Source organism: Mus musculus, chromosome X (assembly GCF_000001635.26).
Source record: "Mus musculus strain C57BL/6J chromosome X, GRCm38.p6 C57BL/6J".
In the NCBI taxonomy this organism is placed as follows: domain Eukaryota; kingdom Metazoa; phylum Chordata; class Mammalia; order Rodentia; family Muridae; genus Mus; species Mus musculus.
The window spans coordinates 123993874-124065962 of NC_000086.7; the positions used below are offsets into that span (position 1 = coordinate 123993874).

Consider the following 72089-nt stretch of genomic DNA (forward strand, 5'->3'; position numbering starts at 1 on the left):
TTAGTAAGATTCTTATGTTTACCTTTCGCCATCTGGTAATCTCTGGCGTTAGTTGTTATAGTTGTCTCTGTTTATAGATTGTTCCTCTGGTGATTTTGTTACCCTCTATCAGCAGACCTGGGATACTAGATCTTTCCTCTGAGTTTCAGTGGTCAGGGCAGTCTCTGCAGGCAAGATCTCTTTCAGGGAAGGTGCACAGTTATCTGGCGTTTGGACCTCCTCCTGGCCGAAGATGAAGGCCCAAAACAGGATCTTTCCCAGAAGCTGTGTTGCCTTGGCCTGTAACAGAAGTCATTGTTTCAGTAGTCCACACTCTCACCTGTGTAGACTACTTTCCCCGGAGTCCTGGAACCTAGATGGCTTCCTCGGATCCTGAGGCAAAGGCTTCCCAGGCTGGGTGGACACCTGTCCTCTGGCCAGGAAGGTGGCCGGATGTCTGGAGCCCGAAAACGGCACTGCCCCAGAAGCTCTGCGGCCCTCGAGTGTCCCTGAAGCTCCTAGCGTCTGTAGTCCACACTCTCACCTGTGCAGACTGTTCTCCACAGAGTCCCGGAACGAAGGTGGCTTCCGTGGAACCTGAGGCAGAAGCCTCCCGGGCTGGGCGGACACCTGTCCTCTGGCCCCGAAGGTGACCAGTTGTCTGGAGCCGAAAATGCAATCTGGCATTTCTGCACAAAATTGGAAATAAGTCTATCTGAATATCCATATATACAAATGTCTTAGTCAGGGTTTCTATTCCTGCACAAACATCATGACCAAGAAGCAAGTTGGGGAGGAAGGGGTTTATTTGGCTTACATTTCCATACTGCTGTTGATCACCAAAGGATGCAGGACTGGAACTCAAGCAGGTCAGAAAGCAGGAGCTGATGCAGAGGCCATGGAGGGATGTTCTTTACTGGCTTGCTTCTCCTGGCTTGCTCAGCCTGCTCTCTTATAGAACCCAAGACTACCAGTCCAGAGATGGTCCCACCCACAAGGGGCCTTTCCCCCTTGATCACTAATTGAGAAAATGCCTTACAGTTGGATCTCATGGAGGCATTTCCTCAACTGAAGCTCCTTTCTCTGTGATAACCCCAGCTGTGTCAAGTTGACACAAAATTAGCCAGTACAATTGACCCCTTGTCAACTTGACACACAAACACATCACTAGTAAGCCTCAACCCTTACATTCTTATTCATCCCCAAGATTTAAATAACTTTAAAAGTCCCACAGTCTTTACATATTCTTAAAATTTCAATTTCTTTAAAATAGCCATCTCTTTTAAAATCCAAAGTCTTTTTACAATTAAAAGTCTCTTAACTGTGGGCTCCACTAAAACAGTTTCTTCCTTCAAGAGGGAAAATATCAGGGCACAGCCACAATCAAAAGCAAAAGTCAATCTCCAACCGTCCAATGTCTGGGATCCAACTTACGATCTTCTGGGCTCCTCCAAGGGCTTGGGTCACTTCCCCAGCCATGCCCTTTGTAGCACACGCGTCATCCTCTAGGCTCCAGATGCCTGTACTCCACTGCTGCTGCTGCTCTTGGTGGTCATCTCATGGTACTGGCATCTCCAAAACACTGCATGACCCCTTCAGTCCTGGGCCATCAAATGCAACTGAGGCTGGACTTTCACCAATGGCCTTCCATGGCCTCTCACAGTGCCAAGCCTCAGCTGCTCTGCTCAACTCCTTCATGCCTTCAAAACCAGTACCACCTGGGTGACCCTTATACATTACCAAGTCCAGCCACAGCACAAGGTACAACTTTGGCTATATCTGGAACACAGCCACTGTGCTCTCAGAAAACACTTCCCAGAAGATGTCACCTCAATGATGCTGGTCTCTTCTTAATCACCGCTAATTTCTTAGCTCCAGCTAACCAGCATCAATAGTCCCAGTAATGCTAAGTTTTTGCTTTAGTAGTTCTGGTATCTTGTTAATCACAGCTGATTCTTCAGCCCCAGCTAACCAGAACTACAGAATCTTCACAATCAAAACAGCAATGGCCCTGAAAAGAGTCTTTAATTTTCCCTCTGAAATTTCACAAACCAGACCTCCATCTTCTGCAGTGTTCTCAACACTATCTTCCAAGCTCCTACACAACATCTGACAGAGCTTTTAACAACGGATGGATCTTCAAGCCCAAAGTTCCAAAGTCCTTCCACAGTCCTCCCCAAAACATGGTCAGGTTGTCACAGGAATACCCCACTCTGCTGGTACCAATTTGTCTTAGTCAGGGTTTCTATTCCTGCACAAACATCATGACCAAGAAGCAAGTTGGGGAGGAAAGGGTTTATTTGGCTTACATTTCCATACTGCTGTTGATCACCAAAGGATGCAGGACTGGAACTCAAGCAGGTCAGAAAGCAGGAGCTGATGCAGAGGCCATGGAGGGATGTTCTTTATTGGCTTGCTTCTCCTGGCTTGCTCAGCCTGCTCTCTTATAGAACCCAAGACTACCAGTCCAGAGATGGTCCCACCCACAAGGGGCCTTTCCCCCTTGATCACTAATTGAGAAAATGCCTTACAGTTGTGTGAGGAGCCGCCCTCACATTTGCCATTATAAGATGGCACTGACAGCTGTGTTCTAAGTGGTAAACATAGTCTGCACACATGCAGGGGCAGTTTTCCCACCATGTGTTCTGCCTTTCCCGTGATGACAACTGGGCCGATGGGCTGCAGCCAATCAGGGAGTAATACATCCTAGGTGGAGGATAATTCTCCTTAAAAAGGGATGGGGTTTCGCCATTTGCTGGCTTGCTCTCTTGCTGGCTTGCTCTCTTGCACTCTGGCTCCTGAAGATGTAAGCAATAAAGCTTTGCCGCAGAAGATTCTGGTTTGTTGCGTCTTTCCTGGCCGGTCGTGAGAACGCGTCTAATAACAATTGGTGCTGAGACCCGGGACGGGACGAGAAAAAATCCGGGACGAAAAAATACGAGAAAAAACTCGGGACTGGCGCAAGGAAGATCCCTCATTCCAGAACCAGAACTGCGGGTCGCGGTAATAAAGGTTCCCGTAAAGCAGACTGTTAAGAAGGATTCAACTACATGAATTCAGAACTTTTCAGCTGGGGAACGAGAGTACCAGTGAGTACAGCTTTACGAGGTAAGTCTGATCTTGAACTTTCTAAGGAAATTCAAGACAGTCTATCAGAAGTAAAGTGGAAAATGGCTTTACAAGTTATGTTTGGCCTTGAATTTTTTCTAGTGTTAGAAGCCCTTTTGTTCCTTTTCACATGTTATCAAGTGGTTAAGGCAGGGCGGATTCTAGAGGAAATTCAGGACAAGCTATCAGAAGTAAAGCGGGGAGAGAGAGTAGGAGCAAAGAGAAAACATGGTGCACAAAATAAGTATACAGGCCTTTCCAAGGGTCTTGAACCTGAGGAAAAGTTAAGGTCAGGTAGGAATACCTGGAGAGAGATTAGAAGAAAAAGAGGAAAAAGGGAAAAGAAGAAAGATCAATTAGCGGAGGTCTCTAGGAAAAGGAGCCTGTGCTCATCGCTGGATGGGCTCGGGGAGCCAGCTCTTAGTAGCTCTGAAGCAGGTGAAGAATTCTCCTCTGAGGAAACAGACTGGGAGGAAGAAGCAGCCCATTACCAGCCAGCTAATTGGTCAAGAAAAAAGCCAAAAGCGGCTGGCGAAGGCCAGTTTGCTGATTGGCCTCAGGGCAGTCGGCTTCAAGGTCCGCCCTATGCGGAGTCCCCGCCCTGCGTAGTGCGTCAGCAATGCGCAGAGAGGCAGTGCGCAGAGAGGCAGTGCGCAGACTCATTCATTCCCAGAGAGGAACAAAGGAAAATACAACAGGCATTTCCGGTCTTTGAAGGAGCCGAGGGTGGGCGTGTCCACGCTCCGGTAGCGTATATACAGATTAAAGAGCTTGCCGAGTCGGTCCGTAACTATGGAGTCAGTGCTAATTTCACTATAGCACAAGTGGAAAGGCTTGCGAATCACGCTATGACTCCTGGTGATTGGCAAACGGTTGTAAAAGCCGCTCTCCCTAGTATGGGCAAATATATGGAATGGAGAGCGCTTTGGCACGAAGCTGCACAAGCGCAGGCCCGAGCAAACGCAGCTGCTTTGACTCCAGAGCAGAGAGATTGGACTTTTGACTTGTTAACGGGTCAGGGAGCTTATTCTGCTGATCAAACAAACTACCATTGGGGAGCTTATGCCCAGATTTCTTCCACGGCTATTAGGGCCTGGAAGGCGCTCTCTCGAGCAGGTGAAACCACTGGTCAGTTAACAAAGATAATCCAGGGACCTCAGGAATCCTTCTCAGATTTTGTGGCCAGAATGACAGAGGCAGCAGAGCGTATTTTTGGAGAGTCAGAGCAAGCTGCGCCTCTGATAAAACAGCTAATCTATGAGCAAGCCACAAAGGAGTGCCGAGCGGCCATAGCCCCAAGAAAGAGCAAAGGTTTACAAGACTGGCTCAGGGTTTGTCGAGAGCTTGGGGGACCTCTCACCAATGCAGGCTTAGCGGCTGCCATCCTTCAATCCCAAAAATGCTCCATGGGCAGAAATAATCAGAGGACATGTTTTAACTGCAGGAAGCCTGGGCATCTTAAGAAAGATTGCAGAGCTCCAGGTAAACAGGGAGGGACTCTCACTCTTTGCTCTAAGTGTGGCAAGGGTTATCATAGAGCCGACCAGTGTCGCTCTGTGAGGGATATAAAGGGCAGACTCCTTCCTCCGCAGTCAGAGAGGCGACCCAGGAAGACCCACAAGGGTGGAGCCTATACCATCCTTGCCCCCGGGAACCATGGGCCTTATTCTCGGCCGGGGTTCACTCACCTTGCAGGGCTTAGTAGTCCACCCTGGAGTTATGGATTGTCAACATTCCCCTGAAATACAGGTCCTGTGCTCAAGCCCTAAAGGCGTTTTTTCTATTAGTAAAGGAGATAGGATGGCTCAGCTGCTGCTCCTCCCTGATAATACCAGGGAGAAATTTGCAGGACCTGAGATAAAGAAAATGGGCTCCTCCAGAAATGATTCTGCCTATTTGGTTGTAAGGAAAAGGGTTAGGACGTCAAGAGCAAGGAAGGACAGAGCCCATATCACCTAATATCTAATGATTGGGCAGTTTTAGTTACCTCCTTTTCAGGACAAATAGATAACCATTATCCAAAACATCCACTTTTACAGTTTGTCCAAAATCAATCTGTTGTGTTTCCACAAATAACAGTAAGAAACCCACTTAAAAATGGGATTGTGGTATATACTGATGGATCAAAAACTGGTATAGGTGCCTATGTGGCTAATGGTAAAGTGGTATCCAAACAATATAATGAAAATTCACCTCAAGTGGTAGAATGTTTAGTGGTTTTAGAAGTTTTAAAAACCTTTTTAGAACCCCTTAATATTGTGTCAGATTCCTGTTATGTGGTCAATGCAGTAAATCTTTTAGAAGTGGCTGGGATGTGAATAAAAGTTTCCGGGATTGTGCGTTACTTCCATTCAGTATGAGAAATTTACTAGGGCAGCTAATTTGTTAAAAGGTCTTTCTCAGTATATGTTACAGAATTGGACGGCTGAATTTGAACAGACCCTTCGGGAATTGAGACTTGCCATCATTCAGGTCAACTCCAAGCGCTTGGACCTGTCCCTGATCAAAGGATTACCCAATTGGATCTCCTCAGCATTTTCTTTCTTTAAAAAATGGGTGGGATTAATATTATTTGGAGATACACTTTGCTGTGGATTAGTGTTGCTTCTTTGATTGGTCTGTAAGCTTAAGGCCCAAACTAGGAGAGACAAGGTGGTTATTGCCCAGGCGCTTGCAGGACTAGAACATGGTGCTTCCCCTGATATATAGTTATCTATGCTTAAGCAATAGGTCGCTGGCCACTCAGCTCTTATATCCCACGAGGCTAGTTTCATTGCACGGGATAGAGTGAGTGTGCTTCAGCAGCCCGAGAGAGTTGCAAGGCTAAGCACTGCAGTAGAAAGGCTCTGCGGCACATATGAGCCTATTCTAGGGAGACATGTCATCTTTCAAGAAGGTTGAGTGTCCAAGTGTCCTTCTCTCCAGGCAAAACGACACAGGAGCAGGTCAGGGTTGCTCTGGGTAAAAGCCTGTGAGCCTAAGAGCTAATCCTGTACATGGCTCCTTTACCTGCACACTGGGGATTTGACCTCTATCTCCACTCTCATTAATATGGGTGGCCTATTGCTCTTATTAAAAGAAAAGGGGGATCTGTGAGGAGCCGCCCTCACAATTGCCATTATAAGATGGCACTGACAGCTGTGTTCTAAGTGGTAAACATAGTCTGCACACATGCAGGGGCAGTTTTCCCACCATGTGTTCTGCCTTTCCCGTGATGACAACTGGGCCGATGGGCTGCAGCCAATCAGGGAGTAATACATCCTAGGTGGAGGATAATTCTCCTTAAAAAGGGATGGGGTTTCGCCATTTGCTGGCTTGCTCTCTTGCTGGCTTGCTCTCTTGCACTCTGGCTCCTGAAGATGTAAGCAATAAAGCTTTGCCGCAGAAGATTCTGGTTTGTTGCGTCTTTCCTGGCCGGTCGTGAGAACGCGTCTAATAACACAGTTGGATCTCATGGAGGCATTCCCTCAACTGAAGCTCCTTTCTCTGTGATAACCCCAGCTGTGTCAAGTTGACACAAAATTAGCCAGTACAACAAATTCTGGGCATATACTCCAAAATGCTCTACCATATCATAAGTAAACCTTCGGTGTTTACAGCAGCCTTAATTATAATAGCTGAATGCTGGAAACAACCCAGATGTCCTTCAACCGAAAAATAGATACAGAAAATGTGGTACATTTACTCAGTGAAAGACTACTGAAGAGGCAGGCAGATTTCTGAGTTCAAGGGCAGCCTGGTCTACAGAGTGAATTCCAGGACAGCCAGGGTTATACAGGAGATACTTTCCCGAAAAACAAACAAACAAACAAACAAAAAAAAAAACAAAAAACAAAAACAAAACAACAACAAAAACAACAACAACAAAACGACTCAGCTATTCAAAATGAGGATATCAGTTTTTTTTTTTTTCAGGAAAATGCATGGAACTAGAAAATATCATCCTGAGTGAAGTAACCCAGACACCAAAGGAGATATATATGAATATATGGTATGGTATGTAGTCACTGATAAGTGGATATTAGCCAAAAGTTCAGAATATCCATGAAGAATTCACAGAGCATATGAAGATTAAGAAGAGGGAAAGCCCAAATGTGGATGCTTCAATCTCCAATCTCACTTGGAACATGGAACAACATAATCATTGGAGGCAGAGGTATGGAGGGACATGTGTGTAACAGGGGAAGTGGAGGGAAGAAAAGGAGGCAGTATCTGGTGTGAGGAAGACAGGAAAGAAGCCCTGAGGGCCAAGAGAATGAATAGAAATATCTAGTAGTGTGGCATGGGGAATGGGAAGAACCACTACTAAATCCCAGACAGCATGGTTGTGAGGCTCTCAGGACCCAATGAGGATGACATTAGACGAAATGCCCAACAGCAGTGTGATAGAACCTGAAGAGACCCTTTCATGTATAAAGTAAAATGGTTCTATTTTAATATATAGAAACGTTCATATAATTTTTGACCTTAGATATGCATAGGTGTTCTATTATATTGTTTCATGTGTGGTAAATTATGATTATGAGGGCATATCTCTGATGTAGATCCAGTTTGATTATGGTGATTTTTTTTCAATGCAGTATGAATCTTTTTTTCTACTAAGTTTGCAAACCTGGAAACCAATTTTGAAAGGAGAGAACCAGCTTCTGAAAGTTGTCCCATGACCTGCACATTCATGATGTGACGTATGCAACCACAGAAAGGAAAGTATATCAGAGAAACACAAATGCAGTTACATTTACAAAAGAAATTCTGTAGTCTGGTAGAACTCATTGCTAAAACCATCTAGTCCTGGACTTTTATGGTACGTTCCCTGCCATGATACCATTACCACATTTCAAGAACATGAGTTCTTATATTGGTTTTCTTTTATCCCCTTCATTTAAATATGCAGGTAATATATACCTATAAGTTTTTTTCAGTTTCTTCAAGATTTTATAATTTTTGTATTATTATTTCAGAATATTATCTTATGTTTCATTGAATTTCTTTAGTATATTTTAGACTCTTTCTGCAGACAACTGAAATAATGGCTAGTGCTTTATTGTTTTATGGTAGTGCTTAATTACTTAGTGAATAGGTTAAACTCCTTGCTGCTATCTGGAATCTAAGAACACTGGGAAAAGGCTTTAGCTATGTTAGAATACAATCTTAAAAGACATTACAATAAGGTAATACTATATAGAGTGGACATGGATCCATACACTAGACTAAGGTGGATTTGGAAAATTAATTTTATGGGTTAGGGGAATAGCCAAAGATCCAGGAGTAAGTTTCCTTGAAACTCTTTCCTCATGAGAAAGCTTTCAGACTTTCATCTGTCAAGCTGACTCCACTGGAGTCCCGTGGCAGTATATGTTGGAGTATACTTGGTTTTGTTGATTTCTGTACTGTACTGTCCTTGGCAATAAACGGCCATCTAGTAGTATCATTTCTACCCCTGAGAATAGAACTACCAACCACTATGTCTTCCATAGTCCACATTTAAATTTTCTACAATGTTTGTGACATGTTCACTCTTCTAAGTTATAGATTATTTTACTCAAACTTTATGCATAAGATTACTTCTCCTGGTTTGATCCTGTACTCACCACTTCTGGTGACTGCAGGATCAAACCAGGAGAAATAGGGTTAACACAGACAGCACTAGAACAAAAGGCTTTCAGTGCTGCCTTCCAGTTAAGGGGAGGGATTAAGAAGGATCAAAGTTACTCACAGTATCCTCTCTGAGTTGAATCCACCATGGTTCTGAACCTGCTCTGATTGGTCGGAGGGTATCCTCTCTGGTGCTGGGCCTTGTTAAGGCGTTTTTCCCCAGGGTTTCGAGCACCAAGTATCCTGAGCTTATCCCTGTCCCACAGGAAATAAACACAGGACACGCCAGATTCTTCCGTGGTTAACTTTACTTCATAAAATATTGAGGTAGACAAAGAAGGCTCAGAAAGTGTGTGGCTTAAATACTTTTTGGTGACGTGTCTAAACTAGGATTGGTAGCTACACCCACGAATCTCATGCACCCTAGGGATAGGCACACCTAGAAGCTCATTCATTGGGGGCCCTTGTTCCATCCAATAGATGACTGTCAGCATCCACTTCTGTATTTGCCAGGCACTGGCAGAGCCTCACAAGAGATAGCTATATCAGGGTCCTGTCAGAAAAATCTTTCTGGCTTATGCAATAGTGTTTGAATTTGTTGGTTGATTATGGGATGGATCCCTGGGTGGAACAGTCTCTGAATGATCCTTACTTCTGTCTCAGCTCTGAACTTCGTCTCTGTAACTTCTTCCATGGGTGTTTTGTTCCCCATTCTAAGGAGCAAAATATCCACACTTTGTTCTTCCTTATTCTTGAGTTTCATGTTTATTGCAAAGTGTATCTTGTGTATTCTAGGTTCCTGGGCAAATATCCACTTATCAGTGAATATATATCAAGTGACTTCTTTTGTGATTGGGTTACCTCACTCAGGATGATACCCTCCAGATACATCCACTTGCCTGAGAATTTCATAAATTCATTGTTTTTAATAGTTGAGTAGTACTCCATTGTGCAAATGTACCACATTTTCTGTATCCACTCCTCTGTTGAGGGACATCTGAGTTCTTTCCAGCTTCTAGCTATTATAAATAAGGCTGATATGAACATAGTAGAGTGTGTGTCCTTATTACAAGTTGGAACATCTTCTGGGTATGTGCCCAGGAGAGGAATTGTTGGATCCACTGGAAGTACTATGTCTAGTTTTCTGAGGAACCACCAGACTGATTTCTAGAGTGTTTGTATCAGCTTGTAATCCCACCAGCAATGCAGTGTTCCTCTTTCTCCACATCCTAGCCAGCATCTACTGTCACCTGAATTTTTGATCTTAGCCATTCTGACTGGTGTGAGGTGGAATCTCAGGGCTGTTTTGATTTGCATTCCCTGATGATTAAGGATGTTGAACATTTTTTCAGGTGCTTCTCAGCCATTTGAAATTCCTCAGTTGAGAATTCTTTGTTTAGCTCTGTACCCCATTTTAATGGGGTTATTTGAATTTCTGGATTTCATCTTCTTGAGCTCTGAATATATTGGATATTAGCCCCCTATCAGATTTAGGACTGGTATAAATTCTTTCCCAATCTGTTGGTGGCCTTTTTGTTTTATTGACAGTATCTTTTGCCCTACAGAAGCTTTGCAATTTTATGAAATCCCATTTGTCGACTCTTGATCTTACAGCACAGGCCATTGCTGTTCTGTTTAGGAATATATCTCCTGTGCCCATATCTTCAAGGTTTTTCCACACTTTCTCCTGTATAAATTTAAATGCCTCTCGTTTTATGTGGAGTTCTTTGATCCACTTAGACTTGAGCTTTGTACAAGGAGATAAGAATGGATCAAATCTCATTCTACATGATAACCGCCAGTTGTGCCAGCTCCATTTTTTGAAAATGCTGTCTCTGTTCCACTGGATGGTTTTAGCTCCCTTGTCAAAGATCAAGTAACCATAGGTGTGTTGGTGTATTTCTGGGTCTTTAATTCTATTCCATTGATCTACCTGTCTCTTACTGTACTAGTACCATGCAGTTTTTAATCACAATTGCTCTGTAATACAGCTTTAGGTCAGGCGTGATGATTCCCCCAGAGGTTCTTTTATTGTTGAGAATATTTTTAAGACATAGCTTTCATAGTAAAGTTTTGCTTTGGGGTTTTGCCTCCGGGTATAAGAAGTTAGAGTACCTAGTATAGGAATCACATATAACTATATGAAAATATAATTTAATTTAAGGAGAGTAATGAAAAGAAGATAAAATTAAGTATAGTAAAGAATAATCAATTCTTTTAAACCAGATGCATTCCTATTTTTCTCTCCATGAAACTTTAGTCAGAAATATATACAGCTATAGACTATAAGTGATTAAAATGTTTTGATTCTACATCACTGTGAAAGTTGGAAAAAATTCACATATTCAGTATCTTAATAAATCTATTGCTATTGCCATTTTTGATATATATGAATAAGTTTTGTCACTGATAATAGTTCTAAAGCAAATAAAATATAAAAATCAAATTTGAATGCTCTATTATGTTAGGAATCAGTAATGCGTATCCATAAATATATATAAATTAAAGCTATCATTATTCTTGGCTTTAAGAAAACTTCCAATGATATTTGACTTTTATGATAAATAATTAGTTTTAAAAATAATTATTTTCTTTTTGTTCCTTTTTTCTTTTCTTTTCTTTTCATTTCATTTCTTTTCTTTCTTTCTTTCCTTCCTACTTTCTTTCTTTCTTCCTTTTTTTTTTTTTTTTTTTTTTTTTTTTTTTTGAGACAGGGTTTCTCTGTGCAGCCCTGGCTGTCCTGGAACTCATTCTATAGACCAGGCTGGCCTTGAACTCAGAAATCCACCCGCCCCTGCCTCCCGAGTGCTGGGATTAAAGGCGTGTGCCACCAATGCCTGGCTTTCTTTTTTGTTTAATTGTTACTTTCTAGTATGCTTAATTACAACTCAGTATAGAAAAATAATGTCAGCACATAATTTCATGTCCATATTAAGTAGACATTAATATTCTTTTACATACTTCTATGATATCATGTTTAGAGACATTTCAATCATAAATTTATAATTTATTAGAATAAAATTAGTTGAGTAAATGGGTAACAAAGCATGAATTTGGGAAAAAATTAATGTGAAATTTCAAATTGTTTCATTTTTTTAATTAGATATTTTCTTTACTTACTTTTCAAATGTTATCCCCTTTCTTACTTTCCCCTCTGAAAAATCCCCTATTTTCTACCCCCTCCCCTCTTCCCCAACCCATCCTCTCTGATTCTTGGTCATGCCATTCCCCTATACTGAGCATAGAATGTTCACAGGACCTAGTGTCTCCCCTCCCATTGATGACTGACTAGTCCATCCTCTGCTACATATACAGTTACAGCAACAAGTTCTACCATGTGTTTTCTTTGATTGGTGATTTAGTTCTAAGGAGCTTTGGGAGTAATGGCTAGTTCATATTGATGTTCCTCCTATGGGACTTCAAACCCCTTTAACTCCTTGGGAACTTTCTCTCGCTCCTTCATTGGGGACCCTGTGCTCTGTCCAATGGATGATCGTGAGCGTCCACTTCTGTATTTGCCAGGCACTGGAAGAGCCCCTCAGGAGACAGTTTTATCAGGTTCCTGTCAGCAAGCTCTTGTTAGCATTTAGATTTCGTGGTTGTTTGTGGGGTAGATCCCCATGTGGGGCAGTCTCTGGATGGTTTTTCCTTCAGTCTCTGCTCTGAACTTTGTCTTTGTAACTCCTTCCATGGGTATTTTTGTTTCCCCTTCTAAGAAGCATTCTGAGCTTCTGGGCTAATATCCACTTATCACTGAATGCATATCATGTGTGTTCTTTTGTGAGTTTTAAAAAGCTTGCTTATATGGTTTTTAAAAATATCAATAATGACCTAAAATAGTCATAGTAGTTATAATTGTTCATAATTTAGAGACTTGTGAACCCTTTTTAAAACACTGCAATTTATATTATGAACAGATTTTGCTTCTATTTAAAATATTAGGGAAAATTTTTATGTCACCCTTAAATTATTAAAGGAAGGCATGCTACTTTCAAAATTCTTTTAGGAATATCTGGAAAGATGGCTCAATATTTAAGATAATTTGATACTTTTGAAGAAAAGCTAGATTTGTCTTTTAGTAGCAACATATTGCTCACACCACTTTTAATTCCAGTTAAAAGGGATTTGCTACCCTCTTTTGACATCTTTGGGTTCAAGGCACACATGTGGTGCACACACACACACACACACACACACACACACACACACACGTAGGTGTTGGTGTAGGTGTAGATAATATAGATGTGAAATTTCAAATTGTTTCATTTTTTTAATTAGATATTTTCTTTACTTACTTTTCAAATGTTATCCCCTTTCTTACTTTCCCCTCTGAAAAATCCATTTGGTGTTAAGAGCTCTGCCAGACATTGTGTAGGAGCTTGGAAGATAATGTTGAATGAAAACAGTGCAGAAGATGGAGGCCTGGCTTGTGAAATTTCAGAGGGAAAATTAAAGACTTTTCAGGGCCATTGTTACTTTGGTTGTGAAGATTCTGTGGTTCTGGTTAGCTGGGGCTGAAGAATCAGCTGTGATTAACAAGATACCAGGACTACTAAAGCAAAAACTTTGCATTACTGGGACTATTGATGCTGGTTAGCTGGAGCTAAGAAATTAGCAGTGATTAAGAAGAGACCAGCATCATTGGGGTGACATCTTCTGGGTAGTGTTTTCTGAAAGCACAAAGAGGCTGTGTTCCAGAGATAGCCAAGGTTGTACCTTGTGCTGTGGCTGGACTTGGTAATGTGTAAGAGTCACCCAGGTGGTACTGGTTTTGAAGGCATGAAGAGGTCATGCAGAGCAGATGAGGCTCAGCACTGTGAGAGGCCATGGAAGGCCATTAAGTGAAGGTGCAGCCTCAGTTGAAATTGACAGCCCAGGACTGAAGGGGACATGCAGTGTTTTGGAGATGCCAGTACCATGAGATGACCACCAAGAGCAGCAGCAGTGGAATACAGGCATCTGGAGCCTAGAGGACGACGTGTGTGCTACAAACGGCATGGTTTGAGAAGCGACCCAAGCCCTTGGAGGAACCTAGAAGATCATGAGTTGGATCCCAGACATTGGACAGTTGGAGATTGATTTTTGCTTTTGATTGTGACTGTGCCCTGATATTTTCCTCTTGAAGGAAGAAACTATTTAGTGGATCCCACAGTTAAGAGACTTTTAATTGTAAAAAACTTTTTATTTTAAAAGAGATGAATATTTTAAAGAGATTGAAAATTTAAGAATATGCAAAGACTGTGGAACGTTTAAAGTTATTTAGATCTTGGGGATGAATAAGAACTAAGGGTTGAGGCTTACTAGTGATGTGTTTGTGTGTCAAGTTGACAAGGGGTCAATTGTACTGGCTAGTTTTGTGTCAACTTGACACAGCTGGAGTTGAGGAAATGCCTCCATGAGATCCAACTGTAAGGCATTTTCTCAATTAGTGATCAAGGGGGAAAGGCCCTTTGTGGGTGTAACCATCTCTGGGCTGGTAGTCTTAGGTTCTATAAGAGAGCAGGCTGAGCAAGCCAGGGGAAGCAAGCCAGTAAGGAACATCCCTCTATGGCTTCTTCATCAGCTCCTGCTTTCTGACCTGCTTGAGTTCCAATCCTGACTTCTTTGGTGATGAACAGCAGTATGGAAGTGTAAGCCAAATAAACCCTTTCCTCCCCTACTTGCTTCTTGGTCATGATGTTTGTGCAGGAATAGAAAACCTGACTAAGACAGACATCTAGCTTAAAAGTTATCCGAGGTTAGGTGCTTCTCTGTCATTTGGTATTCCTCAGTTGAAAATTCTTTGCTTAGCTCTGTACCCCACTTTACAATAGGGTTACTTGGTTCTCTGGAGTCTGACTCTTGAGGACTTAGTGTATATTGGATATTAGCCCTCAATGGATGAAGGATTGGTAAAGATCTTTTTCCAATCTGTTGGTTGCCTTTTTGTCCTATTGGCAGTGTCCTTTGCCTTACAGAAGCTTTGATGTTTTATGAGGTCCCATTTGTCAATTCTTGATCTTAGAGCATAAGTCATTGGTGTTCTGTTCAGGAAATTTCCCCCTGTGTCCATGTGCTCTAGATTCTTCACCACTTTTTCTTATATTAGTTTCAGTGTACCTGGTTTTATGTGGAGGTCCCTGATTCACTTGCACTTGAGCTTTGTACAAAAAGATAAGAATGGATCAATTTGCATTCTTCTACATGCTAACGGCTAACTGAGCAAGCACCATTTATTGAATATGCTGTTTTTTTTCCCACTGAATAGTTTTGCATCCATTCTCCAAGATGAGGTGACCATAGGTATGTGGGATCATTTCTGCATCTTCAATTCTATTCCATTGATCTACCTGCCTGTCACTGTACCAATACCATGCAGTTTTTATCACAATTGTTCTGTAGTACCTCTTGAGGTCAGGGGTGGTGATTCCACCAGAAGTTCATTTATTGTTGAGAATAGTTTTTACTATCTGAGGTTTATTTTGTTATTCCAGATGAATTTACAAATTGCTCTCTCTTGCTCCGTCAAGTCTTGAGTTGGGATTTTGATGGGGATTCAAAATCCTTAGTCCTCATGGAAATAAAAATCAAAACAACCCTGAGATTCCACCTCTCACCAGTCAGAATGGCTAAGATCGAAAACTCTGGTAAGAGCAGATGCTGGCAAGGATGTGGAGAAAGAAGAAAACTTGTCCATTGCTGGTGGCATTTCAAGCTGGTACAACCACTCTGGAAATCATTTTGGTGGTTCCTCAAAAACTGGACATTGTACTACCAGAAGATCCAACAATACCACTTCTAGGAATATACCCAGAAGATGCTCTAACATGTAAAAAAGACAAATGTTCCACTATGTTCCCAGCAGCCTTATTTATATTAACCAGAAGCTGGAAAGATCCCAGATGTACCTCTACAGAGGAATGAATACAGAAAATGTGGTATATTTATGCAATGGGGTACTATACAGCTCTTTTTTGTTTTTTGTTTTGTTTTTGTTGTTTGTTTTTGTTTTTTGTTTTTTGGGTTTTTTTGGGGGGGAGGGGTTCGAGACATGGTTTCTCTGTATATCCCTGGCTGTCCCCTGGAACTCACTTTGTAGACCAGGCTGTCCTCAAACTCTGAAATCTGCCTGCTTCTGCTTCCCAAATGCTGGGATGAACGGCGTGCACCACCATGCCCAGCTCATGTGTAAATGTGTTTTGTTTTTTTCTTGTTACACAGCTCTTAAAAGCAATGAGTTTACGAAATTCTTAGGCAAATGGATGGATCTGGAGGATATCATCCTAAGTGAGGTAACACAATTACAAAAGAACTTACACATGATATGCACTCACTGTTAAGTGCATATTAGACCAGAAGCTCAGAATACCCAAGATACAATTAATAAACCACATGAAACTCAAGAAGAAGAAAGACCAAAGTGTGGATACGTTGATCATTCTTAGAAGTGGTGATAAAGTACCCATGGAAGAAGTTACAGAGACAAAGTGTAGAGCAGAGACTGAAGGACTCACCATCCAGAGATTGCCCCACCTGGCGATCCATCCCATAAACAATCACCAAACCCGGACACTATTGTGGATGCCAACAAGATCTTGCTGACAGGTGCCTGATATAGCTGTCTCCTGAGACGCATTTCCAATACCTGACAAATACATAAGTGGATGCTCACAGCCATCCATTGGACTGAGCAAAAGGTCCCCAGTGAAGGAGCTAGATAAAAGGACCCAAGGAGATGAAGGGGTTTGCAGCCACATAGGAAAAACAACAATATGAATTGAACAGTACACCTATAGCTCCCAGGGACTAAACCACCATCCAAAGAGTAGACATGGTGGGACTTGTGGCTCCATCTGCATATATAGAAGAGGATGGCCTAGTCAGTCATCAATGGGAGGAGAGGCCCTTGGTTCTGTGAAGGCTCTTTTTCCCCAGTGTAGGGTAATACCAGGGCTAGGAGCCACGAGTGAGTGGGTTGATGAGCAGGAGGAGGTGGCGGGATTTGGGGGTTTTGGACATGAAGCCTGGAAAGGGGCTAACATTTGAAGTGTAAATAAAGAAAATATCTAATTTAAAACCTTTAAAAGTTGTTCTTCTATGGGTCTTTTATTACATTGACAGCTAGGCTAACTGCAGCTTGACAGCTAGAGAAAAAACAACCAGCTCCTAATCCCAAGTAAACTACCACCATATTAGCTCTTTAGTCAATTCATTAGCTAGTTAAGGATTCTACATCTCTTATCAAAAAGACAAACAGGTTTGACTTCCCCACAGGCTTCATGATAAAAGACACAACAGTTTTAGATGTAATCTTTCCCAGATGTTACATTTTGTTACTCTCTTATCTAAAAATATCAGTTTGCAGTGATGGCTTCCCAATGATCAACTACTTATATCTCATGGTAAATAATTGGATGGAAAAAGATGTAAACTTTATGCAAGGTCTGAGAATAAGAAAGCTTAAGATATGAGGGTCTAAGAATATATGTGAGGGTCTAGGAAGATGTTTTGAGTTTGGTATTTATAAAACATAATGTTTGGAGGACATATAAACCTAGGGTGTGTATAAAATAATTGATTTGTTACAAAATGCTTCAAATTTCTTCTCCTTACTATGCCACAGTTATATTAAGACTTCAAGAGTTCAGAATCCTAATATTAGTCAGTGGAGTTATGATAAATTAGCCTAACTCTAAACATTCTACTATTCACTTTTATAATCACAAGTTCAAAATTTTATATTTTCTTTGGTTGTATTTTAACTATAATCTTAAGGTGTATCTCATGCTAAATCTATAGGATCAACTGTCATAATTACAAATTAAAGTTTCTTTTGCTTGTCTCTAAAATATAAACCACATTCTGCTAAATTTATATACATTCAGTCTTCTGGATAAAGGAAAAAGCTGCTCTTGACCCTTCTACTCCCAGAAAGGTTTTTCTCTTTCCTGAGTTCATGTTAAAGACTGTCCATGTGGATAACAAATTTATCTCTTTTGTAAACTTAAAGATTCTTGTACACTCCAGGAAACCCACTATGATCTATCTTGTATGGGTCAAGTGAACTCCAAATGGATACATTAGTCTATAAACCAATAGCGTAAGTTCCCACCTGTTGCCTATTCCAGAGGATGGGATTCCTCCCCTGTTCCCTAGTTTTGTGGAACCCCTTCCCCCAACAACTAAGACCATTAGCCTAAGTGTTTCAAATATATACCTTAAAAAGGTTTTTTCTCCCAAATCTACTTAACTTTATTTTCTGCTTCTTATATTTCTATTTGTTTCAGTATCTTGCCAAGTCCAGGTATTGACTCAAAATCTTCATCCAGACCAGCTTCAAAGAAGCACTGCACTGATGCTTAGTCTATACCATCACTGACTTTTGTACTGGACCTCTACCTTTCCACTCACAGATGCTCCCAAAAACCCTGTACAGCAACTAAACAGCCATCTCTCGCTGTACATGACCAGCATCCTGTCCCAATTTTCTTAGGTTCCCAGAAGAAAACCATCAGCTCAAAGTAAGCAGGAAGTAGCTAAAGAACATAATGTCTTATCTCTTTTGAACCCCTTGTTTTTTTAATTAAACAAAATTGAGGAAAGTTAGTATTTCCTATAGGTTTTGCCCAATGCCAAGCAATTATCTAGCAACAACTATGTATAAGCCTGGTCATGGATAAAATAGAAAAAAGAACTCTCCATCTTCTCTGTCTGTCTCTCTATCTGTCTCTGTCTTTGTCTGTCTCTCTGTCTCTCTGTCTTTCTGTCTCTCTGTCTCTCTGTCTCTCTCTCTGTCTCTCTCTCTCTCTCTCTCTTCCCCTTTTGAACCAAACCTGTTTCCTTCTTCCTTTCTCTCCCCCTTCTTCCCTCCCTCCTTTTCAACCCCTCCCACATCATTTTCCTTCTCACCAATAAACCTTGTTTATATTAGGTCTGCCTAATGGCTTCATTTCTCAGAGGGAATACATTTGTATTGGCCTGCCCAGTTGCTTCTTTCTGCCACTTTACTGCTACCATTTTATAAAACACAACAATCCTGCCTTTATAAATAAGGTGTAGAACAATTGAAGAAGGCATATATCATCAAAGTCTAGCATCCTCAGTCACTCACACATATACACATTCTCTTGTATACACTCATGGAATCATGCACACAGACAGGCATGCACGTTGAAAATACACTCAGTAAAAAATAAAATAAAATGGAAGTCATTTATTATTATCAGGTGGTGATTCCACAAATATCAAGAAGTAAAAAACAATAGAGGAAAAACAGTCATTTCTGGAGGAACTAATAAGAAAAAGATACAGTTTTGGATATCTAGGACATTGCTTTAGAGAGAAGAATGATTATTGGTAAGTGAAAAATAAGACTGATTCAGCAGGGGCCTATTAAGGGCATGAAGTTTTATTGCCTTCATGGAGTTCTGTAATTGAGTGGTGAGATGTGTTATTTCTTTTAGCTAGTAGAGTCTATTAGATCTAAATGATATAGGTTAACAAATTTGCGTGTATGAAAGCCTAACAGAATCAAGAAGGAATGAGGTCAGGATGAAACACACATAGTATCTGTCTAGGATATTCAAAAGCAAATGTGTCAATATTTCTGCCAAGCTAGAGTTCTTAGGGAAACCAATATTAATAGAAAATTAAATATTGTGCTAGTAAGTTTTTTATAAGATAAAAATTGAAGTAACAATTGACAGAAATAAAAATTATTAAATTAGAACAGGTGAAAATATTATGCTTGATATATAGAAGTGTATACTTATTCACCACAAATCTGAAGTACATTTCTTTCCTGAAAATAAAAGTATAACTGGAAAGGAGATTGTTAATGCATAGGATAAAATAGTTAATCTCTATTTTCAATTTGAGATCTATAGTCAGCTAGAAGATAAATCTCTAATCATAGGTGTAAGGAATTGTATTCATTATGTTAATTGAGGTATGAAAAAATGTTCATAATACATGGCAGCATTTACTGGAATAAAATTCTAAACTGTATAAAAAGGACAAAGTGAACTGTTAATAAATATTTATTTCTGTCTGCTGCATTGACAGCAGGGTCAATATAACAAGCTAATTGTAGCTCTTTCTAGCTGGTATCCCCTATCAAGATGAACTACACCCCCTGCAACTCTGAGTGAAATAAGCTTTATCATTTTTTTTCAGATTAATCTATTATAAAATAGGAAAAGAAGCAAGAATATATATTTGGTGTCTATAAATAAGGTTGTTACTGTGGCAAAACTGACCTTGTGGTGGCTCTACAATATTTGGAAATGGTTTACTAGAGGAGTGTAGAAAAGTTTGGGATTTCTGCCTATAGAACATACCAAAAGATCTAAGCAGAGCTTAGTGGTCAGATCAGGTAGAACTTGGACAATAATGAGTGCTAAGAGAAATGTAGACAATTGAATCCTGGTGTCTATTGCCATGATAAAATGCTACGACCAAAATCAACTTGGAGAAGAATAGTTTATTTCATCTTACAACTCTCAAATAAAAGTTGATAAACTGAATGGAGACAAAAGAGAAACTTAAAGCCAGAACCTTGAATAGGGAACTGAAGGAGAAGACACATAGAAGATTTCTACTTACTACCTTTCATTTCAAGACTAGCTTCTCATTGCTTTCTCTGTTTTCTAGGACCAGGTTTCAGGAGTAGCACTGCCTTTAGCAGGACTGACCCTTACACATCAATCATTAGTAAAGAAAACGCCAGTATAGACTCATCTACATCAATCTGATCAAGTTATTTTCTCAGTTGAGGTTCCTCTCCCAAATAACTCTAACTTCTGTCAAGTTGACAACAATTAGGTAGAACACTTTTCTCATGAGGTTTCAGAAGATTACAAGCACTATAATATAAGGGTGATTAGCGACCATCTGGTATTTTGAACAAGAATCTGGTTTTAATGTGCTTATTTCCTGAAAACTTGAATAAAGTATAGTGTAAGGAAACAAGATAATTTATTTGGCAGAGGACATTTTAAGATGAGAAAATATTGAAGGTTGTACTGAGAAATCATATTTAATTGTTATAGAGATCAGCAAAACTAAAGAGAAACTCTCAACATTGCACTGTGCCAGCATGTATGATGTCCTGATAGAAAAATTCCTCCCATCAGAAGCCCATCTTATAGTGAATCAATTATATTTGAAGAAAGTAAGGATAAACTTAAAGGGTTTCCTGTTTCTCAAAACTAATTGCATAGTGAAGTTTCTTCAATACCATTGTCACACAGAAGCTGTCATACTCATTTTGCGAGAGGGACAACATAGATCTCAAGCTAGAAAATAAACTTGGCAGCATCTTTCACAGGTACAAGTGTTTCAGTCTTAGTCTTATAAGAATCATGATTTAGGGTAATATATAGTCTTATTTCTTTGTTTTGTTTTAAATGAGAATGTCCCCTTATAGCCTCAGATTGTGGAACACTTGGACCCAAGTTGTTGACACTGCTGGGAATGTTTCAGCAGTATATCTGGAGGAAGTAAGTCACTGGAAGCAAAGTTTGAGAGCTTAATATCTCATAAAATAGTCAGTTCATTTTCTTTTTACTTTATTTATACTTGCACTTGAGGATATGGTCTCTCAGCTGTCTGCTTCTACTAATATGCTCATGGCCATTTTCTTACTGTAATGATTGGTAATCCCACTGAAAGAGTATAAGGCCATCAACACAAACATGTTTCTTTTCAAATTAAGCAAACTTTATTTTCTTTTAAACATGGCTATCTCCCTAAAGTGAGATTTGAAAGAACAGTCCTGAAAATAGGTATATAGGTCATTATAATCCCCAAATTAAAAGGGTAGAGGTTTTCCAAGAATTGGAGGATTAGATTAGCAATCAATAATTGGAATCTCACTATGAATAAGACAAAATATCAGCATATAGATTTGGAAAAGGTCTTCATCAAACCTTCATCTAACAGAGGGCTGATAGCTAAAATACATAAAAATCTCAAGAAATTAAATAACAACAAACCAAGTAACAATTTAAAGAGAGGTACAGAGTTAAACAGAATTCTCAACATAGGAATCTCTAATGACTGAGAGGTTCTTCAAGAAATGTTCAACATCCTGAGTCATCATAAAAATGCAAATTACAATGACTCTGGATTTCTTTCACTTGTCAAAGTGGCTAAAATCAATAACAGAAGTGGCATCTCATGATGGCAAAGATGTAGACCATAGGAATATTTCTCTATTGCTTGAGGAAATGCAAACTTGTACAACCACTTTGCAAATCAATGGGAATAATTCTACTTCAAAGCTCCTGGTTATATACTCAAAGGATACTCCATCCTACCACACAGCACTTGATCATATATGTTCATGGCAGCTCTATTCATAATAGACAAAAACTGGAAACAACCTAGATGTCCCTTTACAAAAATAGAGTTAAAGCTAAGGATAAAGAAATAAAGATAAAAGAGATGTATTATATTTACAGAATGGAATACTACTCAGCTACTAAAAACAAGGACATCTTGAAATTTGCAGTCAGATGCATGGAACGAGAAAAGGTCATCCTGAGTGATGTAAACCAGATCCAGAAATACAAACATGGTATGTACTCACTTATAATTATTTATTTAATTATTAGCCATAAAGTACAGTATAACCATGCTACAATCCACAATTCCAAAGAAGCTACTTAAAAAAAGAAGTATCTAAGGATGCGTGTTTGAATATCACTGAGAATGGGAAATAAAATAGACATTTGGGATGGATGGGGAAAGAGAACTGGGAGGAACTAGGGGTTGGGAGTATAACAGGAGGGATCAAGTATGGGGAGGTCAGAAGGAGAGAGAACTGGAAGATAGGACTCAGAGATTGGTGGGTAGGCTATCTCTGGGATGAACTAGAAAACTACCAAAAGAAAAACTCCTAGGAAATTATGAAGGTGAACCTAAGATTCCTAGCAAACAGGGGATAAAATATCTAAAATGACTACCTCCTATAATCAGGCCAGAGTTCCAATGAAGGAATAGGGATAACAACACAAAGAAAAATTTTGACTAACAATTTTTCCTGCCTAGAGGATGTACAGAAATAAACATGGAGGAAGGACAGTAAGCACATATAATGTAGTTCTTATTTTAATAAGGGTTTAAGGTCCCCTCTAGCCCACCACCCACTAAAGGTAGTAGGAAATGATGGTTATTAGGATATTATTCTATAAAATACTTTTGATAATAGTATTTTATATAGTGAACTATATAATATAGAAAATTTTACTGGTTAGGGGGGTATTTCTGTGAAAAACATTACCATGTTTTTGTTTTGTTTTGTGTGTTTTTTTTTTTTAATTTTTGTTTGTTTTTTGTAGAAATGGAATATTTGGAACTTTGGACTAGAAAAGTAGTTGAATGATGCAAGCAGAGCATAAAAGTCTTTTCTAGGAGGAGACTGGAAGGCAGTAAATTCTGATAACAAATCAAATTATAGAGAAAAAAACAGACTTAAACAACTGGGCTCCTGGTCATTCTTGTGATATTTTGCCAAAGTATTTGAGGTTTCCTCCTTTTATCCTAAGAATATTCCAACTGCTAAGTAAAAAAAGAACTGAACTGATTTCTTCGGCAAAAAGAAAGTTTCAAGAAAACATACTTCTGATTCTGTGGCATGGTTGTGACTTATGATGCTTATGTATATTTAGAATAAAAACGAGTGAGTGGTGAAGAAAGACATAAAAATTTACAGTTTAAAGAGAAATAAACAGTGAGAAGCTTAATGTTGTAGCCCAGAAAATGTTAGGAAAGGGGTTTTAATTGTTAAGGAGATTAACACCAGTAAGAAGAGGGTTTTGTTTTGTACTGGAACAATGGGAAAAGGAAAGAAAAGACCACACTAAACTAAGCTTCCAACTTTTGAAAGAGATCAGAAGATTTGTGTTCCTAGAAAGGAACTGAATAAAAGAAAGAAAGAAAGAAAGAAAGAAAGAAAGAAAGAAAGAAAGAAAGGAAAAAAAAAGCATGTCATTGGCACTCAATGGGGTCACATTGTATTCAAAAGCTTCTATACTTAAATCCATGAGTACAGGAATCAAGGGGTCATGGGTTCTTCCTCCACAATTACAGTAGCATTAAAACCAAGCATTTTTAATCCCTCAAGCAAGAAAAACACCAGTAACCCAAAGTTTGAGCCAAATTTGAAGTGAGTTTTATTAAATACTAGCCAGGAAAATCTTCAATGGCCAGGTTCAAAGCTGGGGTTCCAAAAAAAAAAAAAAAAAAAAGTCAGTATGTGTTTATAATGAAAAAACTCCCCAAGGCTTCAAGGCTTCATGCTTCATACTTCCTGTCTTCATCCAATGGAGAGACAGCATACATCCTGACTCACATCCTGCCTACTTACCTCTTGTTTATGTGGGATTTAGCATATCTTGTGCAGTTAGGGCAACAAAACATGTTTATAGAAGTGAAAACATATTGCTTGTTATCTCCCTTGAAGGTGGCATTCCAGGAATTTGTTTCTCCTTGGACAAGTGAGGCTTACATGTTAGAAGCATTTTTGTTTTATAGATATCTTAAGCACAGAAATTAAAACTTAAAACAAAACTTTAGCCCTCACACATTTATAGCAGTGAGAGTAACTGTATGAAAGCACAAAGAAGTCTCTGAAAGTCATTAAATGAAACAATGAAAGTAACGCTAACATTACTATTAGAAACCCCAGATGGTGGAGGTGACAGATCTATAGATATCTGACAGTAGGAGATAAAATAAGTGAATGGTGTCAGCCCAAGTGAGAGGTCAAAAACCTTTGAAATTATACATAGATCTACAGAATCCTGTGATGTCCCTGCTGATTACAGTTTTGCTTTGGCTCATCATTTATTTCCTTTCTATGACTCTATTCTGCCTTTTGGGAATAATAACCAATATCCTGGGCCATTATATGTTGGAATATATAATTTGCTTTTTGGCTTTACAGTCAGTTACAATTAACAGATTGCCTTGAATATCAGAAGAGACTTTGGATATTTGAGGTGGTTTGGTGACTTTAAATTTGGATTAAACACATTTTTATACTATGATATGATCATAAGGAACATGAAGCGGGGCACAGATTCAGCATACAGTGGAATCCAGGAACATATAACATGTTTGGAGTCACTGCAAGGTATTTCTGAAAGAGCATTTTTGTAAAGCTGTGTGATGGGGCAAGATATAGCAAAAATATTTTCATCTTGTATTATCATTTAGATTTAACTGGAATGGAAAATCCCAAAGATAATTACCCATCCCTATTCTATAAATCAAAGGTCAGGATATCTTTGCTAACTTATCTTTTGCTAAACAACCTGATTTTATGGACCCCCTTCTACCTGTTTGTATGGACCCCCTTCCACCTAATTGCTTGTCTTAGCTTATATTAAAACTGATTGCTTTTATAAAACCCTGTGTGACTGCTGAGAGTGATACCAGACCATGATTTCTGCATTTAAAAACCTTGTGTTCTAGACACTGAGGGCCATACTTAGATCCTCAGGTGCCTGCTGTAGTTGCAGCTAGCTGGAATGAAGTCTTCAAATGGCTATAAATTGTATCTGAGTGGTCATTTCTAATGGGCTACCAATATATTTTAGAGGTCCCAACTGAAATCCTAGAGAATGGGCCTGACACATAGAGGCCTTGGGAGACCTGAGAGTTATCAAGAGTTGACAACTACCAGAATTTCTCTTTAGAGGCTAAGCTCTAGGGTTCAAAGTCTTAACCAAAATATCTCTGCTCTATATTCTTCAAGACAAACACCTAAGCTACAACCAAGATTAAGAAAACAATTTCTAACAACTGTATTTCAGGTACCCTGCAAATACCTACTCCCACATCAACCTGTGAGTAGTTGAATATTGCTAGCTATGAATAACAGGATTTGTCAAGACAGTCAAGCATCTTTATGCCAATATTTGTGATGTGTGGCATTTAGAATGAAGTGAGACTGAGGAGAAGAACTTTAGCACCTTTAAAAATTCCTAGGTTTCTGTCCTGGTCCTGGTTCTTACAGATATTACTAAGCCACTTGTATAAATATAAGGCCAGAAATCATTGCCTAAAATTTCCTCATACAATCTCTGGGACATGGGAAAAGACAGACATCAAGTATGTTCAGAGACTTGACCTAGTCACAACCAGATTGCTAACATATATAAGGTCATGACTGTCTCTAGTAAAAGAAGCTTAGGAATTAATATTAGGGCATGAAGTGTTCCTGACAGCCTCATAGTCTGTTGCTACTCTATTGAGCAGATGGCCCAACACATGGATGTCTAACACTCATGTGACTCAGTACCAAGGCCTGATTCTTGATAAACTTTAGATTTGTTTCCACAAGATCTCAGCCATAAATCCTGCCAGTGCCCTGACAGACAATGACTTTATTGGTCCCATGAATAGTTATATTGTGGTGACTGATCTGATAGCAGGCCTGATCTTACTGACTTGCCACTCACAATACCAGATGAATTATTACTCACACATGGGAGTAGTTTTACCCAAGATGATATCAAGTATATTTCAGCAACAGGACTGGCCCAAGATAAGTCAATCTGAGCACAATCTTTAAGCAGGGGAACCTCAGCTCACTGAACTGAACCTTTATCTTTAACCAAAGTATTCCACTTTGCAGAGAAATTTTAATCATGGAGCTCGGCTGCTCTGATAAGGGATCACTTCCATAGACCTTCTAGGTCTGTATGATCCTGCCAGAATGAAAATATCCCCTAGACTATATATAGTATGATCTGGTTGGAATACAGACACACCCTTAGTACAAATCTTTAATTTCTAACAGTGAAGGTAAGATTAATTTATAGAATAAAGTAGCCATGTTTTAAAGTGACATCCAATTGAGAGGCAGTTAAATAAATCAGAGAAAGGTTTGATAGAATAAGTCAGAGATGGAATATTCCCAACTCTCAGAACAAAACACTAAAATGAGTCTACTTAAAAGCAGAGAGAGTATTGGTGTGTGTGTCATATGTGGTATGTCGTGTTTGGAGTTTGGTTTGGTGTTTGGTGTGAGCTGCATAGTATATGTGTACGACAGTTTTACTGAGACAGTTTTACAGAGATACACTGCAGAGAGAACAAAATAGACACAGGTGAAGACAGAATGAGCCAGAGAATAAAAAGTAACTTGAAGATTAGAATATATTGCTAATGTTAGCATGAGGTCATGCAGAACAATCCAGTCAAAAGGTGAGAGAAGCTCTATTGAATCATTCAGCTTCAAATATTAGATTGTAAGGAAGCTAGAAGCTTCTAGGCATAGGCCTAGGCCTAGAGATAGTTGGAACAGAAAAGGAAATGTTCTTATATCAGCCCAAGTCATATATTAGCTTACGTTGGTTGCAACTCTCATTTCATTACTTCATCTGAAGAAATAAAAGTGTATTGATGCACTGGAGAATAGACAAAACCATTACCATATATGTAGATACCCAAATGCTTTCATTTCACCATGGCCCATGTCCACAGAGTTTTAGGCAGGGAAAGAAGATTGTTAACCTCAGCAGGAAAAATAATCAAAAATAGAGAAGAAAACCATAGCAACTATTAGAAGTTCTCAGATTACCCAAGAAAGACATCATATCATCCCAAAACCTAACCCCCCCAAAGAGATTCTATGTAAAATGGTCTATGTTATCCTCTAGGTATATACCCATAAAAGACATGGGAAAGAACCTATAATAGCCAAGAGTCATTGTTAACAAAGGTTAATTTTATTCTTGATCAGGGCAGGTATAGTCACTGCAACTGCCATAGCCATTCAACTGCCTTAGCACTGATTATTGATAATGATCCTAGTCTCTAGAATCTGAATTGAAGGAACTTTTTAAAAGTTGAATATATTTTTAATACCTTTTTTGGTATTGTTTTGCCCAGTTTATCAGCAAGAGAGCTGCAAGAAATAGGACCCTTGCTGGGTGAGTATGTAGGGTCTGTAACTTCCCATGGAGTCCTATTACCTTCTATGAACAGCAAATGAGGTGGTATTCCAGTACTTCCTCCCAGTCGAGTTTCCAGCAGGTTTCCTGGAAGTTCGGTACACCATTGCTCTAAGGAAGGGTGAGGGAAAACTTACACATGCTGTCTGACAGTCCCCTTGAGTACAGACATTGCCAACTGCTTTAAAGAAGGAAAGAAAGGAAGCCATGAGATATAAGTGAAAGAAAGTGGAATAGAGAAAGAAAGGGAAAAAGAACAGTTAAGTGGAAAAATGTAATGAATGGAAGAACAAAAGAAGATGGAGAAAATGTAAAAAAAGAATTGTTGATATGGAGTGAAAAAGAAAAGAATATAAATGTGAGAGAGAAAAGAAAGGGAAGAAGGAAGGAAGGAAAGAAGGGAGGGAGGGAGGGAGGAAGGAAGGTGACGAGTATCAGATGATTGGTATCAGTCTATTTTTACCAGGTCCTCATAACTATAATTAGCTGCTCCATTAATTTTTATTCTGATCTTGTTAACTGTGGCATTGTGTATCCTCACCTTCATGACTAACTATTCACTCCTTGAACAAGATGAGTCAGTAATTTGACTTATACCCATAGAAGGGGTGGGGGAATGTGACAAGGTCAAACAAAACTAAAGGTCAACATATCCTAGATAACTTATCTTATGTTAAACTGCCTGTTTGTGGGAATCCCCTCTAGTTAGCCACTTAGCTTCTGTTAAAGCTGATTCCTTTAAATTCCATGCTTTTGTAATTACATCTGTCTGCTGAGAGAGATGCCTGGACATGGTTTCTGCTTTTAAAATCCCCATTTTCTGGACACTTGGCTCCATACTTCCTTTAATCTGATCATTTCTTGTGTGTCAAATTCCTCCATTTGTTTTGTTTATTTAGTTTGGTTTCTTAAATTTATTTATATATTTATTTGTATTCTAGCCTTTGCCACCCTCCATGCCCCCCTCCCAACATACCTCACCTCTGTCGCAAAGAGGATGTTCCTTCAACACAAGGATTCCCCACTACCAGGGACCTCAGTCTCCAGAGGATTCTCTGGGCTAATTTTCTCCCACAGAGGACAGAACAGGGAGTCCTCTGCTATATATATACTAGAATCCTCTGGCCAGCTCCTGTATACTGCCTAGTTAGTGACACACTGTCTGGGAGCTCCCAGGGGCCTTAGCAAGTTGAGCCTCTTGGTGTTTCTATGCTTCTTCCATCCTTCTCCTAATTCAAACACAGAGGTCCCAACTTCAGTCCAAGGATTCAGTGTAAGTATATGCATCTGTCTCAGTCAACTGGTGGTCTAGACTCTCAGAGGACAGCCTTGATCAGCCCCTAAGCACATCATAGCATCAGTAATATTTTCAGGCCTTGGTATCTCCCCATGAGGTGGATCCCCAGTTGGGCCTGTCACTGGAGCTCACTTCCAACAGTCTCCTCTCCGTTTTTTTTTCCATTTTTATTAGATAGTTTTTTTTTAAATTTACATTCCAAATGCTATCCCTTTTCCAGGTATCTCCTCCAAAAATTCCTTATCCCTCTGTCCTGCCCCTGCTCAACAACCATCCACTCATGCTAACGGGCCCTGACATTCACCTACACTGGAAAAAAGAGCCTTCACAGGACCAAGGACTTCTTCTTCCATTGATGACCAACTAGGCCATCCTCTGCTACATATGCACCTCGAGCCATGAGTCCCACTTTTGTACCCTTTGTTTGGTGGTCCCTGGGAGCTATGGGTATACTGATCAGTTCATATTATTGTTTCTCCTATGGGTCTGGAAATTCCTTTAGCTCCTTGGGTACTTTCTCTATATCCCTCATTGAGGACCCTGTGCTCAGACCAATGAATGGCTGTGAGCATCCACTTCTGTATTCGTGAGACAATAGAAGATCCTCTCAGTAGACAGCTATATCAAGTACCTGTCAGAAAGCACTTGTTGGGATCCACACTAGTGTCCAAGTTTAGTGATTGTATATGGGATGTATCCCCAGGTGGGGAAGTCTATGGATGGTGACTCCTTCAGTCTCTGCTTTACACTTTGTCTCTGTAATTCCTTCCATGGGTATTTTGTTCCCCATTCTAAGAAGACTTGAATTATCCTCACTTTGGTCTTTAATTTTTTCCCAACCAAAATAAGAAACCCAGGACCAGATGGGTTTAGTGCAGAGTTATATCAGTCCTTCAAAGGAGACCAAATATCAATACTCTTCAAACTATACCACAAAATAGAAACAGAAGGTACTCTACCCAATTTGTTCTATGAAGCCACAATTATTCTGATGCCTATACCAAACATAGACCTACAAAGAAAATTTCAGACCAGTTTCCCTTATGAATATCAATAGAAAATTCTCAATAACATTCTCCCAAATGAAATGCAAGAACACATCAAAATGATCATCCATCATGATCAAGTAGGCTTCATCCCAGGAAAATCCATTAATGTATCCCACAATATATATAAATTAAAAAAAATGTGAGCATCTCATTAGATATTGAGAAAGCATTTGACATAATCTAACACCCTTCAAGAGAAAAGTCTTGGAAAGGTCAGCAATTCAAGGTACATACCTAAACATAATAAAAGGAATATATAGCAAACCAGCACTCAGCATCAAAATCAATGGAGAGAAACTTGAAGCAATTCCACTAAAATCAGACAACAAAAGGAGATCAAGTGGATACAAATTGGAAAGGAAGAAGTCAAAATATCACTACTTGCAGATGATATGATGCTATACTTAAGTGATGCCAAAAACTTTACCAGACAAGTCCTAAGCCTGATAAACAACTTCAGCAAAGTATGTGGATATGAAATGAACTCAAACAAATCAGTGGCCTTCCTCTACACAAAGGATAAACAGGCTGAGAAAGAAATTAGGGAAACAACACCTTTCACAATAGTCCCAAAAAATATAAAATACCTTGGAGTGACTCTAACTATGCAAGTGAAAAATTTTTATAATAACTTCAAGTTTCTGAAGAGATTGAAGATCTCAGAAGATGGAAAGAACTCCCATGCTCATGGATTAGCAGGATTAATATAGTAAAAATGGCTATCCTGACAAAAGCAATCTACAGATTCAATGTAATCCTCATCAAAAGTCCAACTCAATTCTTCACAGATTTAGAAAGATTAATTTTTAAATTCATATGGAATAACAGCTAACCTAGGATAGAGGAAACTATTGTCTACAATAAAAGAACTTCTTGTGGAATCACTATCCCTGACCTCAAGCTGTACTACATAACAATTGAGCTAAAAGCCACATGGTATTGTTACAATGACAGGCAGGTAGAACAATGGATTTGAACTGAAGACCCAGAAATGAACCCACACTCCTATAGTCACTTGATGTTTGACAAAGGAGCTAAAACTATCCAATGGAAAAAAGGACAATCTTTTCAACAAATGGTGCTTGCTCATTTAATGATTAGCATGTAGAAGAATGAAAATTGATCCATTCTCATCACCTTGTATAAAGCTGAAGTAAAAATGGATCAAGGACCTCCACATGAAACCAGATACACTAAAACTGATAGGAGAGAAAGTGGGGAAGAGCCTCAAGTACTTGGGTACATGGGAAAATTTCCTGAAAAACAACAATGGCTTATGTTCTAAAATCAAAAATAAACAAATACAACCTTATAAAATTGTAAAGCTTCTGTAAGGCAAAGGACACTGTCAGTAGGAGATAAGGGCAACCAACAGATTGAGAAAAGATCTTTACCAATCCTAAATCTGATAAGGGCCTAATATCCCATATATAAAAAGAACTCAAGAAGTTGGACTCCAGAAAACCAAATAACACTATTAAAAATGAGGTACAGAGCTAAACAAAAATTTCTCTACTGAGGAATACCAAAAGCTGAGAAGCACCTGAAAAAGTGTTCAACATAATCATCAGGGAAATACAAATCAAAACAACCCTGAGATTCCACCTCATACCAATCAGAATGGCTAAGATCAAAAACTCAGGTGACAGCAAATGCTGGAGAGGATGTGGAGAAAGAGGAACACTCCTCCATTGCTGGTGGATTTGCAATCTGGTACAACTACTCTGCAAATCATCTGGCAGTTCCTCTGAAAATTGGACATAGTACTATTGGAGAATGCAGCAATACCACTCCTTGGCATATACCCAGAAGATGTTCCAACTTGTAATAAGGACATATGCTCCACTAGGTTCTTATCAGACTTATTTATAATATCCAGAAGTTGCAAAGGACCCAGATGTTCCTCATCACAAGAATGGATACAGAAAATGTGGTACATTTCAGAATGGAGTACTATGCAGCTATTAAAAACAATGAATATATGTAATTCTTAGGCAAATGGATGAATCTGAAGGATATCATCCTGGGTGAGGTAACACAATCACAAAAGAGCACACATGATATGCACTCACTGATAAGTGGATATTAGCCCAGAAGTTCAGAATACCCAAGATAAAATTGACATTTTCCTCTCCACTTTTTTTCTGCAGTTCTTTTAGAAAGGAATACTTCTGTGTCAAATTTTTTGACTGTGGATTGGTAACACCATCCCTCCTCTTGAGGCATTTACTTTCTAATGCAGATGTACTCTTGAATTTCTCTTTACCCCATGTTGTCCACATCATCTAAGGTCACTTCTATTGAGTCCTGGATGTCACCTATCAGGTCTCTGGTACTTTCTAGAGGGTTCTGTATGTCCCACCTTCTGTGGCTGCAAATTTCCATTCATTTGGCTGGATCTCTGGGCTTCCTTCTGTCCCCTACACCACTCATTATCTTATCCTGTTCCCCTTTTCCACTCCTTGTCTCCTCTCATGCTCAAGTCCCTCCCTTCCTATGCCTCCTATGATTATTTTCTTCCTCTTTCAAAGCAGGATTTAAGAAACTTCATTTGGCCTTTCTGTTTATTAAAGTTCTTAAATTCTGTGTGTTATATCTAATGTATTCTGTACATTTTAGCTAATATCCACTTATTAGTGCGTACCTACCATCTATGAACTTTTCTGTCAGAGTTACCTCACTCAGGACGATATTTTCTAGTTCTACCCGTTTGCCTGCAAATGTCATGAAGTCATTTTTAATAGCTGCATCGTGTTCCATTGTGTAGGTATAGCATCTTTTCTGGATCCATTCTTCACTTGTGGGGAATCTGGGTTGTTTCCTGTTTCTGGTTATTACAAACAAGACCACTATGAACATCATGGAGCACATGTCCCTCTGTTATGGTGGGACAGCTTTTGGGTGTATGCCCAAGAGTGGTAGGTGTTTTTCCAGTTTTCTGAACAATTACCAGATTGAACTGCAGAGTGGTCATGGCAGTTTGCAATTCTACCAGCAATGGAAGAGTGTTCCTCCTTCTGCACATCCTTACCAGCATCTGCTGTCACCTGTGTTTCTTATCTTAGCCATTTTGATTAGTCTAAGGTGGTATCTCAGGGTTTTTGATTTGCATTTCCCTGATGACTAATGACTTTGAACACTTCATTAAGTACTTCTCAGCCATTCAAGATTCCTCAGTTGTAAATTCTCAGTTTAGTTCTATACCCCATTTTTTGATTGGGTCATTTGGTTGTTTGGAGGTTAGCTTATTGAGTTCTTTATATATTTTGGATATTAGCCCTCTATTAGATGTCAGTAAGTGATTTTTTTCCCCAGTCTGTAGATTGTCTATTTGTTCTATTGACTGTCCTTTGCTTTACAGAATCGTTTCAATTTCATGAGGTCCCATTTATAAACTCTTGTTCTTAGAGCCTGAGCCATTGGATTTCTATTCAGGAATTTTCTCCTGTGAAAATGAGTTTGGGACTCTTTCCCACTTTCCCTTCTATTTGATTCAGTGTATCTGGTTTTATGTTGAAGTACTTGATCCATGTGAACTTGAGCTTTATGCAAAGTGGCAAATATGGAACTATTTTCATTTTCAACATACCACCTGACAATTAGACCAGCATCATTTATTGAAGATTCTTTCTTTTTTCCATGTACTTTTTTGGCTTCTTTGTCAAAGATCAAGTGTTCATCATGTATGGGTTTATTTCTGAGTCTTCAATTCTACTCCATCATTCAGCATGTTTGTCACTGTACCAGTATCATGCAATTGTTATCACTATTGCCCTGTAGTACAGCTTGAGGTCAGAGATAGTGATTCACCCAGATGTTCTTTTATTTTTAAGAATGGTTTTCGCCAAGGTGGTTTTATTTTTATTTATTTATTCATTTCTAGTTTTTCCACATGAAATTGAGAGTTGTTCTTTACGTGATTTGAAAGACTGTGTTGGAATTTTGATGGGTATTACATTGAATCGGTAGATTGTTTTTGGTAGGGTAGTCAGTTTTACTCTGCTAGTTCTACCAATCCATGGTCATGTGACATCTCTCCATTTTCTGAGGTCATATTTGAGTTCTTCCTTGAGAGACTTGAAGTTATTGTCATACAGGTTTTTCACATTTTTGGTTAGAGTTAACCCAAGATATTTTATATTATTTGTGACTATTGTTATGGGTATTGTTTCTCTAATTTCGTTTTCAGCCTATTTATCATTTGTATAAAGGAAGGTTACTGATTTGTTTGAATTAATTTTATATCCAGCCACTGTGCTAAATTTGTTTTTCAGTTCGAGAAGTTCTCTGATCGAATTTTTGGGGTTGCTTGTTTATACTATCATATAATCTGCCAATAGTGATACCTTGACTTCTCCTATGCCAATTTTCCCCCTTGGTCTCATTTTGTTGTCTTACTGCTCTAGGTAGAACTCTGAGGACTATATTAAATAGATACAGGGAGGGTGTTCATCCTTGTCTTGTCCCCGATTTTAGTGGGATTGCTTCAAGTATCTCTCCATTTAATTTGATATTCGCTATTTGATTTGTGTGTATTGCTTTTATTATGTGAAGGTAAGTACCTTGAATTCCTGATCTCTCCAATACTTTAAACATGAAATGGTATTTTTGTCAAATGCTTTTTCAGCATCCAATGATCTGATCATGTGATTTTTTTTCCTTGAGTTTGTTTTTATAGTGGATTACATTAATGGAATTTTGTATATCGAACCATCCCTGCGTCTCAGGATTAAGCAGACTTGATAGTTGTGAATTATTATTTTGACATGCTCTTGGATTCAATTTTTTAGAAGTGTCTTGAGTATTTTTGCATCAGTATTCATAAACAAAACTTCTCTTTTTGTTGGGTCTTTGTGTTTTAGATATCAGAGTAACTGTGGCTTCATAAAATTAATTGGACACTGTTCCTTCTGTTTCTATTTTAAGGAATAGTTTGAGGAGTATTGGAATTAGCTCTTATTTGAATTCTGCACTAATGTCATCTGGCTCTGTGTTTCTTTCTTTATTTCTTTATTTTTTTTTTGGTGGGGGGGAATTCATGACTTCAATTTCCTTAAGGGATATGGAATTTTCTAGTTCGTTTACCTGGTTTTGATTTAACTTATGTTTTCCTATCTGTCTAAAAAGTTATCCGTTTCATGTAGATTTTCCTATTTTAGTTTTCCTCAGTTTCTGTTGTTATGTCTCCCTTTTCATTTCTTTAAAATGGATATGTTTATAGAGAGTAATTTTAGATTTAGAGTATGTAACTTGTTTTTGAATTTACAAAAAATCACAGATAACATATTTACTTGAGTTTCAGATAATACAGCTTTGCACTATATTTAGAATTTTTAAAGATTAAGGAGACCCTTGAAATTGTATTGTATTTTGCATTTTGTGATTAATTTTAGACTTCACAGTAGGGGAATTAAATTATGATTTAATGTATTTTGTTTTTGAATCAAGTTGAAAAACATTAGAGTTATGTTGACTAACCTGCAATATTAACTTGACAACATCAAGTTAATATAATAACAAAAAGGAGATGGGCTTCAGAACTTGCATTTGTGTCCAAGCTGAGGTTAGCCTATTTCCTAATAAAATTATGAAAAAAATATAGAAAGATGAAGTGAGTTAAGCACAAGCATTCGTTTCCTTTTGCTTTCTAATTGTGACTGCTTTGTGAGCAGTTTCCTTATACTCCTACAGATATGATTCCCCTGCTATGATGAACTGTATTACAGAACTCCGAGACAAAATAAACCCTTTTTCCTCCAAGTTATTTTGTCGAGGTATTTTTATCACAACAGTAGAAAACTTAACTAGAGATATAAGTATATTTCTACCAGCCATGTATGGTTGAGACAATTAAAGAATCAGAGTTATGGATTAGACCCTGTCAGAATATGAAAGTTGGTTTCATCAAATATCACAAAAAGGTAGAGTATTTCCATGCTCATACATTGATATGAGCCAGGCAAAACAGTAGATACCATCTTTTAGAGAAAATTAGAGGTACAGAAATATACAACTGAACCCAGGCAAGCAACAGTACAAATTATACAAATTAGATAGAAACCACAAAGAAGGATCAGCTCGTAAAGTGTTTGACATGCAAATAATAACTATTAGATTTCAGATTTTCAGCACCCATACACATATCTTGGTGTATTACCATCCACCTGTAATCTTTTCCTTTTTTATTAGGTATTTTCTTCATTTACATTTCCAATGTTATCCCCAAAGTCCCCCATACCCTCCCCCCCCCACTCCCCTACCCACCCATTCCCACTTCTTGGCCCTGGCGTTCCCCTGTACTGAGGCATATAAAGTTTGCAAGAAAGATGGGCCTATGGACTATAATCTTAAAGCTGGGAAAGCTAAGATAGTAAGATTCTTGAGGATTCCCAGAAAACCAGTCTATCCAAATTAGCATGTTTTAAGTTCAGTTAGATACTCTGTCTCATTTAATAATTTGGAAAATGATTGAGGAGTTTATCCCATGCGGATCTCTTGCTTCTATACATATGTAGCCATCTACACACTTAGAAGGCAAATGGTCAGAAAAAAAAATTACTTGAATATGAAGGGCAAGTTGGGATACTATTTTCTACTTATTCTAATGTGCCTTACATTACTGTTTTGATAAAACAACTGATTCATTGGTGAGATAATTTCACACTGTATTAGGTTGTATTAACCTTTATTTTTAGCACTCCTTTACATATTCATGGTGAAATAATAATTACTTAGAGTTGATAATGATGAGCCTTCAAAGATCCTGTCCATTTTCTGAAAAAAATATTATCTATCACTGACCCACAATTTATCTTATAAATTTGGAAGAAAATTAATATCTGGAAGAATAGTAAAAAGAAGAAAATAGCATGCATACTTATCTTGCATAGTTATATAAGGTCATTACCATAGGAACCACAAAGTCTTGGGGAAAATATCCCAGCCCTAATGTTAGATTATTTAAATATAAGTTGTTTTTTAGGATGTCCTTCACGGCAATAGAAAATTATAGCAGGGGGTTCTCAAATGTCCTAATGTTATGAACCTTTAATATATTTCTTTATGTATGATGATCACAAACTGTGAAATTTTTGTTGCTAATTCAAAAGTGTAGTTTTTCTAGTGTTATAAATAATAATTCAAATACCTATGTTTCACTTCATCTTAGGCGATCCTTATGAATGTGTCATTCAATACCAAAAAAGTTGCTATTCACTGATTCCCAACTGCTACCCTATAGCTTACTATTATTGCTGTTAGTTACACTGAAGAAATAAATGATTCTTCAGTGATCAAGACACACATTATTTGGCAGCAGGACATGAAAATGTCAGTCAGGGGATGAGCTAGTAGTTTCCACCTTGGTGGCTGGCTCTCATAGTACTAGTACCTATCATCAAATTCACTAAAAGGGAATTGTCATCAACCACTCTGATAGATTTTCATCTCTTAAAGCTATACAACATAAAAGGCAATATATTATGGCTGGTGAAATAATGGCATGAATTCATAGGATACAGTAAATATTTTCTAATTGAATTTAAATCTCAGTCCACTATAGTAAACTCACATCTATTACTACAAGGCAGTACAAAAGTGTGTAGTTTGATGGTTTATACAAGCAACTGGGGAATCAAGGTTTACTTGTTTGTTAAAAGGGTTTAGTATTCTATACAAGTACCTTCTACAACATTTCTACCTGTAGATCATTGTTGCTGTAGTTCTTGGTCTTGGAAGAAAACCTCAATTTTGTCCTACATGGGTGGTATCTACTATAAAGCTTTAGCACATATCAAGCTCCTGAAAATAAATGATGGTATATGTGATTTAGTGGTCACATTCTCAAGAATAAAAGTAAGAAAACTATCAAATATAAAATCAGAATTTCAATGTTCAAGGATGGGACAGAAGTGATATAAGAGCCTGGGAAAGGAATAAAGTGTTTTGTAGTCATTTACTGTTAAGTGAAACATTTGTTCCCTACTGGAGTAAGGAAGAAAGTTTGTAAGATTCAGAAAACTAATAAACAAACAATCTATAAATCCTTAGAAGGCACAGAAAGTTCCTGAAGTTTATAATATATTCAAAGATAAACACATGGTTTTACAAATAGACACCTTCCTAGAAAAAGATTTCTAAGTGGTTGAGCTGCCTGAAATTCCCTCACAGAGCTCCTTTTATGTTCCTATTAATTGTTGCCACTGATAAATGCAGAAAGTATTGATCATCTATCTCCTTTTAGATGAGCAACTCCTTATCAATGCCCCTATAAATAACCATAATATATAAGTTTCTCACTGAAATAGGCTTGGACTCAATCATGTTTATCAGTCATTACTGACATTAAAAACATATTTGTATATATCTCCAGAAGAAAATTGCACCTTAACAAGTATAGAAATTTGGCATCCTTATGATTTTGACGATATTGTAAATTCTCTCTAAAGCCCAGGTTCTCTTGCTTTTAAAAGAGAACATGCGTCATAATTTACTTCAAAGTATTTGTTTTCTGTTTAACTTGATGTATTATTTTACTCAAAACCATATTTCATTCCTCGGAGTCTGGGACTATTTGACACAGTTTAATGCAACTACAAACAAAATTTTAACCTCATGAAATTTCTATTATTTTTGAAATAAAGGACAGTAAATACTAATTGTAAAAATGACTATATGGTAATGACTGCTGTAGAAATAAAAATAATAATAGTGAAAAGTAAAAGCAGTGGGGGATGTCTATTTTAAGTATATTTTATATAGTGATTAGAGAAATCATTTTTAGTGTGTTGACATTTGAATAAATAGTACAGGGAAATGAAATTACAAACTGTGCATATTTACGAAAGAACATTTTAGGCAGCAGGCACACCAAATGCAATAGCTCTTAGGTCTGGTTGGCATTTCTAATGAATAGCAAAGACCCTAATGTGGAGAGAAGTTCACAGAAGTGACAGAAAGTAAGATGTTATAGGGCACTATATGCCCTGTATTTTAATTAGATTGCACAAACCTTCATAAACGTGGAAGAACCAAGGGCAGAACTAAGAAGACTGCTCAGAATTGTGTTGTAAATATTTCCATCAGTAATCTTACTTTAGAAAACTAGGTTTAAATTGCCTAATAAATATCTAAAAGGAGAGATCAGTTTGTAATATAGAAATTCAAGTTTGTAGCTTAGAAAAATTTTTTATAATACTTAGATAGTCTTTAAAGTGTTCAGGGAACATGGAGCTAAAGGAAAAATATAGAAATATATGGATTGTGACATATGCATTTTGGATCACATAGGTAAAAAAGAGGGCAGCAGACAGAAGATTGAAGAGAAGCATGTGAAAAAGAAAATATGCATAAAATTTCAAAACTCTAATAAGTTAGTATATATAGTGTTAGGTGTGTTAAAAAGCTTCTCACATCTTCTATTTTCTCAATTATCATGGGGTGGATCAGCAACCAGAAAATTGGGTTTCTGAGGAACTTCCAGATTGATTTCCATAATGGAAATCAATCAAATCACTTCCCTTCCTCCCTTTTCTCTCTTCTCCCTCCAAGTCTGCCACATTTATACCCTTCTCTTTCTTCTATTTCTCTCCCTTGAGAGAGAGAGAGAGGTGTGATAAAGAGTGAAAAAGAATGAGGCATAGAGTGAGGAGAGGAAGAAAGATAAAAGATAAGAGCTAAAGAGAGATGGGAACAGAAAGAGATAAAGATACAGATAAAAGATAGAGTATAAGAATAGGAGAACAAGATATATATTACAGAGGGAAAGAGATTAGAGTGAGAAAGAGAGACAATGGGAGAGATATAATGGATAGAAGGGAAGAGACACAGAGAAGCAAATAGAGATGGCGAGTGAGAGAATGAGAAGGAAGTAGAAGTAGAGAGAGGGACTAAAGAGAGAGTTGGAGACATTATTCAAAGATGGGAAGATAGAAAGGGTAATAGACAGAGTAGTTAAGAGAGAAGTGATATAGAGAGGAAGAGAGGTGAAAGAAAGTGAATACCTTTTTAAAGCCTCTCTCTACTCTCTCTCACTTTCTTCTCCCAAATCCCTTCTATCTTTTTGTCTCACTTTCCATCATTGTCTCTCTGTCTTCCTCCTTTATCTTTTCCCTATCCCTTTCTATGTATCCATTTCTCTTCCCTTTTTTATCCATTCCCTATTCTTCCTCTCCATTGTTGTGTCTCACTCTTCTCTTTATCCATTCTAATCTCTACCCTCTCTCTCCATCCATGTTTATACTCAATTCCATCCCTGTTTCTATTCCATTCCTCTCACTCTCTGTTGATTCCCTGCTCACTTATCTCTCTCTATCAGCTCCCACTTTATTACTATGCCTTTCTCACTAACTCTCCCTGCTTTGTATTTATTTTTACCACATATCCGTCCCTATCTCTGTCTCTCTTTCCATTTAACTCTATCCTATTTTCTTCCTCTCTATTTTCTCCCTCCCTATTATCCCCTTGTCTCCTATCCTCTTTATATCCTTTCCATATTTGCTCACTAGCTAACTTTTCTACACTCTTTGTGCTCTTCTTTTTTTCCTCTCTCACTTTTCCCTCTTCCCCTCCATTTCCATAAAGTGATGGAGTAGAATGAGATATGTAAGAGATATAAAGAGCTATAGTAGAGAGGAGGGGAGGTAGAGGAAAAGATAAGAACTGTAAGAAACAGTGAGAATTACAGAGAAAGATTCAAGATGACAGGGAGACAGTAAGAAAAATATAGAAGATAAGGTAAGGACTGATTAGAGGACAAGACAGAAAAAGAGGGAACAGAGGAATACAGGGTAGTAGAGGGAAGTGAGAATGTAGGAGGGAGCAAGAGAAAGAGAGAAAAATACAGATAGAAAAAATTAGAGGGAGAGAGAAAATAAAGAGGGATGAGAGAAAGTGAAGTAGAGATGAGATAGAAGAAAGAAAGAAAGAAAGAAAGAAAGAAAGAAAGAAAGAAAGAAAGAAAGGAAGGAAGGAAGGAAGGAAGGAAGGAAGGAAGAAAGAAAGGAAGGACGACAGAAAAAGAGGATGGATGTGACTGAAAGATGCACAGAGGGTGATAAATAAAAACAATGACAGAAAGAGGATGACAAAGATTTTAAAATAATATGGTTGGAGAAAGAATGAGGAAACATGCTGAGAAAGACAGATGGATGAAATGAAGTGGGTTTTTCTCTTCCTCTCTCAGCCTCTCTTCCTGCTCTACTCAATCTCTCTTCCTTTCTAACTCTCTCAAAGCCCCTCATTTCCACCCCTCTATGTCTCTTTCTCTCTCTCTCTGTTTCTTTTTTTCTTTATCTCTACTCCTGCCTCTTTAACTCTAGCTCTATTACTGTGACACTAGTAGTCTCTCTTTTTTTTCTTTCTACATAAATTTCTTGCCCATTCTCCTCTTTCTCACTCTCTTCCTTGACCCATTTGATCAATTCCTTCTTTATCATCTTCCATATTATCTCTACGTCACTCTTTATTTTTCAATTTTCTTTTTACCTGTCTCATTCTCCTTTTCTATCTTTGTCTCATTCTATTCATACCCTTCAACAATGTGTTTTTCCCCTATTATCCCCTTTTCTCTGTCCCTTTATCTCTCTTTGTTTTGATCTCCCTATCTTTAATCCCTCTGTTCCACTCTCCACCACCCCCACCCCCACTCTTTCCCATTTTTTGTCTCACTCTCTTCTGTCCTTCACTCTCTATCTATCTCACATATTCCTTCACTCACTCTCAATTCCTCTCTCCTTCTTTTTACCCCCTCTCCCCATCTCTCCCTCATCTCACTCTATTGCTTTCTACCATATTCCCTCCTTCTCCAACTCACTGTATATTTTTCCTGTCTATTCTTCTGTCTCTCCAGTTGTCCCTCATATATACTCATATATATATATATATATATGTACATATATATATACACATATATATATATACCTCATATATATAATATATATATGTGTGTGTGTGTGTTAGTGTGTGTTTGTGTGTGTATAATTCCTTCTATTTCTTACTTTCTATCACTCTGTTTCTCTCTAACTCCCTATTTTTTAATTCTTCATCTCTCCTTCTTTCTCCATTTCTAGCTATCTTTCAGTCTTTTCCTCCTACTCTCTCTCCCTTCCTCTCCATCTCTTTACCTCATTTTCTTTCTCTTTCTCATCCAACAGTTATCTCTTCATTTGCTTTCTCTTTGCCCATTCTCCCCAATCTCTCTCCCTAGTCTCTCACACTCTCTCACTCATTTTCTAATTTCTTTTCACCCACGTCTCATTCTCTTCAATATGAAAAAACATCACACTTAACAAAAGTAAGAGTATTAGAGATTTTTGGGAGGCAAATACTGAAGAATAGAAAAGTAAGCAAGAGAGTGAGAGAGATAGCTGGAGAGAGAAAAAGATAGTGTGACAAGATGAGGAAGAGGGGAGAAGTAGAGAAAAAGAAAGTGGAGGGGAAGATAAAGAAATGAAGAGAGAGGTGGTGAAAGAAAAATGATAGAGATAGAAAGGGGCCTGGAGAATGAAGGGAAGAAACATAGAGAAATCAGAGATGAGGAAGAAATTAGATAGAGAGGGTAGAAAAATGGGGTAAAAGAAGGTGAGAGGAGATAAAAAGAAGGAGCTTTGAAGAAAGAAAAGGAGGCAGGAAGCATGAAAGAGAGACATGCAGAGATAAAGCTGGAGGGATAAAGGATGAAATAGGGAGAGAACAGGTATAAATGGAGACAGAGGTGGTTTAAGTGGGTGAAAGCAATAGAAGGAAAGATAGGAAAACAGAGGAAAGGAAGCAGTGCAAAAGAAATGGAAGTCTCAAAAAAGAAGAGGCAGAGACAGAGAGGTCAAAATGTAAGCAAGTTTAAGAGAGTTAAGAAGATAGAAATAAAATGATAGAGTAGAAGACAGGGAAGACAGGGAGATAAAATGCAGTGAGGGTTGACAAGGAGAGGGCAAGAGCACATAAAACAGAGTGGAGAGGTAATGGGAGAGAAGGCAGAGTGAGGGGAACAATGGGGAGAAGACAGCATAAGGAAGAGAGATAGGGAGAAGAGAAAGAGTACAGTATGTGAAGGAAGAGATTGAGAGAGAGAGAGAGAGTTAGAGAGGTATATAAAGGGGTTATAAAAAGAGAGGATGGGAGAACAGAGAAATAGAAAGGGAACAACAAAGACAAAATGGGAAAAAAGAAGTAAGAAAGTGCAAGAGAGAAAGAGCAGGAGAGAGAGAAAGAGAGAAAAAGAAGATAGAGATAGAATTAGACAGGAATAAAATGGGAAAGACAGAGAGACAGCATGGTACTCTCACTCCCATACTTCTTTTTCTCTCCTGTCTTATTCTATCTTTTCCTCCTTTATCTCTGTCCTAATTCTCTTCATTGTATCTGTCTTCCTTTCTCCCTGTCTCTTTTTTACCATATCTCCCTCATGTTGACCCCCTCTCTTCCTTTCTATATACCTACTCCCCTCTCATGTCCCCTCACTTCCTGTTTAATTCTTTCTCTCCCAATCTACCTTTCACCCTTATCCTCTCTCCTCTCTGACACTCTTCCGTTCTTCTCTGTCTTTCTCCATCTGTCTCTCTTCTTTATATTTCACCCTTTATATATCTTCCTCTCCACTTATATTTTCCTCTATCTCTTTCCCTTTCTATCTTCTCCCCTTCCTTATTTCTCTTACCCTCTGTATTTATCCCCACTTCCATCTCTTCTCTTTCCTTCTCTTTATTTATTATATTCACACTCCTTCTTTTGCTAACCTATCCTACCTTCTCCATTACACCTTGTCTTCTTTTTTCTACCCTAATCCCCACTCCTCTCTTACTTGTCACTCTCTAAAGGTCATTCCCCCTCCCAATTTCTTTCTCATTTCTCTCTCTCTCTCTCTCTCTCTCTCTCTCTCTCTCTCTCTCTCTCTCTCTCTCTCTCGATTTTACTTTCTTTTCCTTTCTCTCCTATGCACTCTCCATTTATTTATCGGTAGTTCTTTCAGTGTTTTGCTCACCCAAGATTTTTCTAACTCTCCCTCCCTCCCTTCCTCTCTCCTGTCTTCCCCACACATGCCCTTTCTTCTCCTGTCATTCTCTCCTCTTATCTCCTTCACTCTTCTCTTTTCACCCTACTCTCTTTCACTTTCCTTATTTATTCTCACATCTCTTTCTTCCTATTCATTCCCTTATCCCTCTCTTTCTCTTGTTCTCACTTCATCACGATATATTTCTTTCTTTCTCCAACACCATCTTCTCTTGCCCTCTATTCCATTCCCCTTACTTCCCTTATTCTCCTATCTCTCTCTCTGTCCTGGTGTTTTCATCTGTCTAGAGAATGATATAGTTAAGTTTAGGAAGAAGAAAGTGGTAAAGAAAGAGCAATAAGTAGGGAGAGTCAAAAATGAGGGAGAAAGAGGAGGAGAGATGGGAAAGAAAAAAAAGGAGTGTGTAGAGAGGGATAGTGAGAGAGGGGAAGATATGGTGGGCAAGATTTAGATGGAGAGGGGAGAAATAGGTAAAATTAAGATCAGAGACTAAAAGAGAGGGTGTGAGTGTAAGAGACAGGAGAAAGAGGGGGGAAAGAAATGGTGAGAAAAAGAGGTAGAGATAAGAGAGAGGAAGAAAGGGGAAGGAGAAGAGAAGGTAGAGAAGAGATAGGGGAGAGAAAAGAGGACTAGGAGAGGAGAAGGGGACAAAGACAGAGAGGAGATTGAGGGAAGGAAATTTGGGATAAAAAGTGAGACAGAAGGGAGAGATGGAAGAGAGGAGAGTGTAAGAAGGAGAGGCAGACAGAAGAGAAAGATGGGAGAGCTAGGGGGAGGGAGGGGGTAAAAGTAGAGAGGTGACAGTAGGTAGTGAAAGAGTGAGAAAGTGAGAGAAAGGAGAAAGCTCGTGAGAGAGGGTGACAGAAAAGAGGGTAAAAGAAGGAAAAGAGAAGAGAGAGAATAGAGAAGAGAGGGAATAGAAAGGAGAAGAGAAGGGCATAGAAAGAGGAGGATGAGAGAGAGAAGTTGGAGAAAGGTGACAGAGAAAAGGAGGGAGTAAAGAGGGTGAGAGATGGGGGACAGAAAAGAGGGGAGAAAGAGAAAGAGAGAAGAAGAGAAATAGAGAGTGGAGAGGGGTAAAATTAAGGGGAGAAAGGGAAAGAGGGGGAAGAGAGAGGGATCAGAGAAGAAAGAGCTAGGAGGAAAGGAGGAGAGAGAAGAGAAAAGTAATGAGAGGGAGAGAGGGGGCAGAGAGAGTTAGGGAGAGAGGGGGATGGTAAGGTCACAAAGGATTGGAATTTTGTGATGCAAGACAGGGCTCAGAGCTTGGAGCAAGTTCAACAGTGTGGCCAAGAGCACACAGCTAGGAGAGACACCTTTGTCCTTCCTGACTCCATTGGACCAGATATCAGATGTTCTTGCCAAGTTACTAGACACGAATTAACTTGAAGATAGCATTGCTGGTTAGTATATACCCTTGCCTTCTTTATTGCATATTCTACTTAATGTGGTTAAATATAGGTATAAATATTTAACAATGACTATTATATATACAGTTCCATGGAAATAAAGGGTACCTGTACAACTTAGGCATCCTCACCCAGGGGCAGTACCACTTTCCAAAAATGGTATTTCTAAGTACATTAAAATCACCCCAAATTCCACTTATGTCGGCGACCTTATGTTTGAGGCTACACCATGTTCTGAGCTTGTTTCTTCTGGTCTCCACACATGAAATCCACTATACTGGAATCTTGTGATCTTTTTTAACTTCCTTATATTTCTTACCCACTCGACTAGACACATAGCTCCTAGAATGTTATTTCTTAAGGATTGTGTCAGAAAGACTTGGTAGGGAACTAAAATGTCTTTTTTTTTTTAAATCTGTGCATATGATTTGAGTATAATGTTTTCTGATGGGAGAAGCAGAAATAATGTTAAGTAAAGGGCATTCTGGGTCACACAGTGTTTGAGGCTACCCTAATGAACCTAGTGAGGTATTAATTCAAATAAAACAAACAAATAAAAACTTCAGGAAAGCTTTCTTAGAATACATATGAATTGCAAGACCAGTTTAAGTATCTTACCAAGAACCTGTCTCAAAACCTGCCTCAAAACAAATTATTTTTAAGAGAGATGGGAGTTCCATGGCAGACAACTTGTGTACTATGTACAATATTTTAGCTTCAACCTACAATATCAGACCATAATGTAGCAGCATCATCTAACCAAAGAGAAATATAGTTATTTGTATGTTCTCTACTAGTGTTGCTCTGGCAACGGGAAGTCATTTTAAGAATCAGCATTCAAAATCCCTTATCCTATGGACCAACTGATAATAGTCCTACTAGAACCAACAGGCATCCTGGTATTCTCCACTGTCAGAATTTTATTTCTTCTCTTGTCTTATCCTTCATTCATTTGAATCCACAGTTGTCATCTGGATTTTCATATTACTATGTGTAGTTTGAACTTTCAGTTTAAGCTACGTCTCAGACATATGGTTCATTGTCTCTCTAGCAAAAATATTTCAAACACACACACACACACACACACACACACACACACACAAAGATACTAGACTTTTAACATAGATAAAAGAAAAAACACTAGCCATCTCAGAATTCAAATGTATATTGTTTTGTATTTTACAACACATTTCATGACAAATGAAAGACAATAAGTAAAAATTATAGTGCAATTTGTACTTAATCTCTCTTCACTGAAGATTTGTTTCCTGGTAAAGATTCCCCCAGTTTTTAATTGCCAAATTTCATCTAGTTAGATGGGTAATGATAGTTAAAGGGTTGCCTCTAAGGTAATGTATGCCAAATAATAAAGTGCATGTACTAGAATCTGATAATCTTTGATTATTGTGAAATTCTCAAACCATACTCATAACAGCATACCTTAAAGAGAAAAGGCTACATTTTTTTAAACACAAGTCTATCATTTTGGAACTACTAATCTAAAGTGCACTGCTAAAGGCTGAAAGAGGACCTTTATATATCCTTTCGTTTCTTTTTCAGTTTCCACATATTTGATGCCAGCATGGTCCTGCTAAACAAGTCTGCCAATCACCAAATAAGAGGTTTCACTTTAGCTACAATAGCACGCATAATGTGCAATACCTCTATGGCCCTTCCAGAATGGCGAAATTGCTACTTGAACAACTCCATGCTTTCCTACCCAAGTCTGGCTTTTGTGAATATTTGGGAGGCCTACATCTGCCACCACAACCACAACTCAAGCCACCTGAGAGATTGCCATTACTACACCTGCCATAACAACCTTGTTCCTTTGGATATCCGGGTATCTCAAATTCTGCTCCTGGTTGCAAACGTTGTTGGTCTGGTTGGGACAGTTTGTTCTGTCTTTGCTCTACAGCAGTTAAACACAGAGGAACTGCATAAGAATAATGACTACAATCCATTTGTTCTTTCAGCTGTCCTCAATGCTATTGCTAGCACCTTTATTTTTCTTGCTGTTATGTGTAATCACCTCTCCGTGCCCAGCAAGGAAGAGGTATCTTTCCTGCAATCTTTCCAAATGCCAATTTTTTCCAATGCTCAAAGAGCAGGCAGAGCCATGGGATTGGCATACATATCTGCCATATTGTTTTTATTAAGTGCTATAATTTTTATTTCTTACTGTCCTTCAATGGAAATCAAAATGTTTCCCCGTGTCTGAAAATAAATTTGCAGCATACATAACCTTGAAAATCAAAACGTCTTGGCAATGGTTTTGGGGACCTAGACTGAGATGTAATGGGAGATATTTTTAAAATATTAACTTAGATTTTCTAAGGACATAAAGCCCTACCCTATGTATCCTATGACAGAAAATGGCAAAATGACATCAAGCATTCTTTCCTATTTGGTTTATTACTTCTTTGGTTGAATTTTTTGCTTTAGTTTTTTTTTCATGTTTTTGTTTATTTGTTTGTTTTGATTTTTGTTCATTTTTATCATTCCAACTTGTCAATTTTGTTTTATAGAATCTAAATTTTAAATATGGTTTGTCAAGGTAAATAATCAATAAATATAGTTGTATTAGTCATGGATCTCTAAAGGACAGAACATATAGAATCCATCTCTCACATACAACTTTATTCTCTCTCACTCTTTCCCTTCCTCTCCCTTCTCCCCTTCTCTCTCTCTCTCTCTCTCTCTCTCTTCATATTGCAAAGGGAGATTTCCTTGTCTGGCTACATTATTTCTTTTAAAGTTTAAGAATTATCCACTATGTTCATAGCAACCTTATTTATAATAGCTATAAGCTGGAACAAACCCAGATGTCCCTCAAGAAAGGAATGGATACAGAAAATGTGGTACATTTACACAATGGAGTACTATTCAGCAATTAAAAACAGTAAATTTATGAAATTCTTAGGCAAATGGATAGATTTGGAGGATATCATCCTAAATGAGGTAACCCAATCACAAAAGGAAACACATGATATGTACTCACTGATAAGTGGATATTAGCCCAGAAACTTAGAATACACAAGACACAATTTGCAAAACACATGAGTCTCAAGAAGAAGGAAGAGCAAAGTGTGGATACATCCTTTCTTCTTAAAATGGGGAACAAAATACCAATGGAAGGAGTTACAAAGGCAAAGTTCGGAACAGATCCTGAAGGAACAACCATCCAGAGACTGCCCTACTTGGGGATACACCCCATAAACAACTACCAAACACAGTCACTAGGCAGATGCCAATAAGAGGCTGCTGAGAGGAGCCTCATATAGCTGTCTCTTGTGAGGCTCTGCTAGTGCCTGGCAAATACAGAAGTGGATGCTCACAATTATCCATTGGACAGAGCACACGGGTCCCAATGAAGGAGCCAGAGAAATACTCATTGAGCTGGAGGGGTCTGAAGCCCTATAGGTGGAACATCAATATGAACTAATCAGTACCCCTCAGCTCCTTGGAACTATACCAACAATCAAAGAAAACATATGGTTGAACTTGTGGCTCTAGCTATATATGTAGCAGATGATGGCCTAATCAGTCATCAAAGGAAGGAGAGGCCCTTGGTCTTGGGAAGGCTCTATGCCCCAGTACAGAGGAATGCCAGGAGTAGGAATCAGAGTGGGTGGGTTGGGGAGTAGGGGCATTGGGGAGGGAATAGGGGATTTTTGGAGGGGAAACTAAGAAAGGGGCTAACATTTGAAATGTAAATAAAGAAATTTTCTAAAAAGAAAGAATTATTCATTTAAAATTAAATTCCCAGAAATGTTATTACCCCAGAAAATATCATTTAATTTTATTTGCATCTAATTTGCACAATCTGCCTCTTAGGATTATAATTCACACTTGTACACATCATACACACAAACACAAACACAAACACACACCACACACATTTGTGTAGTGTCCCCATCTGCCTATTACCCATGACATTTTAATAATTTTGGTTTGCTGAACAAATTTAATCAATGTCTTCTCAGTTAACTAACTCTGGTTGAGCTCTTTAGAAAATGTACTTTCTGGGTGATGCCATGTTCTTTGTACTGAATGTTAATATGTAGGTATCTTATAGTACCTGCCTCTTACTGATACAAGGTTTGATACAATTGTTGGTAGATCCTTGAGGAGAAGACTTAATTTCACTTAAGCTGAATGGTTTCCCCAACTAAAAGTTTCATCTCCATGTGGTCCCTGTTCGTAGCAATGGAATATTAGCATTCCATGAGGTCATTGGTTGATGTGTTTCTAATTAGCAGAAAGGATTTTAGAGAGTTTGAACTACTATGTCTATTTGCTCACTCTGAATTCTTATGTATATCAAGAAGTTGGAGTAACTGCTTCATTCTTCCCCTCTATTTTCAATAATTTATAAAAGAATTTGAAGGTATTATTTAGATTTTGTTTGTACTTTTTGGTTTTTGAATATTGAAGTAGTTGGTGTTGTTTCATGAGTTAATTTTCGTCCATTTTTACGTATGTAAATAATCAAGGTCTTGAGGTGTATTTACAGAGAGCAGTGATTATTCCACTGTGTTTCATTTCAAGCACTTAATAAATGAACAAACAAATGCTAAGGTGTTTCCCAGTCGTTAAAGGAAGTTGATTTTCTTGGTGAGGATCTGGGGTTTGATTTCTAGCCAACACGTGGCAGCTTACATCTGTCTTTAACTACAATCCCAGGGAATCTGACACCATCTTTGAACTTGAATAGGCACCAGGCATGTTTATAGTACACAGATATAGATATAGACAAAATATTTGTGAATATCATATAAAATAAGATTTTAAAAAATGGAAAAATTTTTCATTCCAAATATAGACCTTAGTGAATGCATAACCAGACATGATTATTATACAATGTCTTCTGTCTCAACTCAAGTCTTAGATTAGCTAGTGATACATCCCTAGCATGTATATATATAGTCCAATAAAATTTTACTATATAATGGATTTTGTACACACAAAGACAAAGGAGGTTCTCTCTTTACCCGCCTAGATTCCCTCTTTTCTTTCAGTTCCAAGATGCATCCCAGGCTTGAACCCAGACATGAGAGCTGCAGACTGGACCAACAAATTGGTGTCCCACGCAAGATCTGGGAAATGGCAGAGGACACGGGAAGGAACACTGCTGGTTTGGAACTCCATGGAAGAAGAAAATAATTAAAGAAAATTTGTACCAGAACATGAGAAGAAACAGGCATAAGGTTGCCAGGTGTGGTACAGTCTAAGCTGGAATGGCGCTAAACCTGCATGCTGAATTCACTTAGGTTCAGCAGTGAGATTATCAGAATCTAGGAACATAAAAGTCAGTTAGCGACAGCTTCCAGAGCTGCTTCTTAGGTTAGAGAGAAAAAGGGGTTTAGATTTTATAATTAGTTGGATTGGTCACAGTCAGAAACTGCATCAGGTGGGAGGAAAATGTCCCAGAAGCAGAGAGAAATTTTAGGGGTGCCCTGACTTGTTATTTCTGGGACCTACAGCAGAAGTTCTCTGCCCTCTTTGAGTTTTTTTTTTTTTTTCCTAAGGTCTTGACTAATGTCTGGTGCAGCAGTCTGTCCACATGTTCGATTCATGTATGTTCATGTCTAGTCTGAATGAATGAATGTTCTGTGTTTTCATGTTGGAAGATAAAAGATGACTAAACCTTTCTCAGCTGGTATAGCAAAGCCTAGAGGGCCACAGGCTTTAGCCAAGATCAGGCACACATCAGGAGGGCCCCTGCTGTAAAAACTGTTCTTTAAAAGAAAAAAGAGAGTCTGCAACCTTGTGGTATTGGGGCGAAAATGCTGATAGATGTTTTATTCCCTAAGAAAATTCTCTGCATTCGTAATTATTGTGTTTATCTGATTACAAAGTGTCTTTTATTTTATAATTATAGCTAGAAAAAATTATTATTCTCTGATTGGTCTAAGTGTACCTGCTTCTTTTTTTTTCTGATAATGTGCTCTGCGTGTCTTCACAATCAGCTCATAAGTTACTGTTATGATTAAATAATTGTTACATTGATAACAGAGGGTTAGCCTTAAATTGGCAACTCTAGAGTTTTTCAAACACGTGACATAAGCAGGTCAAAAAACTGGGCCTCCTAAGAAACTTCTAACTGAGATAATATTTAATGTGATTCTTATCCTAGAAAGTAGAAGTAAGATAAGATTTAAAGCAATCACTCTTTAATGAAGCATTAAAGATTGCACTGTCATGTATTCATAGGTATAAACTGGCAGCCAAACTTCATAATATGATAGTGATGCTTCTAATATTGATTCTAAAGGTGATAAATTGTTTTGAAATTGGGTTTTGCTTTCCCAAAGTTATAGTTATAATCTAATGTTGCAAAAGAAACTTAGTAATTCTAAATTCTGTCCTCATGGCAGGAGGAACTAAGCTCAGAGTAGCTTCTGCATGGTTTGTGTGACTTTCTTTTGTCTTGCAAATGGTGCCTGGGGAAGCTCTGGAAGCTTGCCTCCAGGGGAAATCTTTGGGAAATCTTCTTTTAGCTAAAAGAGCACCTTTGCAGATCTAGCTAAATGTTGTTTTAATAAAGTTCAAATTCATAGTTTATAAAGGGTCAAACAGACTGTAGAATTTATAAAGGCATTACAGTCTGGCTTGCCTACTGTTTATATAGTTATTATAGATCCAAAAGTTTTGTTTTTTTGTTTTTTTTTTCTTTGCATCTTAATGATTGTAAAGGTTTTGCTTCTAGTGAGTTTGTAATTACTGGAATATTTTGCCTCTAGGTATGGCTAAATATAGGTCTACATTATGTGAGGAATTTTTATCATTTCTGCTTTATACAAGAAGCCAAGAGTTTGAATCTTTCAGTGTATATTGTTTTCTAAGTAGAAAATATTTTATTAGCTAATGCCTCTCAAAGGAATTTTGCTTAAAACCTTAGGTGTCATTAAGCTAACCCTAGGCAGAGCAGCTTTATCCTTACTGTAAACATTTATTTGGTTCCTGTTAATACATTTGAAGTCATTCCTTTGTTTTGAGTCAGGTAACTTCTAAATATTTTGCCTGCTGTGACTTCCTACCCTCTTTAATTTCTGTATTCTCTGGCTCAGGGCCAGTGACTGCTGGCGGCTGTGGGGCGAGACCCTTGGGCACACAGCTTTCCCTGGGCATGGTGATAAGAGAAGCTGGCAAAATCGGGAGGCCATGTAGCCAACTCAGGGGGGAGGGCCTTGCCAGCCATTGGCCCATGAGCCTCTGCATGTAGCCATATATTTCCCACTAAGGCCCGGGGTGCTCAGACACCCTCCCTTGGGTTTCCTAGCCTGAAAGGAAGGCCAAGGTGGCTGCAGCGGTGACAGAAGTGGCTGATACAGCAAGGTCGACTCTGCTGCCAGTGCCAGGATGAAGGAGCTGCCACTTGACATCGCTGCAGCAGGCACAGAGGGCATGCACCACATCTGTTTCAGAGATGTGGGGCTCAACAGCGGGTTAAAATCCAGAGTCCTTTTCAGAGTGACTCTGCATTCCAGGGTGGCAGGCGGCCAGGGACAAGGAGGACTTAGGGCAAACTGCCCCCCCCACCCCCCGAGGTACCCTGTGGGTGTCATGCCCGAGACCATGGAGCCACAACAAGGCAGGTGGGCGGTGCCGAGGTAGTACTCACCTCAAAGCACAGTTTCAAAAATCTATTAAAACTACTGTGGTGCTAATAAAGAATTGTAAGATATATTCGTGTATTTTGGCAAACCTATAACAAAAAATGTGCCTTAGGAACCTGACAAAATGTCTGTTCCTTGTTCCAAACAGCATTTAATGTGGTTATTACAGAATATTAATAATTAATCTATTATATACCATCATTTTAAATAAAATTGACAATATCCCAAAGGTAAGTTAAAATTTGTTTTTATGCATTTTTTTGTATCTTCTATAAATTCATGCATGCAAGCATGCATCCCAATTATTGTGTTTAAAAACAAGCCCTCTATTGGAAATAGTACATGTGAATTAGATCACGCGCATGTTCTTTTGAGCTTCCCCCTGCTTCAACACAGATAATTTAGTTGTGTGGTGTGGATGATGTTTTAAAATGCTGAAAATTTAAACCTTAATTTGGAGTCAGTATTATATCTCAGAGCTCACAATTGCTTAAGATTGTTTGACCCTCAGATGCTATTAATTCTCAAATTTGCAATTGCTTATGCATATACAACTTATAAGAAAAATCGTAATCCTTTTAAGAAGGCTGTTTTTAGACATTTAATAAACTGTTCTGGATTGCCTAGACATCTTAAAACAATGGCATGCTAGATTTCCATCTCAGGCAATCTATAGGCCCTACATATAAGATAGGTTAGATATATAATCTCGTTCTTTATATATTCAAAATAGTTGTGATTTAAGATAATATTTTAATATTCATGGAAATTGTGCATGTCAATTTCTTTGCCATTAGCGTCCTCAGTTACTACTTGTTTCCACATAATAGTGTTAATTCTGGAGAACTTATACTTAATAAATTGCTGCAAATAAATACTGTCATTTCTAAGTTAATGAATAAATAAATTATGCACCTGTGACTATTAACAACTTTTCAAGTTTTCTAGTTACAACCGCTCTTTCAGAGAAACAATTGAAAGTGCTATTAGTCACTGCCCATGTTACATGAATACTGACTATAACAGTCAAGCATTTGAGATATTTTGTCAACAAATTATTAATTCTCAAGGACAAGGTATTGCAGAACTTTAAAACTTTAACTTTTTAAAAGACAAAGAGGGAAATTATCCCCATGCATATTATTTAGTGCATTCCCATGCACATTATTTAAATCATACTTTTATTTTAGAATTTTGAAATTTGGATGTCAAAGAACTTAATAAATACCTTATACTATCTTAAAAGGATCTACTTACTGGCATATGGCTTGATTCTGAACAGCTACCTTATTAGGGAAAGGAAAAACATAGGTTCTCTCCACAGAACGCTGCAGAAGCATGATGGCTAATTTGTGTGACAAGCTGGCAGGTGATTTGGCTAAGCGCCCTGACTAAAGTGACACGGAAGCTAAATTGGGTACATGTTTTCGACCCATCCTTGTTTACCATTTTTTTCAGTTTGGACTAGTGAAGCTGCCTTGCTTCAAGCTTTTTAACTTTATGGCAAAAAGAACATCAGAGACTGCATATTCTGACTTAGAAAGATCAGTCTTATAATATAGTCATAATGATTTTTCTCTTTTCTCCATTGTGACCAGTTATTCTAACTCAATCTTAGACTGGTTTAGTAATAATTCCAATATTAGAGATTCATATTGAAGATAGCTAAAATTCTTAATTATCTAGAAAAGTTAATTTGGAGCTCAGACTCCAATTCCAGAGAATCTCTGGCCTTTCTGCTAATTCTCAAACCCAGCTCCCCCACACCGGGAGCTCAAAGCCTGAGCTTGGTTGTTGCTAATTTGCAACTGAATGGAGTACCTGGACTTCTTCAAAGAAGTTTTATGCTTTTGTCTTTCACAGTCACACCTTTGTTTTTCAAGCAGTTCAGTTAATGCAGTTAAGCCTGTCTGCAACAGATGTAAAACCTGGCCTCCAACAACGCAGGTGGCAGTTATTATTATTGTTCATCAAAAAGAATTTTAAATACATATTGTGGCTTTGGTCTGATTTGGGAATATGGTGTGCGATGAGGCCCTGACAGTCAGTGAAGGGTAACCAGATCACGTAATCATACCAATCTAAGACAGGGGTACATGCCAAAAGGCCGTGGTTGTTGATAAGACACCACAGAGCCATGTTTGTGTAAATTATTACACATCCAATTGCATGTAGCCCCCTAAGACGGAATTGGATGGTTCGGGAGGATCTGAGATCCCAAGACAGGCAGAGCTGCCAGCCACCATAATTCCAAGGCAGGACTTCAGAGTATAAATAAATTTTATGCCTCAGTCCAGTTTTATTTAATATTATTTAAAGGGGGGGAATATTACCTCCTTCCAGCCTAGCAAGACTGGCTGAGACCATCTGCCCCTGAGGCAGATCCACCTGCTGTGTTGCTTCTCATCCCTCTCCTTTGATATGCCACTACCTGCCACCTGCCTGAGGCTGAATCACTTCTCCAAGATCTTCCAGAGTTAACAAGGAACTGTGATTTTCCTGGGTTCTTAATAAAAGGCTGATCTGACAACTTCAAAGGAAACTTTTGTGGCTGGGAATGGGCCTCCCCTCTTCTTTATAAAGCGTGTTTGCCTACATTAAAGTTGAGTCTTGATCAGAATTCAGTCTTGACTCCATTTCATTCTTTACCCTCCTAGATTCCCTCTTTTCTTTCAGTTTCAAAATGCATCCCAGGCTCGAACCCAGACATGAGAGCCGCAAGCCGGCCCCAACAGTGGGAGACTTCAACACCCCACTGTCACTAATGGACAGGTCATTGAACCAGAATCTAAACAGAAGACACAGTGAAACTAAAAGAGGTTATGAAACAAATGGATTTAACAGATGCCTACTGAACATTTCACCCTAAAACAAAAGAATGCACTTCTCTGCACCTCATGGTACCTTCTGCAAAATTGACCATATTCTAGGGCTAAAAACAAGCCTCAACAAATTCCAAAGGTTGATAATAATCCTATGCATCCTATCAGATCATCATGGACTAAGGCTGGTCTTCAATAACAACAAAACAGAAAGCCCACACATACATGGAAATTGAACAACTCTCTACTCTATTAAAACTTGGTCAGGGAAGAAATAAAGAATTTAAAGATCTCCTGGAATTCAGTGAAGATGATAACACAACATAGCTTATGGTACACAATGAAATCAGTGCTAAGAGGAAACTTCATGGCACTAAGTGCCCTCCTAAAGAAATTGGAGAGATCCTACACTAGAAACAACCTCACACATGAGAACTATAGAGTATTAGAAGGCAGAAGATAGTCATAATCTTGGCCAAAACCAACAAAATAGAAACAAAGAAAACAATACAAAGAATCAGCAATACCAAAAGCTGGTTCTTTGAATGAATCAACAAGATAGAAAAACCCCTACCAAAACTAAATAAAGGGACTAGAGGCAGTATCTGAATTAACAAAATCAGAAATGAAAAAGGAGACATAAGAACAGAAATAGAGGAAATTCGAAAAAGAAATCAACAGATCCTACTACAAAAGCCTGTACTCATCAAAACTAGAAAACATAGATGAAATAGATTTCTAGACAGATGCCATATACCTAAGTTAAAGCAAAAGCAGGTAAACTTTCTAAATAGGCCCATATCCCCTAAGAAATCATTAAAAACCTCTCAACAAGAAATGGCACAGGGCCAGAAGGCTTTATTGTAGAATTCTACTAGAACTTCAAAGAAGACCTAATAACAATATTCCTCAATCTATTCCATAAAATAGAAACAGAAGGAATACTACATAATTAATTCTATGAAGACACAATTACTCTAATACCTAAACCACACAAGGATTCAACAAAAACGAAAACTGAAGACCAGTTTTGATTATAAATATTGATGGAAAAATACTCACATTTTTTTTTTGTAAATAGAATACAAGCACATGTAAAAACCACCATTCAACATCAAGTATAGTTCATTTTAGAGATGCCAGGTTGCATCAATATACAAAATTCCATTAATGTAATCTACTATATAAACAAATTAAAAGAAATAAATTACTAACATAGTAAAAATGGCCACACTACCAAAGGCAATCTACAGATTCAATGCAATCCCCATAAAAATCACAACAGAATTATTCAAAGACATACAAAGAGCATTTGTTAAATTAACCTGGAAAGAGAAAAAACCCAGGATAGCAAAAAGGAAATCCTAATGATAAAAAAATGGCTTGGGAAATCACCATCCTTTTTCATGGGCCATATAATGTGACAAGCTAATAACTAGAAAGTGATCATCCTGAAATGGCTTGTTTCAGATTATTATATAATCTGCAACAGGTGCACCCTTATTAATCAAGGCTGTATAGAACTCATTTTAGGAAAGAATCCTGCTATTAATATGCTTTTCCTGTTATTATTAAAGATATATAACAATTACTAAGTATAGCACACCCCTTTAGAACAGATCTCCAGAGATCCATGATGATGTAATGTCCTGTAGTAATGTTTCATAAACACATTGATGACTTAAGTCTTAAGAAAGATTCTATAAGAATTCCTAAAATTATATCTGTGATTATTAAGCTCTTTTATAGTGGGAATGCTAGTAGGTCCTTTTCTTTCTTTCTTTTTTATTAGATATTTTCTTCATTTACATTTCAAATGCTATCCCAAATGTCCCCTATACCCTCCTCCCTCCATGGTCCATAAAATACCTACTCCTGCTTCCTGGCCCTGGCATTCCCCTGTACTGAGGCATATGATCTTCACAAGACTAAGGTCCTCTTCCCCCATTAATGGCCTAAAAGGTCATCCTCTGCTACATATTCAAATAGAGACACAAGTTTTGGGGAGTACTGAGTACTTCATATTCTTGTTCCTCCTGTAGGGTTGCAGACCCCTTTACATCCTTGGGTACATTCTATAGCTCCATCATTAGGGGCCCTGTGTTCCATCCTATAGTTGACTGTGATCATCCACTTCTGAATTTGACAGGAACTGACAAAGCCTCATAAGAGACAGCTATGTCAGGGTCCTGTCAGCAAAATCTTGCTGGAAGATACAATAGTGTCAGTGTTTGGTGGTTGCTTATGGAATGGATACCCTGGTAAGGCAGTCTTTGGATGGTCCTTCCTTCTGTTTCAGCTCCGAACTTTGTCTCTGTAACTCCTTCCATGGGTATTTTGATCCCCATTCTAAGAAAGAACAAATTATCCACACTTTTATCTTCCTTCTTCTTGAGTTTCAAGTGTTTTGCAAATTGTATCTTGGGTATTAAAGTTTCTGGGCTAATATCCACTTATCAGTGAGTGCATATCATGTGAGTATTTTGTGATTGGGTTATCTCACTCAGGATGGTATCCTTCAGATACCATCCATTTGCCTAAGAATTTCACTAATTCATTGTTTTTAATAGCTGAGTAGTACTCCATTGTGTAAATGCACCACATTTTCTGTGTCCATTCCTCTGTTGAGGGACATCGGGGTTCTTTCCAGCTTCTAGCTATTATAAATAAGGCTGTTATGAACATAGTGGAGCATGTGCCCTTATTACAAGTTGGAACATCTACTGAGTATATGCCCAGGATAGGTATTGCTGGATCTTCCTGTCCATGTCCAATTTTCTGAGGAACCACCAGGATGATTTCCAGAGTGGTTTTACCAGATTACAATCTCACCAACAATGGAGGAATATTCCTCTTTCTCCACATCCTCGCCAGCATCTGCTGTCACCTGAATTTTTGACCTTAGCCATTCTGACTGGTGTGAGGAGGAATCTCAGGGTTGTTTTGATTTGCATTTCCCTGATGATTAAGGATGTTGAACATTTTTTCAGGTGCTTCTCAGCAATTCAGTATTCCTCAGTTGAGAATTCTTTATTTGGCTCTGTACCCCAATTTTTACTAGGGTTATACGATTTTCTGGAGTCCAGTTTCTTGAGTTCTTTGTATATATTGGATATTAGTCCCCCATCTGATTTAGGATTGGTAAAAATCATTTCCCAATCTGTTGGTGGCCTTTTTGTCTTATTAACTAGTGTCTTTTGCCTTACAGAAGCTTTGCAATTTTATGAGGTCCCATTTGTTGATTTTCGATATTACAACACAAGCCATTGATATTCTGTTCAGGATTTTTTTATCCTAGTGCCCATATTTTCAAGGCTTTTCCCCACTGTCTCCTTTATAAGTTTCAGTGTCTTTGGTTTTATGTGGAATTCATTGATCCACTTAGAATTGAGCTTTGTACAAGGAAATAAGAATGGATCAATTCACATTCTTCTGTATGATAACTGCCAGTTGTGCCAGCACCATTTGTTGAAAATGCTGTCTTTTTCCAGTGGATGGTTTTAGTTCCTTTGTCAAAGATCAAGCAACCATAGGTGTGTGGGTTCCTTTCTGGATCTTTAATTCTATTCCATAGATATTCCTGTCTGTCACTGTACCAGTACCATGCAGTTTTTATCACAATTGCTCTGTAGTACAGCTTGAGGACAGGCATGGTGATTCCACCATATGTTGTTTTATTGTTGAGAATAATTTTTGCTATCCTAGGTTTTTTGATATTCCAGATGAATTTGCAAATTGCCATTTCTAACTTGGTGAAGAATTGAGTTGGAATTTCGATGGGGATTGCATTGAAACTGTAGATTGCTTTCATCAGTATAGCATTTTTTTTTTCTATACTAATTCTGCCAATCCACGAGCATGGGAGATCTTTCTTTCTTCTGAGATCTTCTTCAATTTCTTTCTTCAGAGATTTGAAGTTTGTATCATACAGATCTTTCCCTTCCTTAGTTAGATTCACACCCAGATATTTTATATTATTTAGGACTGCTGTGAAGGGTGCTGTCTCCCTAATTTCTTTCTCAGCCTGTTTATCTTTGTGTAGAGAAAGACCAATGATTTTTTTTTTTTTTAGTTAATTTTATATCCAGCTACTGCATAGAAGCTGTTTATTAGGTTTAGAAGTTCTCTGGTGGAATTTTTGGGGTCACTTATAGATATGATCATATCATCTCCAAATAGTGATGTTTTGACTTCTTGTTTTCCAATTTATATCCCCTTGATCTACTTCTGTTTTCCAATTGCTCTGGCTAGTATTTCAAGTGCTATATTGAATAGATAGGAAGAAAGTGGGCAGCCTTGTCTAGTCCCTGATTTTAGTGGGATTGGTTTTAGTTTCTCTCCATTTAGTTTGATGTTGACTACTGGTTTGCTATATATTGCTTTTATTATGTTTAAGTATGGACCTTGAATTCCTGATCTTTCCATGACTTTTATTATGAATGGGTGTTGGATTTCGTCAAATGATTTCTCAGCATCTAAGGAGATGATCATGCAGTTTTTGTTTTTGAGTTTGCTTATATAGTGGATTACGTTGATGTGTTTCCTTATATTAAACCATCCCTGCATCCCTGGGATGAAGCCTACTTGATCATTATTGATGATCTTTGTGATATGTTCTTGGATTCGGTTTGCATGGACTTTATTGAATATTTTTGCATCTATATTCATAAGGTAAATTGGTCTGAAGTCCTCTATTTTGTTGGGACTTTATATGGTTTAGGTATCAGAGTAATTGTGGCTTCTATAGAATGAATTGAATAGAGTACCTTCTGTTTCTATTTTGTGAAATAGTTTGAGGACAGTTGGAATTAGTTCTTTTTTGAAGGTCTGATTGATAGAACTCTGCACTAAACCCATGTGGGCGGTCCTGGGCATTATTTGGTTGGGAGCCTATTAGTGACTGCTTCTATTTCTTTAGGGGATATGGGGCTGTTTAGATCTTTATTCTGATCTGGATTTAGCTTTGGTACCTGATTTCTGTCTAGAAAATTGTCCATTTTGTCCAAGTTTTCCAGTTTTGCTTAGTATAGCCTTTTGTAGTAGGATCTGATGATGCCTAGGATTTCCTCAGGTTCTGGTCTTATGTCTCCCTTTTCATTTCTGATTTTGTTAATTAGGATACTGTCGTATCTTATATCTTGGGTATCCTAAGTTTCTAGGCTAATATCCATTTATCAGAGAGTACATATTGTGCAAGTTCCTTTGTGATTGGGTTACCTCACTCAGGATGATACCCTCCAGGTCCATCCATTTGCCTAGGAATTTCATAAATTCATTTTTTTAATACCTGAATAGTATTCCATTGTGTAAATGTACCACATTTTCTGTATCCATTCCTCTGCTGAGGGGCATCTGGGTTCTTTCCAGCTTCTGGCTATTATAAACAAGGCTGCTATGAACATAGTGGAGCATGTGTTCTTCTTACCGGTTGGGACATCTTCTGGATATATGCCCAGGAGAGGTATTGCGGGATCCTCCTGTAGTACTATGTCCAATTTCTGAGGAACCGCCAGACTGATTTAGGATACCCAAGATATAAGATACAACTTGCCAAACGCATAAAATTCAAGAAGAATGAAGACCAAAGTGTGTACACTTTACCCTTTCTTAGAAATGGGAACAAAACCCCCATGGACGGAGTTAAAGAGACAAAATTTGGAGCTGTGACGAAAGGATGGACCATCTAGTGACTGCCATATGCAGGGATCCATCCCATTATCAGCTTCCAAACGCTGACACCATTGCATACACTAGCAAGATTTTGCTGAAAGGACCCAGATATAGCTCTCTCTTGTGAGACTATGCCGGGGCCTAGCAAACAATGAAGTGGATGATCATAGTCAGCTATTGGATGGGTCACACGGCCCCCAATGGAGGAGCTAGAGAAATTATCCAAGGAGCTAAAGGGAACTGCAACCCTATAGGTTGAACAACAATATGAACTAACCAGTACCGCGGAGATCTATTCTCTAGCTTTATATGTATCAAAAGATGGCCTAGTCGGCCATCACTGCAAAGAGAGGCCCATTGGACTTGCAAACTTTATATGCCCCAGTACAGGGGAACACCAGGACCAAAACGGGTTAGTGGGTGGGTGGGTATGGGGGACATTTGGGATAGCATTGAAAATGTAAACGAGGAAAATACCTAATTAAAAAAAATGTGGAGCCCAGACTGGCCTCGAACTCGTGATCCTCCTGCCTCTGCCTCCTTCAGCAAATCCTATCTGCGTGCACCACTACAGGCATAACAACAGATCCTGAAGAAATCCAAAACACCATCAGATCCTTCTACAAAAGGCTATACACAACAAAATTGGAAAACCTGGGCGAAATGGACAAATTTCTCGACAGATACCAGGTACCAAAGTTGAATCAGGATCAAACTACTCAGCTATTAAGAAACAAAGACATCCTGAGTTTTTCAGGCAAATGGATGTAACTCGGAAATATCATTCTGAGTAAGGTAACTCAGAACCAAAAGGACATGCATGGTATATACTCATTAATAAGTGGATATTAGCCAAAAAAGTGCAGAACACCCAGTATGCATTCCGCAGAACTTAAAAAGGTTATCAAGCCACAAGGCCCAAGTGAGGACACCTCAATCCCACTAGGAAGGGAGAAGAAAGAAATCACAGGGTGGGGGTGGGGTGGGGGGAGGGTCTCAAGTGGGGAAGGGGACCAGGAGTACTAGAGAGGAACATGATCAGGTATTGGGTAGAGGAAAAAAAAAAACTGAAGCCCTGAGGGCCAGCAGAAAGAATGAAAACAGGCAACCTATGGAGGTATGACATTGGGGGACCCTCCAGAATGTACCAGAGCCCTGGGAGGTGAGAGACTCTCAGGACTCAAATGGAGGTACCTTAGATGAAATGACCTACAGTGGGGAGTAGGAACTTGTATACGGGGAGTAGGAACTTGTAGAACCCACATCCAGTAGAAAGATAAGGAAGGCATCAAGTGAGTGATGGGATTGCCATCCCACATCAAAAGCTCTGACCCAGAAATATTCCTGTCAAAAAGACCTTCAGGAACAAAAACAGAGAAGTCCTGATGGAAATGAGGTCCAGTGAAAGGATCAAGGTGGGGCCCAGCTTTGGGAAAGGCCCCAAGGCCTTACACTACTACTGAGGCTATGGAGTGCTCACAAAATGGGGCCTAGCATGACTGTACTCCGAATGACCCAAAAAGCAGCTGGAAGAGTCAGGTGCAGATATTTACACCCAACCAATGGACAGAAGCTGCTGATCCCTCTGTTTCAATGAGGGAAAAGCTGGAAGAAGCTGAGGAGGAGAGCAACCCTGTATGAAGACCGGCAGTCTCATTTAACCTGGATCTCCAAGACCTCTCTGACACTGAGCCACCAACCAGGCAGAATATACCAGCTGACATGATGCCCCAAACACATATACAGCAGAGGACTGCCAGGTCTGGGTTTAGTCAGAGTAGATGCACCAAACCCTCAAGAGACTGGAGGCCACAGACAGTCTCTTGGGGAGGTCTGGTAAGGGAGGAGGTGAAGACAATTTTGTGGAAATGGTGGGCAGTGGTATGGGATGTGGAACAGTCGGAGGGTTGACCTGGAGGGGTATAACACCTGGAGTATGAAGAAAAGATTAAATAAATCAAAAAAGCTAAATAAATAAATAAATAAATAAATAAATAAATAAATAAATTCTGAATGAACACTGGCCTTTAAAGAAAGTTTCTTTCTTTTGAGTATATCCTCTCTCTCTCTCTCTCTCTCTCTCTCTCTCTCTCTCTCTCTCTCTCTCTCTCTCTCTCTCTTTTCTCCTCTTCCTTTTCTTTCTATTTCTCACTTGCTGCTTTGCTCCAGAATATTTCTCAACAGTCACCTATTATTCTACCTGTGTTTACAAGGGAGTGAGTCTCTGCCTCTTTAAGGTATCTAGGGGAGTTTTTTTTTTTTTTTCCTACAAAATTAAAATGAGAGTATTGGCCTGGAAATTACCCAATGTTTGTTTTGTAGTGTGTGGCACTTTCCTGATACTTCCAGAGGAGTTCCTATTGATTGAAAATTTTGTGTCTGTGTATCAGAGGGAGAAAAATAAATGGAGAAAGAGAGGATAAGGTGGGAGTACTCATTGTTTTTTAATTGCTGAGAAATAATCTATGCATTAGACACACCAGTGCTTTGGTCATTTCCCAGATAAACACCTGCTTTTAGCTAACAACAATTACAAACAAATATATTAAAAATATGTAAGTGTATTTTTGTGAGAATACGTTTTCCATTGATTTAATTATCAGGAATAGTATTTTTCAGTCCTATACTTAATTTGTGTAGCCCTTAGATATGATTCCCTGAAATATGTGTACTTGGGCTTTTGAAATATTTTGAGATAGCTATCCAGGCTCTATTCTAATCTATCAGAACAATGTATGTCAGTTATAATAAGTATATAATATCCCTAATATAATTACTGAATAATATATAGATATACCAAGGCATCAAACTTTAGCCCTTAGAGATGCCCAGACAAAGATAGCTGATAATAAATAGCTCTGAGAGGCCCATTGGACTTGCAAACTTTATATGCCCCAGTACAGGGGAACGCCAGGGCCAAAAAAAATGGGAGTGGGTGGGTAGGGGAGTGGGGGGGGAGGGTATGGGGGACTTTTGGGATAGCATTGGAAATGTAATTGAGGAAAATACGTAATAAATAAATAAATAAATGAATAAAAAAAAAAAAAAAAAAAAAAAAAAAAAATAAATAGCTCTGAAAAGATAGTTAATAGAATTTATATTTGTCCACTTTTGTGAAGTAAAACCCCTCTGCACAGATATTACTTTTATGATAGGGAATAGAGGTCCTAACTGTCACAGGAACAGATTTATATAGTTTGTCAAGAATTCTTTACATGATTACAAAAGAGGTCGAATATACATGACATAGTCTTTAGTTGAATTGAACTTTTATAAAGAGAAATTTGACAAAAAATAATATTTACTCTATGGGTGTTTTCAAAAAATAGAATGGTTTGTATGGAACAAGTTAGTATTGGAAGGATTAGAAGTTCCAAGCTATCCTTTGTTACATACTAAGTTGGGGCCAGCCTAGGCTATATGACAACCTGTCTGAAAATAGGAAAATTACTGGAACCAGTAGTTTACCAGTACTTTGGAGACTGAATCATGAGCAATATCAGAAGTACAAGGACTATCAGTGCCAGAAAGTATAAACAGAATTTCCCCAAACAAAAATAATTTAGGAGTTATACTTAGGGGCTTGATTATGTTGCCAGGGAATAAAAGCACTGAGATGAGAGTGGTCAGTAATGAGGAGTGAGTATTGCTCTTGCAGAGGGCTCACATTGGGTAGCTCACAGTCACCTTCAGCTTGAGCTTCAGGAGGCCTCTGGCACCTGTGGGCATGTGCATTTACTTACATACGTATGTACATACCAACACACACACACACACACACACACACACACACACACACACACACACAATTAAATAATATGGAAAAGTACTTTGTTTTATCTATCAGTTTAAAGGAAGTTTGAGTTGAATGTACTTAAAAGAGGTGCCTCATAACCAAAGTATGAAATCTGCTAGTCTTCCACAAGTTAGGTGACTAAGAGCCACTAGTCAAATAAATTACATCCTAGACATGGGCAGCCATGAGGTCCACTGGATAACTGTGGATAGAGATCGATGGTAGAGCTATTGGATTATGTAAGGGGAGGCTTAAATAAAACTGAGAGATTCACAGTCTCATGTGATATAAGCTGGCTTTAGTTTGTGTGTTGGTATTATATAGTATTATAATCCTTACTTGCTTTCGAGATATATTCCATATAGTTCAGACTGTCCTTTATCTCACTTAATAGCAGAATATGACTATGAACCACTGATCCTCCTGCTTTCACTTTCCAGAACAGCTAGGATTAAAGAGAGGTACCAGCATGCCCTACTTGATGCAGTGTTAGAGATCAAATCCAAGGCTTCATGCATGAGAATAAAGTACTCTACCAATTCTACTTCTGTAGCTGCAAGCCTTCCTGTTAAGGATAAGTCCAAGACAACATTTCTTATCCTTAACACATCATGCCTATGGCTGCATACATTAAAGCCATCTGCTGTCTAATTTAATATCAACTTCACACAAGTCAGAGCTATTTGAGAATATTGAATTTCAATTGAGAAAATAACCCCACCAAACTTTTGCCTGGAAAAGTTTTTGTTGAATTTTATTAATTAATGATTGCTATGGAAGGATATACCAGTTGGCAGTATCAGCTCTGGACTGTTGGTACTGGATGCTATAAAAAAAAGTAGGCTGATCAAAACATGGGGAATATGCCAGTATGCAATTTTCCTACATGTCCTCTACTTCAGGTCTTACCTGCTCCAAATTCCAGTCTAGGGTTTCTGGTGTGACTTTCATGTATGATGAATTACAAACTGAATTATGAACCAAACCATTTTCTCTCCCTGTTGATGTTGTTCATGATGTCTTATCACCTAAATACAATCCCTAACTAATGCAAGTTAGTATGCCAATGTAGCTCATATGGAATACCAAGTACTGAATGTTCACAATGGGCCAGATAGAGCATAGAAATAATGAACTTTGCTGGTCATGATAATACATACCTACTATTTATGTACCTGAAAGACAGGAGGATGAGTGTAAGTTCAATGCAATGCTGAGCTACATAGGAAGGTTCTGAGTCCAAAACAAAACAAAACAAAAACAAAAACAAAAACAATAACAATAACAAAAACATAGAAACACAAAATGGAAGGTTAATGAGACGCTAAACAAATAAAGCACTTGCTAAGCAAGTGTGATGGCCTTCATTCCATTCTCAGAACATACATGAATGTAAAGAGGGAACTGCATTCAGCAAAGTGATGCTCTGACTTCCACATGTGCTCGAGATCACATATGCTACCACATAATAATAAGCAATAATAATAAATAATAATAATAATGTATTTTAAAAATGAAAAGAAAAATTTATTCAGTCATATTATATTAGGCTTATTAAAAAAAAACTAGCACTGAGGAAGAGAAAATGGAGTAGTATTGAAAGTTTGAAGCAAGCATGAACTACATTAAGAAGGTTAGCACCTTATAACTTTCTGTAGTTATCCTGGCCAAAACAAGGTACATGAAAATTTATTTTACACACAAATTCAGACTATAGTCCGTCACTGTTGGGGCATCAGTGCAACAGGAAGTAGAAGAAACTTGACACAAGTCAAGAGTAGAGATCTAGGAATTGATGTATGTATGCTTACTAGAGCTTAATTTGCTTTCTTTATTCTCATACACTCCAGAATCCCCATCGTAGATAACGTTGCCACAACAAGGGAAGTTCTTCCCTTATAAATTAAAAGTAATCAAGATGCAGGCCCACAACCATGCTCACAGACTAAGTAGTATAGACAATCCTTCATTCAGATTTCCCTCCCAGGCAATTCTATATTGAGTTAAGTATATAACATTAACCATCACAGCTTCATTCATTGTTAACCTGTCACATAGACACATCACATTATGTTTTAGACATAACCTACCAACCCTTATTTCCAAAGTTCTCTGTGTGTTTAATAATGCAAAATACAGTCCAACTTTAAAAGTCCTCATAGTCTTTAAAAACTTTACCACATCAAAAAATGTATTGTGATATCCTGTAGAAAATTATGTTATTGCTATGCATGATAGAATAATGTAAAAATTCTTATCCCAAAATAAAAATAAGTATCTAGGAATAGCAAGTGATGATTATACAAAAAGCCAAAATCACGCATATAAATGAAATCCTCCAGTTCTGGTGCTTTTCATGGAGAAATCAGCTTTGGTGTCCCAATCCCTCTACATATGCTATCTTCAGCACACACAGATTTTCTCAGCATTGGAACTGATTCCATTTCTTACCTCCAGATGTCCTTGTACAGACATTAGATCATGTCCCATCATCCTGGCATTTCTAATACTCTGGAATCTCTACAGTAGCTTAAACTTTATCTTCTTAACTTCATGCAACAGCCTCTTGGGGCTTCTTTGCCAGGATTCAAACTCTGTCACACAGCAGTTGGCCTCAGCTGTTCTTAAAGACTCTCTTAGTATTGCATCTTTCATATATTAAATTTAGAAAAAATGTAGACATTGCCACCAAATTTCATGACTGGCCCAAGTGGCAACCTAGTTTCATTGGACCATAGCTGTATCATCTTCTCTGTGCTGACCATTAGGAAACACTATCCTATGGGCAGGTCATCTTTGTCTTAAATGGTACCAATCTCTTATATTGACAGCTGCTTTATTGTCTGTATTCTGCTTGTCCTAAACTTGAAGCTTTCCTAGCTACCTTTTCTTCACAAACTAAATTAATTAATTTTCTTCAAATCCAAGCTCCGTCTCAGGTCCACCAGATAGATACAGGCAGAGTAAGCCAGATTCTTGGCCAAAATATCATAGAAGTAAACCTTAGCCTTATTCTGGATAAGAGTCTATTTTCCCTTGAAATATCTTGAGCTGGTTCCCAATGTCTGCATTTCTCTCAACATTCCTATCTTTCAAACTCACATTATGACAATCTGTAACATTTCTTTAAAAGCATTCAATGGCTTTTCTACCAAAAAGTGCCAAATTCTTCCACATCCTTAGCACAAAACAGTAACAAAAGCCTCATAGCCACATAGTCAGCTTTAATGCTTTAAGTCATTCTTCTCTGATTGTGAGTATGGATACAATATGACTATAGTAATTTTCCTACTTTAACCCTTTTAACTTTTTTAGGTTTGAAGTTGGTCGATAGAGTTGTGAGTTTTAATATTCTCTTAAAACTTTTTAAAGATTTTTCACACAAAATGAAGATGTTTTATTTCCTTTTTTAATTTTATTACATTTAATTAAAATATAATTACATCTCTCCCCCTTTTACCTTTAATCCCTCCAGTCTCTTCCATGTTACCACTCACTCTCAAATTCGAGTATTTTTTTCTTGGATTATTATTGTTATGCACACACACACACACACACACACACACACACATACACACACACACACAATGCTTAATCCAGGTTTATGTTTTGTATTTATGTGGTTTCAGGACTGATGACTTTATATTGGTCAAACAATCACGGGTCTTAGAGAGATCAATGCTCCTTTTCTCCCTAGTCATTATCTACCTGTAATACGTTTTCTGTGGTTGGAAACACTGAAAATTTTCTTCTTCCACATTAACATGTTTATTGATACTTTTATTATTCATGATTTGGTTAAGCAGACATTACTAGGAGAGGTGGTCTAATGGCAGAAGTCCTGAAATTCTGACTCATACTGCATGCAGGAATTGTGCTATTATATCAGTTGAGGCTAGGCTTCGCATGATATCTTGATTTTTGCATTATGCCCAGTGTGGATTTCTGTAACAGGTTCCATTCATGGTAAAGAGAAATTTCTTAGATGAGGGTGAGAAGTACACTTCTAATACAATACTGGATTTTCTTCCTGTTGTGTGGACCCTGTGTTCAATTAGATAGCTGCTTAAAATATTTAATCTAGATTTATTTAACTATAATTTAACATATAATAGTCCCAGTTACCAGATCTATACTTTTTCACTAAGTATGTTATCTTTTGTAATCATATCTAAAGTTAATGTATCTGAAAAGTTTGACCATGTTTCATCAGCACTAGTATCATTGGCGAATGTAAAACATACAGAGTTCCCAAAGCTTTTTAATCATTCCCAATTCTAAGATATGCTAATTTTAGTTTCAAACAAATTCAACATATATATTTTTGGTATGAACTTCATTTTAAAAAGTTCCATTTCAAGGTCTTGTGGCTTCCTGATTAAAATTATGAACATAAGCTGTTAAAAAACATAAAATGTATGCACAATGAAATATTTTGTCCACCGACATCCAAATTCTCTCAATATGTCTTACATTTTCTAGCCTCCATTCTCCATTTAATGTTGCCTTAACTCAAGGGGATTAATGATAAACACTGTCTTTCTCAAAGATTTTTTTTTCCAAATTCAATAAAATAAAATAAAATAAAAGCCAAGTCAGATTAAAATAATTCATTTCTGTTTGCTGGAAAACTCAAGTTGATCATGCTGTGCTTTAAACTATTTCGAGAATTTGATATGCTCTCTACTTTACAGAGTTTGACTCACATCTTAAGTGTACCCTGAGAAGATAACATGTTCTGGTAAATAATTTTATAATATTCAGTCAAGTTTCTACAAATCCAAAGTAACCAAAATATCTTTAGAAATCTCCAACCCTTGAAAAAACATATTATCTTGCAGATTTTGGAGTATATACACCTGTACTGGCTAGTTTTGTGTTAACTTGACACAGCTGGGGTTATCACAGAGAAAGGAGCTTCATTTGAGGAAATGCCTCCATGAGATCCAACTGTAAGGCATGTTCTCAATTAATGAACAAGGGGGGAAGCCCCCTTGTGGGTGGGACCATCTCTGGGCTGGTAGTCTTGGGTTCTATAAGAGAGCAGGCTGAGCAAGCCAGGGGAAGCAAGCCAGTAAAGAACATCCCTCCATCGCTTCTGCATCAGCTCCTGCTTCCTGACCTGTTTGAGTTCCAGTCCTGACCTCCTTGTTGATGTAAGCCAATAAATCCCTTCCTCCCCAAATTGCTTCGTGGTCATGATGTTCTGTCCAGGAATAAAAACCCTGACTAAGACAACACCCTTTCCTGTTACATATATTATGCTATTTTTTCTAAGCCCAGTTTAGAGAGATAATTATGTCTGACAGAAAATAAAGCTCATTAATTTGGACAAAGAGTTTCAATAACAGAATTTACTCTAGTTTTGGAGGGTTAACATGGTGAGTCAAAAAATGAGATGAACTGCCTTATTGTTGCTGCTCTAAGAACTTAAGAGGTTTTTTTTTGCAATGATGATTTGTGGGAATTTAAAATGGTATACATAACTACATGTGTATTGTGTGTGTGTGTGAGAGAGAGAGATTAGGATAAAGTAATTTCTATTATTATTATTATTAACAATTTTTCATACAATATATTTTGAGCATGTGTCCCATCCCTGAATACCTCCCAGACTTTTTACAACCATCATACCCACCCAATTTAATGTTCTTTCTCTCTCTTTCTCTCTCTTTTTCTTTCTCTCTCTAAATGAAAAAAGCAAAAAAGCCTGAATCAACAACAACAAAAAATCATGAAATCAAAAAGCCTCAGAAAATCACACACACAGAAAAACAAAATACACACACACACACACATACAGAGAGAGAGAGAGAGAGAGAGAGAGAGAGAGAGAGAGAGAGAGAGAAAGAGAGAGAGAAAGAGAGAGAGAGAGAGAGAAAGAAAGAGGGAGAGAAAGCCAAAACAAACAACATCAAAGAAGTCCACAAAATAACATGTGTTGGCCAACTCTCTGTAGGCATATAGTCAACTCTGGAATGTGGTTGACATGCCCAGAAATATTCCATCAGAAAAAAAAAAAGTTCTTTCATTTGCCTGAGTGTCTCAATTGAGAACAGAGTCTATGTCCATTTCCCCATCTAAGTGTTGGGATCTCATCTATCTTGAACTTGTGCAGGTTTCCTTTGTGCTACACAGTCTTGTGAATTCTTATGATCAACACCATTTTGTCTGGAAGACAATGAAGAGGAAATCATATTTTTATGAAACTTAATAAATAAGTTTTCTCCACTTCAGAATAAGAACAAATTTGTTGTTAGAGTTATAACATCTGTCTTTTCTAAGAGACCATCTCTTTACAGATATGTGTTCATTCCAACTATGAAATAACTAATATAATAATGTAAACATTTACTTATCTTCCAATATTGGTAAATATTTACAATTCAACTGATTTGGTAAATCAATTCAAAACTGACATTACCAATTTGAAAATTAAATAACTGTTTATTAAAATTACTAAAGAGTAAAAATAAGTATGATTGCTATCAGAAAATATTGACTTAATAAAATTAAGCATAAGTGAAGTAACAATTTTACTTAATATAGATTCTGTATCTCATATTCATCAATACTATTTTAAGATATTATAGTCTTATGCATCTAGAATTAGATGACATGCTGAATTTCAGTGCCTGAAATAATAATTAGAGATGGTAGATGGCTGGAAGGAAACTGGACTTGATTTTTATACTGATTGTGTTTTTATAATACTAATATTTAAATCCATTGGTTACTACAGTAAAGCTTTTTGAATCACTTTTTTTTCAAATTTTAAAATCTTATGCTA

The 72089-nt window shown here is 38.0% G+C and overlaps 1 protein-coding gene across 4 annotated transcripts; it reads left to right on the plus strand.

The window, feature by feature from the left end:
• Nucleotides 1-22144: 22144 nt before the first annotated feature.
• On the plus strand, nt 22145-50483 carry Gm5945 (predicted gene 5945). Of its 4 annotated transcripts, XM_011247722.2 has the most exons (4): nt 22145-22240; nt 27565-27605; nt 46950-47232; nt 50411-50483. In XM_011247722.2, exons 1-4 carry the CDS (start codon nt 22238-22240, stop codon nt 50432-50434), a joined length of 351 nt encoding a protein of 116 aa, XP_011246024.1. In that variant the 5' UTR covers nt 22145-22237; the 3' UTR covers nt 50435-50483. The 4 variants fall into 4 exon arrangements, with proteins under 4 accessions (XP_011246024.1, XP_006528503.1, XP_006528504.1 ...); XM_006528440.3 differs by lacking the exon at nt 50411-50483 and having other exon boundaries at nt 46950-47648; XM_006528441.3 differs by lacking the exons at nt 27565-27605; nt 50411-50483 and having other exon boundaries at nt 46950-47648.
• The last annotated feature ends 21606 nt before the right edge of the window (nt 50484-72089 follow it).

What these genes read in the sequence shown, in the direction of transcription:
- Gm5945 (XM_006528440.3), top strand. An exon ending in AGAAATAGGACCCTTGCTGG is followed by an intron (nt 27,606 to 46,949) that starts GTGAGTATGTAG and finishes TTTCTTTTTCAG; the next exon opens with TTTCCACATATTTGATGCCA.